This window comes from Triticum aestivum, chromosome 1B (genome assembly GCF_018294505.1).
Source record: "Triticum aestivum cultivar Chinese Spring chromosome 1B, IWGSC CS RefSeq v2.1, whole genome shotgun sequence".
Classification (NCBI taxonomy): domain Eukaryota; kingdom Viridiplantae; phylum Streptophyta; class Magnoliopsida; order Poales; family Poaceae; genus Triticum; species Triticum aestivum.
This window is the reverse complement of record NC_057795.1, coordinates 492,942,620-493,014,708: the sequence shown is the minus strand read 5'-3', so window position 1 is coordinate 493,014,708 and position 72,089 is coordinate 492,942,620. Positions and strand designations below refer to the sequence as shown.

The following is a 72,089-nucleotide window of genomic DNA, read 5'->3' as shown; positions in this document are numbered from 1 at the left end:
ATAGGTCTGGGCTTGCAGGTGCTCGATTTTCTCATGAAGCTTGAAGATGGTCTCCCCAATGTTCTTGGCATCCATCTTGTGGTTGTTGGTGAACACCACGATCATCATGTGGTTGGCATTGAGTCTGTGTTCCACCATCCCTTGGCACTTGGAAAACTTGTTACTCCATTGCTTCGAGTCTTGTCTCCATGCTTCCGGTACTCCTCGGTCCCTCAACATCGTGGATGTGCAGCACCCCCTTGAGGGAGTCCTGGATTAGGGGGTCCTCGGACAGCCGGACTATATGCTTATGCGGGACTGTTGGACTATGAAGATACAAGATTGAAGACTCTCCTTTGTGTGGAAGGCAAGCTTGCCGATTCGGATGTGTAGATCTCCTTCTCTGTAACCGACTCTGTGTAACCCTAGCCCCCTCCGGTGTCTATATAAACCGGAGGGTTTAGTCCTTAGGACAACCACAATCATAATCATAGGATAGCTTCTAGGGTTTAGCCTCTACGATCTCATGGTAGATCAACTCTTGTAATACTCATATCATCAAGATCAATCAAGCAGGAAGTAGGGTATTACCTCCATAGAGAGGGCCCAAACATGGATAAACACCGTGTCCCCCTCCTCCTGTTACCATTAGCCTTAGACGCACAGTTCGGGACCCCCTACCCGAGATCCACCGGTTTTGACACCGACATTGGTGCTTTCATCGAGAGTTCCACTGTGTCATCACGGTAAGGCTTGATGGCTCCTTCAATAATCCACAACGATGCAATCCAAGGTGAGGTTTTCCTTCTCGGACAGATATTCATATTCGGCGGCTTCGCACTGCGGGCCAATTCATTTGGCCATCTGGAGCAGATCAATAGCTATGCCCCTGGCCATCAGGGCAGGTTTGAAAGCCTGAACTACACCGCCGACATCCGTGGAGACTTGATCTTCGACGGATTCGAGCCCATTACAGGTGCGCCAAACAGTCATGAGGAGCATGACCTAGACTGCCATCAGACGATGTTTGGGAGATCACACCTGTGGTTGCCCGGGCTCTTAATCTGGAGAAGATCGTGACATCCGAGGACGGGTGGATGGACCCCGCCACGGAGGCCGCACACTCAGCGGCGTTAGAGCCAAACTCAGACTTCGCCTTCAATGAGGTCTGTGTCATCGGACCCTCGGACTCGTCGCCGGTCATAGGCTCCGAATCATATGCATCCGTGCCTATCAAATTTGATTGGGCATCGATCATGGAGTTTACGTGCGCTAATATCTTTCAGCACTCACCCTTGGGCGACATGCTAAATTCACTGAAATCCCTCTCCCTGTCAGGAGACCCTTGGCGGGAAGCGGACGACGAAGAAATTCGTTCCCCACCCACCACCCACTTAATAGCCATTGTCGATGACTTAACTGACATGCTTGACTTCGACTCCAAAGACATCGACGGTATGGACGACAATGCAGGAGAAGAATAGGAACCACCGCCCACAGGGCGCTGGACAGCCACTTCATCATATGATATATATATATATATATATATGGTAGATACCCCCAAAGAAAGCGATGGCAATGAGGCAACGGAGGATAATCCCCTTGAGAAGAAATCTAAGCACCGGCGTCATCAGCGCCACTCTAAGCCCCGCCATAGCAAAAATAGTGATACCGACACAAGAGATGATGATGCCGAAGACGAAAACAACCCTGCCCAGCCAAGCACTGAGCAAGCCGGACGGGAGGATGGGAAGCTAGCCCGGATGAATAGGCAACGGGTGGAGACTTGGAGGACGACAATATATGCCTCTCTCCGAAGACGAGGTGAGCCTCGGCGGTGAAGAATTTATCGTGCCTGAGGATCCCGTCGAGCAGGAGCGCTTCAAGCGCCGTCTTATAGCCACTACAAAAAGCCTGAAGAAAAAACAGCAACAGCTTCAAGCTGGTCAGGATCTACTAACCGATAGATGGACTAAGGTCCTGGCAGCCGAGGAATACGGACTCGAGCGCCCAACCAAAAGTTTCCCGAAGCGCAGGTTGCTACCTCAATTCGAGGAGGAGGCGCTAGAGCCTACACTACCAGCGCAGGACGAGGCTGACCATCCACCTCGTGGCCGAGATAAAGCGGTGTATCAGCCCGCACCCCATAGCCAAACAAATAAAAACACGAAGGCCCGGGGCTACACGCATGACCTGCGAGACGAACTGGAAAACAAAGCAGGACAATCGAGATTGATCTACAAATCAAGGGGGCGTGCCCCAACGCGTGACGATGACCGCCACACCGGATATACTAAATACAAATCCGGCCGGGCTGAATACAACACACCGGACTCATTCGAGCTGCGTCGTGATATAGCCCGGCATAGAGGCGCCGCACACCCCCTATGATTCACCGACAAAGTTATGGAACATGAATTCCCAGAAGGGTTTAAGCCCGTTAACATCGAGCCCTATGATGGGACTACAGACCCCCGCGGTATGGATAGAAGATTTCCTTCTCCACATTCACATGGCCCGCGGTGATGATTTACACACCATCAAGTATCTCCCACTAAAACTCAAGGGACCGGCTCGGCATTGGCTGAATAGCTTGCCGACAAACTCTATCGGAAGCTGGGAGAACCTGGAAGACGCATTCCTAGATAACTTCCAGCGCACCTATGTGCGGCCACCAGATGCTGATGATCTAAGTCATATAACCCAACAGCCCGGAGAGTCAGCCAGGAAATTCTGGACTCGGTTCCTAACTAAAAAGAACCAAATTGTGGATTGTTCGAATGTCGAAGCCCTAGCGGCCTTTAAACATAACATCCGTGATGAATGGCTTGCCCGACACCTCGACCAAGAGAAGCCGAAGTCCATGGCAGCTCTCACGACACTTATGACCCGCTTTTGTGCGGGCGAGGACAGCTGGCTGGCTCGTAGCAACAGCACATCGGGAAATCCTGGCACCTCAAATGCCAGAGACAGCAATGGCAAGCCCCAACGCAACAGGCACAAACATCGCAGTAATGGTGATAATGCCGAAGACACGGCCGTCAACGCCGGATTCAGTGGCTCTAAGTCCAGTCAGCGGAAAAAGCCATTCAAAAGAAATAATCCGGGCTTGTCCAGTTTGGACCGCATACTCGATCGCTCATGTCAAATTCACGGCACCCCAGATAAACCAGCCAATCACACCAACAGAGAATGTTGGGTGTTTAAGCAGGCCGGCAAGTTGAATGAAAACAAGGAAAAGGGGAGGCATAGCAATGACGACGAGGAGCCCCGGCTACCGAACACAGGAGGACAGAAGAAATTCCCTCCCCAAGTAAAAACGCTAACTATGATATACGCAACCCATATTCCCAAGAGGGAGCGGAAGCGTACTTTAAGGGACGTCTACACGATGGAGCCTGTCGCCCCAAAGTTAAAGCCATGGTCCTCTTGCCCGATCACCTTCGATTGCAGGGACCACCCGACCAGTATCCGTCATGGCGGTTCGGCCGCGTTGGTCCTCGACCCCATTATTGATAGATTCCATCTTACACGAGTCCTTATGGACGGTGGCAGTAGCCTGAACCTGCTCTATCAGGATACAGTGTGCAAAATGGGCATTGATCCCTCAAGGATCAAACCCACCAACACCACCTTTAAAGGTGTCATACCAGGTGTAGAGGCCTGTTGCACGGGCTCAATCACACTGGAAGTGGTCTTCGGATCTCCGGCCAACTTCCGAAGCGAGGAGTTAATCTTTAATATCGTCCCCTTCCGCAGTGGCTATCATGCACTGCTCGAAGGAACCGCATTCGCCAGATTCAATGTGGTGCCACATTATGCCTACCTCAAGCTCAAGATGCCAGGACCTCGCGGGGTTATAACAGTCAATGGAAACACAGAGCGCTCCCTCCATACGGAGGAACACACTGCGGCCCTCGCAGCAGAAGTACAGAGCAACCTTCTTAGGAAGGCCTCCAATTCGACAATAAAGCCCGCGGACACCGCCAAGCGTGTCTGAAGTACTCTGCAACAAGATCATTCAGCTAGACTAGAGCTCGCCTAGCAATCCGGCCTCCGTCCTGATCCTAGTCAAGTGGCGAAATTTGTGCCATGCGTACATAACTATGCACTTAAAATACCATGGGCACGGGCGGAGGCACGGCGACAAGGTGGTCCACAATGCAGATCAACCGCTCCAGGATTCGTATACCTTCACCCCTTTTCTCTCTTTTAGGTCCCTATTTTCTGGAGGCTCTTCGGATAGTCCGATCATCAGACCCAGCACGGGACGGAGACACCAACGAGACAAGGAACTTTGACGTACAAGGGAATCCCCAGGTGGTCTCCTATCACGATCGTTATACCTGTTTTACATACCCATACGTAGCTCACTCTTGGTTAGGACATGTCAAATAGTCCTATTTTGCTTATCGCACTACTTGTATACGTACGCCTTGATGTACCATTCAAACAACAATAGAAAATAATGTACAGCATCAGCTTATTATTACATTTCTTTATCTTTTCCTTGACTGTTTATTTATTACAACTTGCACACGTATACGTTGGTACGACTCAGTCCGCCAGGGGCTTCAGTATACCCCATAACACGGCAGGAAAGTCCGAACACTTTCAACAGTGCGGCACCCCAAACTTATAGCACTATATGCATCAGCTCCGAATCATGTCTTGGGTCAATAGTTGGGTTTGCCCGGCTCCCATGTTTTGCCGCCTTACGTTCCGCTATATCGGCTAAGGTGACACAGGGAGAACTATTGCGATTATGCCCCGGTTCTTCCGGACAAGCACCTCAGTAGAGAAAGCCGAAAACTAACTGTCATGATACGGCGAGAGATGGTCACTGTTCGAGAGGTTTCAGATCCTTAAAGATTTTTTCCGCTTCGGGCGAGGAATCGGTCTTTGTCCGATTTAGGCATGTATAGCGCCCCAAGTTCGTCCTTCCGAATGCCAGGGGCTTCGCCGAAATTTAAAGTTATAGAGCTCCTATGGCCAAGTGAGAGTGATAAAGTCGTATAGTCCGATTGCCTGGTTCGTTGTGCCGAACACCTCCTTAAAGGACCCAAAACTGGTGTAAAGAGTGTTTGGATTTATCCTGAACACCCCTGTACTAGCTATGTGGGGGTAGAAGCCGACGACTGGCCAACTCTCAAAATTTCATAAACGGCCGCACAAGAGAGATAATTTTAAATACACATGCAACATATACTACATGGTGAACTTGTTTTATATTACAGGATAGGATAAAATGAATGTATTCGTTCAAAGATTACATCCTTCGCACATCGCTCCGCCATAATGCGGGCTCCCTCCAGGACTCCATCATAATACATCTCGGGACGATGGTGCTCCTTGCCCTCTCGCAGTCCCTCGGTCATGAGCGCCTTGGCATTCATCTTGGCCCAATGCATCTTGGCATGGGCAAATGCCATCCGCGCACCCTCAATGCAAACCGACCGCTTTATGATGTCAAGTCGCGGGTAGGCACTTACAAGCCGCTTAACAAGTCCGAAGTAACTATTAGGAAGGGGCTTGGCCGGCCACAGCCGGACTATAAGGTCCTTCATGGCCAGTTCAGCCGCCTTGTGCAGTTCCACTAACTGCTTCAGCTGGTCGCTCAAGGGGCGCGGATGCTCTGGCCCAAGGTACTGGGACCAGAACAACTTCTCCGTCGAGCTCCCTTCTTCGGCTCGGTAGAACTCCGCAACGTCCGCTATGCTACGCGGCAAGTCTGCAAATGCTCCTGGAGAACTCCAAATTCGGGTTAGTAAAAAGAATGTTTCCTTCACATGCTTGCTTTGCATAACAAATGCCTTACCCGCCGCAATCTTTTGGGCTTCCTGGACTTCCTGGAGGGCTTTCTGGGCTTCGGCCCGGGTGTCTTGTGCACTCTGGAGGGCCTTGGAAATCTCGGACTCTTTAGTTTTCGAGTCACGCTCCAAGGATTCACACTTCTTGACGACATCCTGGAGCTCTTGCTGCACCTCGCCAACCCGGGCCTCAAGCTTCTCGCATGCAGCGTGTTCCTTGGCCGCTTTGTCTTCGGCCTCGGCTAACGCCTTCTTCAGGGTCGCCACCTCAGTCGTGGCCCCTACAACAGTTCATAACGCTTTCGTCAGCATGAACCAATTACCACTAATAAGTATACAGGCAGAGCACTATGTACCTTGGCTCTCCGCCAGCTGCCTCATCACAAGGCCGAGTTCTTCCTCGGTCCGCTCCAGGCTCTGCTTTAGTCCGGAGACCTCCGCAGTACGAGCGGCAGCAGCTAGCAGCGATGCCTGCTTATTCACATATACATTTTCTGTTAGACTCCTGCGGATATTATTTGACCCTCTGTTTGGCTTTTCTTTCCGAACACCAAACAGAGAATCAGGGACTACTATCTATACTGTGATATTTTTCTACACTTTTGTTACTTACCTCAAAGCCTGTTAGGAGGTTGGCGCAGGTTTCAGTCAATCCGCTTTTGGCAGACCGGACCTTCTCAATCACTGCACTCATAATAGTACAGTGTTCATCTTCAATGGAAGCGCCGTGAAGCACTTCCAGCAAGTTATCCGATGCCTCTGGATGGACAGAGGTCATCGGTACAGGCGGCTCGCCCTCCTTAGCGAGAGGGTGTCTGCCTGAGTTCGGAACCACCTGGGGTTCCGGAGCCGTGTTTGGCTGGGGGCCAAATTCACTACGGTCCCCGTTATTAGAGTCCATGGGGGTCTTCCCCCCCCCCCCATGTGTCCGGCTGCTGGGATCTCGCCTTGGGGCATCTCCAGAACCATCTCCCCCTGGTCCGCCATCCTCTGGGAGAACACTTCAGTGTCATCCGCAGGCCTGGGGGAGGAGGCCGTCGGGAGTGACTCGCTGTTCATCGCCGATGGGTCCAGGGAATCAACAATATAAGGTCTGAACTTATCACATGCGAACACAAATGCTATTTTTTTCTTCAGTAGTAGCATAATTTCTCTGGGCATTGTCTAGAGTTTTGCTAGCATATTGGATAACATTTAATTTTTTATCAACTCTTTGTCCTGGAACAACACCTACAGCATAATCACTAGCATCACACATAATTTCAAAGGGTAAATTCCAATCAGGTGGCTGAACAATGGGTTCAGAAATCAAGGCTTTCTTAAGTATTTCAAATGCTTATACACAATCATCATCAAAGATAAAAGGAGCATCTTTTTGTAAGAGATTAGTCAGAGGCCTAGAAATTTTAGAGAAGTCTTCAATAAACCTCCTATAAAAACCAGCATGACCAAGGAAACTTCTTATACCTTTGATGTCCTTAGGACATGGCATCTTTTCAATAGCATCTACTTTAGCTTTATCAACTTCGATACCTCTTTTAGAAATTTTATGCTCCAAGACAATACCTTCATTAACCATAAAGTGGCACTTCTCCCAATTCAAGACAAGGTTAGTTTCTTCACATCTCTGCAAAACTCGACCAAAGTTGCTTAAGCAATCTTCAAAAGAAGTTCCGTAATCGGACAAATCATCCATGAAAACCTCAACAATCTTTTCACATAAGTCAGAGAATATAGTAGTCATACATCTTTGAAAGGTAGCAGGTGCATTGCATAAACTAGAAGGCATATGTCTATAAGCAAAAGTACCGAAAGGGCAAGTAAAAGTGGTCTTTTCCTGATCCTCTTTCGACACAGGTATTTGAGAGAAACCAGAATAACCATCTAGAAAGCAAAAATGTGTATGTTTGGATAATATTTCTAGCATTTGATCAATAAAAGGTAGAGGGTAATGATCTTTTTTAGTAGCTTTATTTAATTTTCGGAAATCAATTACCATTCTATACCCTGTAACAATTCTTTGTGGGATCAATTCATCCTTATCATTAGAAACAACAGTAATACCTCCCTTTTTAGGGACACAATGGACAGGACTTACCCACAGACTATCAGCAACAGGATAAATTATACCTGCCTCGAGAAGCTTTAGTATTTCATTTCTTACCACTTCTTTCATTCTAGGATTTAACTGTTGTTGGTGATCAACAACTGGTTTAGCATCTTTCTCCAATTTTATTTTGTGCTAGCATAGACTGGGACTAATGCCCTTAAGATCATCAAGAGTATATCCAATAGCAGTACGGTGCGTCTTCAAAGTTTTCAATAATTTCTCTTCTTCATGCTCTGAAAGGTTAGCACTAATAATAACAGGATGTATCTTCTTTTTTATCAAGATAAGCATATTTAAGAGTATCAGGTAACTGTTTAAGCTCAAACACAGGATCACCCTTGGGTGGAGGAGGATCTCCTAGAATTTTAACAGGAAAGTTGTGTTTCAAAATAGGTCCATGTTTAAAGTATACTTCATCTATTTCCCTTCTTTCACTCATAAACATATCATTTTCATGGTCTAGCAAGTATTGTTCTAAAGGATCATTAGGAGGCACGACAATAGAAGCAAGATCAATAATTTCATCTTTACTAGGCAATTCTTTATCATGGGGTTGTCTACGAAATTTAGCAAAATTAAAATCATGAGACATATCCCCTAAACCAAGAGTAACAATATCCTTTTCGCAGTCTATCTTAGCATTAACATTATTCAAGAAGGGTCTGCCAAATATAATGGGACAAAAGTCATCTTGTGGGGAACCAAGAACAATAAAATCAGTAGGGTATTTAATTTTCCCACACAAGACTTCAACATCTCTAACAATCCCAATTGGTGAAATAGTATCTTTATTAGCAAGATTAATAGTAACATCAATATCTTCTATCTCAGTAGATGCAATATCATGCATAATTTCTTTGTATAAGGAATGAGGTATTGTACTCACACTAGCACCCATATCACATAAGCCATGACAACAATGATCTCCTATTTTAACAGAAACAACAGGCATGCCAACAACAGGTCTATGTTTATTTTTAGTATCAGGTCTAGCAATTCTAGCAGCTTCATCACATAAGTAAATAACATGCCCATCAATATTATCGACCAAGATCTTTAACCATAGCAATACTAGGTTCAACTTTAATTTGCTCAGGGGGTGTAGGTGAGCTTTAGCATGATCCTTTATTCTAACAAGAAAGGGTGGTTTCTCAATATAAGCGGCAGGAATAATAGGTTCAACATTATAAGTAATAGTCTTTTCTTAAACTTTAATGGGTTCTACTACTTTCACTTTAATGGGAGGATGATATTTAAACCACTTCTCCTTAGGGAGATTAACATGGGTAGCAAATGCTTCACAGAAAGAAGCTACTATCTCAAAGTCAAGTCCATATTTAGTGCTAAATTCACGAAAAGCATCGGTATCCATAAAAGATTCAACACAATCAAACTTAGGTGTTATACCTGACTCCTTACCTTCGTCGTCTTCCCAATATTCAGAGTTGCGTTTAATTCTTTTCAATAAATCCCATCTGAATTCAATAGTATTCATCATAAAAGAACCAGTACAAGAAGTATCAAGCATGGAGCGATCATTAAGAGAAAGCCGAGCATAAATTTTTTGAATAATAATTTCTCTTGGGAGCTCATGATTGGGGCATGAATATAACATTGACTTAAGCCTCCCCCAAGCTTGAGCGATACTTTCTCCTTCACGAGGCCAAATATTATATATAATTACGATCACGATGAACCGGATGCATAGGATAAAAACTTCTGATGAAATTCCAATTTCAATCGGTTGTAGTTCCATGATCCAATATCATCACATAGCCTAAACAATTTCAATTCCTTTCCCTTCAAAGATAAAGGGAAGACCTTCTTCTTGCTGACATCCTCGGGCATACCTGCAAGCTTAAATAATCCACAAACTTCATCCACATAGATTAGGTGCATATCGGGATGTAATGTTCCATCTCCTGTATAGGGATTAGCTAGCAGTTTCTCTATCATACCCGAAGGAATTTCAAAGTAAATATTTTCAGTAGGTTCAGTAGCAACTCTTTGCCCTTCTGGTCGGGTTGAAGATACCCCAAACAAGCCCCTCAAACGATTATTTTCCATAGTAACAAGTGACAGTAAATTTTAGCACACTATATAAATGTTTCCTTACCAAATTCCACCTACCAAAGGCGCTTCACTCCCTGGCAACGGCGCCAGAAAAGAGTCTTGATGACCCACAAGTGTAGGGGATCTATCGTAGTCCTTTCGATAAGTAAGAGTGTCAAACCCAACAAGGAGCAGAAGGAAATGACAAGCGGTTTTCAGTAAGGTATTCTTTGCAAGCACTAAAATTATCGGTAACAGATAGTTTTGTGATAAGGTAATTCGTAATGGGTAACAAGTAACAAAAGTAACTGAGGTGCAGCAAGGTGGCCCAATCCTTTTTGTAGCAAATTACAAGCCTGGACAAACTCTTATATAAAGCAAAGCGCTCCCAAGGACACATGGGAATTTCTGTCAAGCTAGTTTTCATCATGCTCAAATGATTCACGCTTGTCACTTTGATAATTTGATATGTGGGTGGACCGGTGCTTGGGTACCGCCCTTCCTTGGACAAGCATCCCACTTATGATTAACCCCTCTCTCAAGCATCTGCAACTACAAAATAAGAATTAAGGTAAACCTAACCATAGCATGAAACATGTGGATCCAAATCAGCCCCTTACGAAGCAACACATAAACTAGGGTTTAAACTTCTGGCACTCTAGCAACCCATCATCTACTTGTTACTTCCCAATGCCTTCCCCTAGGCCCAAATAATGGTGAAGTGTCATGTAGTCGACGTCCACATAACACCACTAGAGGAAAGACAACATACATCTCATCAAAATATTGAACGAATACCAAATTCACATGATTACTTATAACAAGAATTCTCCCATGTCCTCAGGAACAAACGTAACTACTCAAAAATCATATTCATGTTCATAATCAGAGGGGTATTGAATAGCATTAAGGATCTGAACATATGATCTTCCACTGAATAAACCAACTAGCATCAACTACAAGGAGTAATCAACACTACTAGCAACCCTCAGGTACCAATCTGAGGTTTTGAGACAAAGACCGGATACAAGAGATGAACTAGGGTTTGAGAGGAGATGGTGCTGGTGAAGATGTTGATGGAGATTGACCACCTCTCAATGAGAGGATCTATGGTGATGATGATGGCGGCAATTTCCCCCTCCCGCAGGGATGTTTCCCCGACAAAACAGCTCCGCCGGAGCCCTAGATTGGTTCCGCCCAGCTTCCGCCTCGAGACGGAGGCGCTTCGTCCTGAAAGCTTCCTTATGATTTTTTCCAAGGCAAAAGTCACCATATAGCAGAAGATGGGCATCGGGGGCCTGCCAGGTGGACCACGAGGCAGGGGGGCGCGCCCAAGGGGTAGGCGCGCCCTCCACCCTCGTGGCTGCTGGGTGGCCCCCCTCTGGTGCTTTCTTCGCCCAATATTTTTATATTCCAAAATTGACTTTCGTGGAGTTTCAGGACTTTTGGTGTTGTGCAGAATAGGTCACTAATATTTGCTCCTTTTCCAGCCTAGAATTCCAGCTGCCGGCATTCTCCCTCTTCGTGTAAACCTTATAAAATAAGAGAGAAAAGGCATAAGTATTGTGACATAATGTGTAATAACAGCCCATAATGCAATAAATATTGATATAAAAGCATGATGCAAAATGGACGTATCAGTGCCAAGGGCACAAAGGTCTGCAACTGTGCCAGCCAGTGACACAAGGCTAGTACACCAGCACCGACAGCTACATCCTCTGTTGTTCCTCCAGTTGCTACTCCACCAAATCCATAGACCTCTTCGGATGCATTCGTTGCAGGACTCCTCTCCACGCCACCTCTGCACTCCGGAGCTCCCGGAGATCGTGCTTAGAGAGCCGCATATCACTATGCATTTTCAAGCTTTTTGGTAACTTGTTGCCAAGGGGGAGAAAGTGTATAGATCATAGGCGTCAAGAGAGTGTGTGTGTTTTGCTTCTTCTGCCTCTCTTGCTACTTTATTTTATTGCTTGTTTGGGTGATACACTATTTGTGCTTGTGTGTGAGATACTTCTATGATCATGTGTTTGATCATATCATACTTTAATGTTTGTGCTTGAATGATGATATTCTATCTCTCATGTATAATTATTCATATCTTGTCTTGGTAATGAGTGCATATTTCATATTCTATCATTTTGAGCGCTCCACCAAGATGTATGTGACATGAAAGAGTAACTCATGATCCTAATCGATTGTGCATTTGCATTCAAAAGCAAATTTTAAATAATGCACAAATTTAGGGGGAGCTCTTGCTTATCACATACTTCTCAAAGCAACGATGTACTTCATTTATATTATCATTTGTCGAAGCTTTGGTCTATATGTTGTTATCAATTACCAAAAAGGGGGAGATTGATAGCGCAACTAATCCCCGGGTGGTTTTGGTAATTCATAACAACATATAGCTCAATAAACTAATATCCTTTCAAGATTAATGTTTCAGAAAGTTCAATGATTGGTATGGCATGGACTATAGATGTGGACCCGTCACAATGCTAAGGACACATATTGGCAAAAGCTCAAGACTCTACATTTTCATTTTAGTTATCCAAGATCACATTGAGTCCATAGGAAAAGCCGATACTATTAAAAGGGGATGAGGTGTTGCTTAATGGCTTGCTTACTCAAAATGCTTAGTGATATGCTCCAAAAGCCCTCAACCACTTTCTCATTTCCACATATGTCCTAAACCTAAAGTCAAACTCGGACCCACCGATTTGATCTATCCGGCGCCACCGAATTCACTTAACATAACCATAGCCAGAAACCATAATCAGTTCGATCTCACCGATAGGGATCTCGGTCTCACCGAGATGGGATTGCAAACTCTTAGTTTTCCTTCGTAACGTTTCTGTCTAACCGAGATGAGCGATCGGTCCCACCTAGTTGGAAATGCAAACTCTCTGTTTCCTTTTCGCAAAGTTTCGGTCTCACCGAAGTGAGCGATCGATCCCATCGAGTTTTCCTGACCAAGTCTCTATTTGCTTATTACTGAAATCAATCTCACCGAGTTCATGTGATCGGTCTCACCGATATGAGGTTTTTCCCTAACCCTAGTGCATCGGTCTCACCGAGTTGGTATTGTCGGTCCCACCAAAAACCGTAACGTCCACATTTTGAACCAGATCGGTCTCATCGAGTTTCACTATTCGGTTCCACCGAGTTTGGTAAATTGTGTGTAATGGTTAGATTTTGTGTGGAGGCTATATATATCCCTCCACCCCCTTCTCCATTCGAGAGAGAGCCATCAGAACGTGCCTGCACTTCCACTACTCATTTTCTGAGAGAGAACCACTTACTCATGTGTTGAGACCAAGACATTCCAATCGAACCACAAGAATCTTGATCTCTAGCCTTCCCCAAGTTGCTTTCCACTCATATCATCTTTCCACCATATCCAAATCTATGAGAGAGAGTTGAGTGTTAGGGAGACTATCATTTGAAGCACAAGAGCAAGGAGTTCATCATCAACACACCATCCATTACCTTTTGGAGAATGGTGTCTCCTAGATTGGTTAGGTGTCACTTGGGAGCCTCCGTCAAGATTGTGGAGTTGAACCAAGGAGTTTGTAAGGGCAAGGAGGCCATCTACTTCGTGAAGATCTACCCAAGTGAGGCAAGTCCTTCGTGGGCGATGTCCATGGTGGGATAGACAAGGTTGCTTCTTCGTGGACCCTTCATGGGTGGAGCCCTCCGTGGACTCGCGCAACCGTTACCCTTCGTGGGTTGAAGTCTCCATCAACGTGGATAGCACCACCTATCGGAACCACGTCAAAAATCTTCGTGTCTACATTGCGTTTGCTCCCTCCAAACTCATCTCCTTTACCTTCATATGCAATGATTTACATTCTGTTGCTATATTCTTAGAATTGCGTGTGTAGGTTGATTGCTTGACTTGAGTTAAGTTGCTAAAACCTGGCAAGACTTAAAATTGGGAAAAGGTAGATTTTTATTTGGTCAAGTAGTCTAATCACCCCCCCCCTCCTCGAGACATACTTTCGATCCTACAAACATATTAATCCCTATATATTTGGATGGAAGGAGTTCATCCATTGGCAACCAAAATTTCAGCAACAAATGAGACAATGACCAAAATTTATAAATTTGACCATATTTATATTAAAAATATCAGCATCTACGATACAAAAGTTATACAATATGAACATTAAATTCATGACACATCTAATGTATTTATTTTGTATTACAAATGTTGATACTTTTCCTTGCAAAGTTGGACAAACTTGGTGAAGTTTGCTTCTAGCAAATTTTATATTCAGAGTAAAACAGAACATAAGGGTGTCTGAGTTAATAGACAAATATAGAGCTGGTCGTGAGTTCGGATCTATTACGGGGGAAATGTGGTTTGGCAAATAACTTTCTCCAAATTTAATAGGCAGTCGATTCTTTGGCTGGGCTAGTGTGGGCAGCGAAGCAAAATGACATGTATGATGCGTCTGGTTACCTGCATAAAGCCCAACTAGGCTCAAGCGGGAAGAAAAAACTTGCTTGGATGCATACAGGGAGGCCTAACTCGCATCGGCACAAAATTTAAAACACCCCAGAGCGTGGCTCACTTGGAACGTTTGAATCGATAGTTTCCAGCGAGCCAGGTTGATTCGGGCGCAAAAGTAGGACACAACGTTCGCTGCGGTGCGGAGGGAATCGGGGCAGAGAAGAAGAAGAAGAAGAAGAAGAAGAAGAAGAAGAAGAAGAAGAAGAAGAAGAAGAAGAAGAAGAAGAAGAAGAAGATGGAATTCCACCTACTAAGCATCGATGAACTTTCCCCTATTCAACCATATGGCTCTTGATTTGTACTGCCATTTGTTAATAGCTAGGATGAATTGTCATTTGTTTTTTCTTGATAGGACCAAGACGATGTTGAAACCGTGTGTGGTAAGGTCACCGCAGATGAGAAGTGGTGATCACACCTTATGTTGTTTGCGACCAAACAATGTGTGGCTCGTCTAACAAGTGCAACTTAGACAACTAAACACCGCGCTAAAAATTGCTTCCTTGATGCAGTTAGCCTACGTGCAGGCAAACAAACAACATACAAATCTTTATTTTTTATGTGCATTATCTTAAGCAGGCTCAACTGGGACAAAGTATGCAAAGTGACTAAAATAAAGATGGCAACCAAACATGTCAGTAAAGACAATGCCCATTTATTGATTTATATATAAACTAAGAGCATAATTGGTTTGATGCCAAAAGTTGACATGCCAAATTTTGGCTAGAGATTGATTGCTTGCCAATTCTCGTTGCCAATCTCACAAAAAGTTGTCAAATGTTGGCAACTTTTGATTTTGCCAAATATTGACAATGTCAAATGTTGGTAGCAAATCAATTATGCTCTAAAATAAGCAATTACGATAGGTTTATTTGGAGCTACAATTAGTAGTAGTACCAGTAATAGTACTGTTGTCCTTCCCCTGAGTAAAAGCTGACCTGAAATCATTATTAGGACAAAGTAGGACCTTGCCTTTGAGGTACAGCCTCTACAGCCCACCACCATTGCTTGCAGAGAGGTACGGTTACGACCAGGTCAAAACACTTGCCTTTAATCCCAAAGGTGGATTAGATCCCGATTAGTACTAGTAGTTAGCACACTTTCTGTGAAAGGTGATTTGTAGTATATTATTGTTAGGATCAAACTGGACAGCGGAATGAGAATCTTGCAGGGCGTATATTAATTCGAGCTTCAGACGAGAAGAGCCCTGCCCTGCCTCTCTGGCGCGACGGTAGGTGTGCACTGGGCACGGCTGAGCTGACTGATCCTTCACAGGCCTCTTGAAGTCCCGATCGCCTCTGCTTTCGCTGCCTCGGCGTGATGAGTTTTATTCGCTCCTTTGGCGAAAAGAATCCATGCTTTTCGATATCTTTTCCCGCGGCTCACATGGCCGTAGAAGAAGCTGTACGTCGTCCATAGTAAACCGTACACAAAGTCGAACAAACGAGCCAGCGTTATCATCGTGGCAGTACACTGTACAGCTCGTGGCCGGTCTCAACCGAAGTGGCACGAAGTAGCCCAGAGCTGATGGTACCGGCCAAAAACGAGTAAAGAAACCACGAAATGGTCACTGCTCAGCTATCTTCTCTTCTTCAAACCTTTTCTTTGTGTACCAGCCGTTTGTTTTTTCAAACCTTTTTCTTTATGCGTACTAGCCGTACGTGCGTCGTAAAGGCTGCGGAGTGCGGACCCTGTGCGGCACGCACGCACGCGTGCGTACGTGCAGCGGTGCGTCGCATTGCCCGTGTTGAGATGTGCACGGGTCCGCCGGGGTGGCAGGCCCCGGCACCACACGTCACGTCGCTTTGCTGCGGCGGTGTTTTCAGGAAACGGCAAGTTCCTCCTCTGCATCCAGCGCTGACACCATGCCAGGGACGTGCCGTGCCGCGCTCTGCGATGGGCCGAGAATCTTCAGCGTCCATCCCGGCCACCCTCGCTACGAGCCAAACCATGATATATACAGGTGACTGCCTTCTCCCTCTCTGTGTATATCTCCATTTCCTCGCAGATACGCCAGCCTAATGTGGAAAATTTTGCGGTTATGGCCAGTGGTTATTACAACTAAAGATGGTAAGCTGTGCGGTGAAGAAATCCGTGCTTCTATTTTTGTCGGAGAGAAAAATAGGAAGAAATCCGAGCGTGCTTCTTTCCAGACTTGCAAAAGCAAAAGTCCTCCTGTGCCCGGGCATGCACGGGTACGTGCAATCTATTCTAGAGCCGCGAAGTTCCAAGGTGATGATGGTTTTGAATTGATCAATCAGTCTGAATAAAAAGCGACGCTTGTTCCTGTCCTCGATAACAAACGAAGGGGAAGGGACGCCGTCGGTGCTCACGTGAAAATTGTAGAGTGGCGCGAGTGACTCCAGAATCCAGATTCCAGATGGTCTTAGAGCATCTCCAACAGCTGCGCTAAGCGCCGCGCGCAAAAATCCTGTTTGCCGCGCACGCTTCGGCTGGTTTAGCGCGGCCGCCAGCGCTGGCTCCAGTAGCCGCGCTATAATGCAGCTCGCAAAAATACAGCGCGTGCGCCGCACAAACCACATATACATTTTAAAGAAGAAGAGCAAAAATGATCAAACAAACAAAATAAATCAACAATAAATAGTTCAATTTCGTTATCATTACAACTCAAACAAATAGTTTATCGTTCAGTACAACAAATAATGCAATAAACACAACAAGTAATGCAGAAATTATGATGCTCTTTGTCGTCCATACCATGCCCACCACTCTTCAATCAGATCATTCTGAAGTTCATTGTGTGTTGTGGGACGCCGAATGGCATGATAGGAGGCAATAAAACGGGCTACCCTTTCAGCCCTCCGTCGCACTCGCACGGGATGTCCCAAGAGTTCATACTGTGAGTAGTCTAAATCCTGGCCACGCTCATTCTCGATGATCATGTTGTGCATGATCACACAAGCGTGCATGATGTACCAAAGTATTTTTTGATCCCAAAATCTAGCCGGTCCTCTCACAATAGTAAATTGGGCTTGCAAAATCCCAAACGCTCTCTCCACATCTTTTCTAGCCACCGCCTGAGCATTGTGGAAATCAAGATATTTCTTACCTTCCGGCTTTTTCAACGGCTTCACGAAGGTTTGTCACTTTGGATAGATGCCATCCGCTAGATAATAGCCATAATTGTACGTACGGCCATTTGCTACAAACTGCACAGGTGGCAACTCACCGTTTGCAATCTTATTCATCAGTGGTGACCGGTTGACAACATTTATGTCATTCAAAGATCCAGGCATTCCAAAGAATGCATGCCAAATCCAAGTCTCCTGATCGGCCACCGCTTCAAGGATTATAGTGGAACCCTTTTTTGGCCATGAAATTGCCCATGCCATGCCTTTGGACAATTCTTCCAACTCCAATGCATGCAATCTATTGAGCCAAGCATGCCAGGAAAGCCGCGTGCTTTGTTCATCGCCAATAGCCTTGCGGCGGTCTCAGCAGTGGGAGATCTCAAATACTCCTCGCCAAACACTTGCACAATTCCCACTGCAAAGCGCTTGACACACATGATGGCTTGGCTCTCACCCATAGCCAAGTGATCATCAACTAGATCAGCCGGGATACCGTATGCCAACATACGCAAAGCGGCTGTCACCTTCAAAAAGGTGCTATGCCCGAGCTCTACGGAGGCATTCCTCCTTTGCTGGAAAAACCGGTCATGGCTCGCTAGTTTCTCTGCAATGCGCCTGAACAAGTCGGTGCTCATCCTAAACCGACGATGAAAATACGACTCCGGGTATGTGGGATTCTCCATGAAATAGTTCTTCATCAATCTGTTATGGGCATCAATCCTATCTCTTCAAATTTTCTCTCGACCCATAACCGAACCACCGTGCTTCGGTTTTTTATTGATATGCATAGCTAGGATCATTGCAAGATCCTCCTCCTCTTCCATATCAAATTCTTCTTCGGAAGAATCAAACGACGAAGTCATCTACAATGTTCAATACTATACTATAAAAACTACAATTCAAAACATGCCCCAAATTCATGAAGTTTGAGCAATACATACCTTGTAGGCGTTTTGTCGAACACCTTGCGGGCGCGGCGCGGCAGCGAGCGCTCGGGCGCTGTTCCTCGGACGACGGAGGCGCGCGAGCGCCGGCGGGACTAGAAGGGGATGGGGCGGAAGCGCGGCGGCGCGGGGATAGGCCGGGGAAGCGCCTGAGCGATCGCCGGGGGCGCGGGCGGCGGCGGCGGCGCGGCCGGGTGGGGGTGGAAGTGGGAGAGAGTGTGCCGCGCGCTGCAGCGGGCGCCCGTAATACACCGCGCAGGACAGTGTTTCCGACAACGCGTCCAACTCGTTATAGCGCGCGCGGTTTTTGCGCGCCCGCTGGAGCAACCCGCCGCGTTGCGCGCGCGCTAAAACCGACTAATTTGCAGCGCGGCTCTAGTATAGCGCGGCTGTTGGAGATGCTCTTGAAAGGTACGGAGCCTACCCATACGGACCAGCATTAGTGTCCTAACTACCAAATGTAACCGCAGCTGAACAAGTGTCGCCCGACAAAACAACCGAATTACCAGACCACCGTACCCAAAGTACACCAGCAACGACAAGCGTCTACTCACAAGACTACGTGAAATCCTTCTTTGGACTTGCTAATGCTAATGCTGGCAGAGTGGCCTACCAACGGCTAGGGCTTTGTAACCCTCGAAAAGTTACCAATGTTTTGGCTGGTAATTTGTGTATTCACCCGTGTGTGCGACCTGTGTCCTTTTCTGAGTCCACCCCGTCCTTATTACTCCCGCCAGCCAGCGCCTGTCCCCGCTTTAAAGCAGGAAACAAACGTTGCACACCACCGCGCACCAACGCCCAGAGCACCGCACCGAGCCGACCGCCGCGCGCTGCAAGGCGGGGAGGGAGGGCAGGGGATCGATGGGGAGCAGCGGGGGCAGCAGCGACTACTTCCTGCGCCAGCTGAGCTCCAGCGACGGCGGCAGCGCACCGGCGCCGGCGCCGCGCCAGCCGGAGGAATGGGAGTGCGGCGCCGGCACCGGCAGGCGCGGGTCGAGGAGGTGGTCGAGGAAGAAGGCGCGGGCGAGAGGCCACCGGCGCGGCGGCGGCGGCGGGTTCTGCGGCGCCCCGGAAGAGGCCGCGGCGGCGGGGAGGAAGCGGGTGATGGTGGTGGTGGACCAGAGCTCCGGGGCCAAGCACGCCATGATGTGGGCGCTCACCCACGTCGCCAACCGGGGGGACTTCCTCACGCTGCTCCACGTCCTGCCGCGCGGCAGCGGCGCCCGCGGCGAGGAGGCCTCCGCGCTCGCCAACTCCCTCGGCTCCCTCTGCAAGGCCTGCAAGCCCGAGGTGCGTGCCCGTTCTCTGTCGTCCTGCAACCAGACCTGTTCTTCATCTAACAAGAAGAAGAACTGGTCACTTGGTAGTAGTACCTCGCAGTACATTAGCTAGGATGTTTTGCATCTCATTACACTTGAAAATGGCATCTCATTACTCTTAGGGACATCAGGTGGCACCGACAGGTGTGATTTGTTGTAGACTAGTTTGTTTTACAGTATGCATTATGACCTGAAGCTTCATTAAAAAACGACCTTAAGCACTGGATATAGTGGTACAAAGAATGCTGCCTGCTTAACTAGAATTTGTTTCGGAGCGAACGAAGGGGGAAAGATGCTAGTTGTGGTAACTCTGTATTTTTGGGCCTCTTCAAGCATAAAAGGACACTGCACTGCACTAAGATTTCTCTACAGAGAAACCTGTGCTAGCCTAGTTGGTACTGTGACTTTTCTCAGATCAAGTGTTTTTGGGTGTCTTGGCCCACTTGGAGGCAAGAGTTACGCTAGGTAGAGATGTAGATCAGATCAGGACATTCATGAAAAGGAAAGGCAAGGGAATCATCATAGCCAACCTTTTTATTCATGGATCATGGCAGGCCTAAAGCTAGAAGGGCCACCTCAACTTCATCAAATCGAGGTTGGAAAGGGGCAAAAATTGTGTGGTTCCCGCCTAGATGCCCGGGAATCATATGCCCAAAAATCTCTCAAAATTTGTAGCCTAGTCTTGTACTGTAGAAGAAACCTTTAATAAAAAATGAAAAAGAAATAGAATTTTTCTTGTTACTGTTTTAAAAATAAGTAAAAGACTAGAAATGCTTCGGAGTGTACTTGTGATTGTTGGCAGTGGATGCATATTCACTGTTCGTCGTCGTTTAGCCCGTGAAATGGGAGGGCTCGTCGTCCCTTCACATTCACAGTGCCCCATGCCGGCTACTACTACAGTGTTATAATATTTGGTTTGGGTGAATGTGGTTAGGTGGAGGTGGAGGCCCTTGTGATCCAAGGGCCCATGCTGGCCACCGTCCTCAGCCAGGTGAAGAAGCTGGAGGCGTCCGTGCTCGTGCTCAGCCAAAGCAAGCCGTCCCCTTTCTGCTGGTAAGCATCCATCCATGCACCTCTCGTACCACCGCTACAGCACAAGATGCATAGACCCCGCAAAAAAAAAAAAGCACAAGATGCATATGCATGCACACCTGTATCCCTTTGTCACGGAATCGTCCCGTAGAAAGTTAAAAAGGGAAGAATCTATACACCGCTGGCTTGGCCCATCACGCTGTAAAGCCCATTGTCCTTTGTAAACCAAGATCTGGAGAGCTTTGAGCCTTTCACGATACAAAGATCTTCATAAGAGCTTTGAGGCTTTCACCATACAAGCGGAGAAAGTTGATAGCTGCCCGTGTGTGATAAGTTTTGGAAGGGATTTTTAGGCTCAGCTTAACTGAACTTTTTGTCAGGGAATAAGCTGTATTTTTGGAAGAAAACTTAGAAAAAGGTCTTCAGAGTTCAGAGAGTAGAGCAGGAACGGGGGCTCTGCCTTTTTACTGTATTATTGCACAAGAGCTAGTAGAGCCATGTGCCAGCCATAAATCAGGGATGCCTTTCCCTGTCCTTTGTGCTTAAACTCTAGATGAATCGAGTACGAGCGAGAAACCATGATGGGAGGAGTACTGTGGGGCTACTGTGCACTGACCATTGCAGCATTGCTGACTTGCTGCTGGTGTTGTACGACTCACTCATGTAGTCATGTGGCGGCTTAAACCCCCACGAAAAAGAAATGACAGCCTCTGAAAAGTTACCTTATCACCATGCTAATTCAACTGCCATGTTGAGCGGCAAGTGTTACCCTAATCACCTTGTTAAAGAGGTCTTGAGTTGCTGACAAGTTTTGTGGTTACGAAATGATGCAGCTTCATGCGGAGCCGCGGCGAGGTGCTGGTGGAGGAGTGCATCAGCAGGGCGGAGTGCCTGACGCTGGCGGTGCGGCGGCAGAGCAAGGGCGTCGGCGGCTACCTCGTCAGCACCCGGTGGCAGAAGAACTTCTGGCTCCTGGCTTGACGTTCGTTCACTCACAACAAGAGCCTCCCTGGATGATTTTACTGCCGATCGAGAGGCTAAAATAAGTGATCACTGCAACAATGACCCTCTGGTACTCCTTGTATGTTTGTTTCTGTGCGTGTGTTTTCTCTGTGTGTGTGTGCATGCTTGTGTGCGTGTGTTGTCATTCCTTGGTTAATCAATTAGCAATAACCCTCACTATGCTGATGTAAAGCCAAAAGCTGACCCCCTTCATGTAACATATCTGTGCTCTGCGTGTATGTTTGTTTGTTGAGTTTGAGCAGGACACAGTGCATGAGCTCTACCATTTGTGATAATATTACGCCACGTGTTTGTTTGTATTTGAAGTACCATGTGATGTGCTCGACGACCAACTGTCTCCTCGGTCGGCCGCTCGCTCGTTCGTCCTTAATTAACATGATCGTTCTTAGTTAAGCTCCAGGATGAACACACCTGCAAGACACAGAAAGCTTGAGAAAACAAAGAGAGACAAACACTGAAGTATGCATCAGTTCAGATTCCTACGCACGCGTGATGGTTACCGACTACCAGTACGGTGTCCCCCGTTCAAGGACCCCGAGGAAGTCCGATCGATCGTGCCACGAACGGGAATCAGACACAAGGCGACAGCTCCATTGGCCATGGCCCCCTTGAAACTTCTTCGCCCGAACGCAACGCAGAGATGGGAAGCCGGTGCGGTTTGTCAGAATCACAGCGGCGCTCCGCAGAGTTTTTGCCTGCCCGCCCGGTGCTATCATGATGACGTGTAACACTGTGCTTGCCTGCTTGCGATGGCTATCCTATCCTATCCTATCCTCCTACTACCACACGAGTCATAACTCGTTGGCTCGGGCGGGGGCAGGCTTTTGCTCCCACGGGCGCATGCAGGCCCATCATGAACCGTGGTATCATGATTCGTCTTCAAGGGCTAGGCTCAAGCTCAACAACCTCCCCACTGTGGAGCCATTCAATCCTGCCTGATTTCCGGCAGTCTGGTTGGTACTTGGTACTGTCCTCCTATTCTGTTTCGAGCACGAATATGGTGGATGAGTGAGAGAGAGAGAGAGAGCGCGCGCGACCTGTTCGTTCCTCACGTGCGTGTTTCATCATGTTCCGCAAAGGTCTAGTTCGATTCGAACTCGCTCGCTGCTGATTCGGTGAGCGGAACAGCCGGGGAGTACCTGTTGATTCAGCAGGTGGAACCACGGGTGCAAACAGATAAATGTTCGTTTTCGGTCCGTTTTCGACCCATCCCCACCCAAGTTTAGGCTGCGTTTATGGCCAAACGGACAGCGCGCGGACGGCGGGACGCGCGCCCTGTCCTACCATGGTCTGCCCGTCAGTGACACAACCGTCCATTTTTCCTCCATTTCGTCCAAGCCTTCCCGCACGCCCCCTTCTTTCCCTCCTCCATGGACGGTGACCCGACAAACCCTGGCGATGCGGCGCGGCCGTGCGGCCCGCGGCGAAGAAGAAAGGTCCCGAAGGGTCCCAGGAAGCCTCGATCCGAGTGCACGCCGACGGAGATCGCCTTCCTCGACAAAGAAGCATCGAATAGTAAGGGGCCGACGGGCAAAGGCGTAGGAGATGAAGGCGGCTGAGGCCCTACGCGGTTGCGGCCGAGGCCCAGCGTCAAGCGCGGCATCTTGCCGACGTCAACGAGAAGGAATCCATCATCGCCAAGGCGCATGCCGTTCTCATGCATGGGTTGGCACGACCACCGGCAGCCATCCTCTCGCTGCAATGGTCGCGGCGAGCATGGGGTCGTAGGTCGGTCCTCCTCCTCAGTATAGGTCGAGCTCGTCCAGCACACCCGGCCCGCTGCCTTACAACCAAGGCAGGCACCGTTCTCCATGTCGCCGAAGGGCAGCGTGGCCGACGTCAGTTCATTTTGAGGCCGACTGGTGTGTCGGACGCTAGCTTTGTTGCGGGTGTAAAAAAACCTGTTCATTTTGAGGTTTTGCTCCTGTGGAGGCCGCTGGCTTTGTTGCCGGCATGAAACATGTCTTTTTAAAGGCTGACTCCTGTGCCGGCCGCTGGCTTTGTTGATACCAGCATGAGACTGTAGGCCGCCGGCTGTATTGCCGGCCGGCGTGAACTAGTGCGAACTGCGACGGTGTCCAACATCCTTTTGTTTTCACGTTTGCATGCACGGAGACAAGATGCGGCCAAAAATGCGGCCGTGCGTTGGGCACCTGATCGACGCAAACACAAATTCTGACAGGCGCGGCCCCATTCCCATTCTCAAACAGACTAAATCAACGGACGTCCATTTAGAGCTGTGCATCGGAGTTGGCCTGACAACACCGTGGGTGCTCGGCATCGGCTTGGCCCACGGCGGCTGGGCGCTGACTGAAGAGCCCAAAGATTGGCGTCCAGCCCATCAAGGCGGACCGAGGCCGTGGGTGCACAAGACTGGTTACAACAGATTTGGCAACCTACGTATAATTGGCCCATCCACTCAGAAAAAACATGTGCAATTGGCTAAAATCGCTAATTAAAGGCATCCCTTGCAAAGGTCACTTTCACCTTCTCAAGCTTTGATAAGTGATGCACTGCCTCTGCATCACTTGTCTATTGTCTAGATTTTTATAAAACATTTTATCTTTTGAACCATGCGTCCAAATACCTAATGGGTTTCATTGCAGGATTTCTTGCGTCGAGATCTTTGAAATTAGATTTCTTGTTAACAGATTTCGATGAACTTTTTTCACAAAAAAGCCGGAGCCAGAACCACTTTTTTTTCTTTAGTTATTTCCTCTGTGCCTCCACGAGATGCAAATCTATGTTTACCATGTAAGATTTTTTTTTGCCTAATTTCGTGAAATTTTTCCCTTTCTGAGAAGCATATCACGTAAATAAATATGTGCCTCCATGAGAAGCAAATATGTGCTTGTGGAAGCAAACAAATGGCGCAAAAAAATGACTATTTCCCTTTTCCGAGAAGCGCATCGCGTAAACAAATCTATGCGTGCTTCTCATGGAAACAAAAAAAAACGCACAAAAATATCATGATTTCCCCCTTTTTGAGAAGCACATCGTGTAAACAAATCTGTGTCTCAACGAAATTCATTGTCTTTTCCCTTTCCTGCTTTTCGCGGAAGCAAATCCATGCCTACACGAGAAGCAAATAGGTGCTTCTTATGGAAAAAATAGCGCAAAACAATAAAGATTTTTTTTATTTTTGAGAAGCGCAACTAAAGTTGTGCTTCTCGCAGAAACAAAATTGTGTCCCCATGAGAACTCGTGGAAGAAAAAAGAAATTGCGCAATTGTTTTCAAGATTTTGTTCTTTTTTTTAGTGCTTCGTGCGGAAGCAAATATGTGCTTCTCGTGAAAGTAAATATTAAATCGTGCAAAAAAAATCACGATTTCTTTCCTCTCCGAGAAGCACTCGCAGAAGAATATCTGTGTCTCCCGAGGAGCAAATTTGTACTTCTCGTGAAAGCAAAAAAATAAATCACATGAAAAATAAATTCACATTTTTTCCCTTCCCAAGAAGCACAATGCTTCTCACATAAGCAAATCTATGCTTCTTGTGGAAGCACAACTTTTTTACGCAAAAAGTAAAATTCAGGAATTTTTTCTTCAAAACATAGGAAAGGCGGTCTTAAACCGAAAATCAGAAAACCCGAAAAAACCTATCTAAAATGAAAACATATGTACAAAAAAAAGAACGAAAACCAGAGGGAGCCCCGGCACACGACACGTGGAGGCAATCGGGCATACCTTTTGAGTTTTGATGCGCTTTTAACCCACTGAAATGACCGTTGCGAGGCCCCAGCAAGGGGTACCCTTTAGTTACTTGCTCCCATAGCCCTAAGAAAACTTGCTCTCATAATTGACCTTTTTTTCAAAAAGGAAAAAAGAATGTACAAGTGGACCCCAACTCTTAGAATGGTGGCATATAGATACAAATGCCACATGACAAAAAGTAGTTTGAGACATATAAATTGATTTTTTTCTCTCCTCAATGCAGGCTATCACTAGTGGGCCGCATCAATGAATAGAAAATAAAGACTTCCATCACACATGCTTCTCTACTCTTTACTTCAACTTTTTCAGCTTTATGCACCGGACCATAATTTTTTCCCCAAGCACCCGCCTCCTACAGAGGATCTCGATGCTCCATCCGAACCTATTTTTTTTACATCCCATCCTATATGGCATGCGGGTCACCACCCTGAGAGCCCTTATGAATCATGTGTGTTCTGGACATGCTCACGAGGTGCTCCTATACAACGTCTTATGTGAGAGCTCCTAGTCATCGGTCCCCGTGTCAGGTAACTAAGACAATGCCCGCGTGCCCCCTTGGGTGGGTAATCCAGGAACGCGAGCTGAGTAACTCACTCGTCAAAGCGCAAGCGCCTATCGCTTTTTGTGGTTAGCCTTATCGACCATTGACTTTTGAGGAAAAAACATGTGCTTGTTTTTTTAATTCAGAAAAAGTCATGGATTTGGAAAAAAACTTGAAGACTCAAAAAAATCAGCGAATTTGTAAAAAGTTCACCGATTTCAAAACTGTCTACAGCTTTGAAAATTTTCGCGAATTGATTTTTTTTACAGATTCAAGAAATGCTCATGGATTTTAACATAAAAGTTTATGAACTAAAAAAATGTTCATAAATTTTAGAAAATCACACATTTAAATAGGTTCACAAATTCAAAAATATGTTTACAAACTTGAAAAAAAGTGCATGGATTTGAAATAATGTTCATGAATATTAAAAAGTTCATGGATTTGAACAAAAAATCATGAATTTGACAAAAGTTTATGCACTTGAAAAAAAATACACGAATTTTAAAAAAGTTCACGAATTTAGAAAAAAAAAAGCCCATGGATTTGGAAATTTCACAAACGTCAAGAAACTAAACAGATTTCAAGAAGTTCACGAATTTTGAAAAGTTCAACAGTTTGAATTTTCTTAAAAGAATGAAATTAAAAGAGAAGAAAAGGTAAAAACAAAAAGGAAATCCAAAATAGATATAATAAATAAAAATCCAAACACACCGGTAGAAAAACCCATAGAAAAAAACGTAGAAAGAAACCAAACTTATAGATGATGGGGTGTATAAGCGATGAGCCGGCCCACTTATAGAAAACCTATGTACGCTGAGGGTGTACGCCACCTTTTAGCCAGCCCTTTGTATCCCTTTGAATTTTGCTTCGAATTAATTAAAGTGTGGGGATTCCTTAAAAAATAAATTAGCCGGACCTAAAAAATTCTACCCTTTTTTCTCAAAAAAAATAAAAAAATCTGCCCTTTAGCCTATAAATGGCGCACCAGGCGTACACCTCATAAGAGCTGGCGGGCCACTTGTATGAACCTTCTCTATTATCAGGAGAATTGGCCCGGGAAGGCACTTGCGTCGCTCCCAGGGGGCGCAGATCTGCACCCTTTCCAGATCTTTGCTCGTCCGAGTTTCCGAGCACCTCCGCACCACCTCTTTGTCGTCTCTTGCTTCTCACCCGGCCGTCCAAGCCTGCTCACCTTGGTGTCCTGTGCGCCCTTCCACCTAAACCGTAGCTCCCACTTCCGGCGGCGTCCGGTGCCTCTTCAGTGGCAGGCATAGCTCCCATTCCTGCGGTGGTGGTTCTGGCCTGCAACCTAGCTTCCTCATCTCCAACTCTGGCTCCGACGACTTGGGATTGCTCAAACTTTGGCCAAGGCGAAATCCTTGCTCGACCCATCGATGCTAGCAGCATCGACACCCGCGGGTTCCGTCCCCTTCTTGGAGGCGCTGCCATGGCCATTAACTATGTCCCTTTTCGAGCATCACGGAAAACATTAGGTCCGGGCTTTTTTTTTCCAGATCGGGCGGTGGCGGCATCTCGCTGTCATTCTCCTTCGTGAAGGCTTTGTCTTGTCTGCTCGCGGCGTCCTCGGGTGTGGATTTGAAGAAGTTGGTCTGTCATGGTGTGCTTAGGTTCAAGCTGCTTCCCTAGGAGGCGAGTTTTGCCGTGTTGTTTTCTTTATTTTGAGCCGAGCATCCCTTGTCTCTCTGCTTCTGGCATCATGTTCACGTCTTCTACGTTCGTGGCATGCGTTTTGTACTAGCTCTGGTACTTACTCTTAACTTTTTCTATCAATGGAATGATACGCAAAGCTTTGCGTATTCACGAAAGTAAAAAAAAGATATTCCGGCTAGCTTGTGCGACCCACCGAATGGCTTGCGAACTTGCGGTTCCACATGGATCACACAGAAGCAAGATAACCATGACAAACACGAGCATCTTGCGTGCACATTTCGAGCTACATTACGCAGCTTGTCACGTACCGTTCTCTGCGCTGCCGCTGCCTCGTTGTCGTTGGAGGACCCCCAAGCCCCAAGTCTTGCTTGAACGGAAAGGGCATGACACGGCACAACTCCACCATCATTGATCAATGATGGTCACCCGAAAAAGGTTTTCCTTTTGTTGTGGCAAGGCGGACACATGTCCGAACTGAAAGTTGAATTAATGTGCGTGGCGACCTACTGTCCTGGTAAGTCAGTTGCCCATTTGCTGGCAAAAACTTGCACGGTAAACTTTGGTCTATACATGCACTGGTCGATGCGTGCTATGCACGCTGTCCTATTGGATGCAAGTCACAAATAATGGACTGTGAACTGTAACATACGGCACCGGTTTTTCTGGAAAGCACTGATCAATAGGGTGAAGGTCGGTACCTGCAAGAATTCTGGGCCATGTGAAACGCTAAAACCATGGAAAGTGATCACACCTTTTTCAGTTCACCAAACCCTTCCGCATGCATCTACTGCACTACTACTGGACTGCTCCTCATCAAAATGTGGCAAGCAACCCATGAATCCATGACGTTTTGCCCCAAGAAACAAGCAAAGAGAGCCCAAGCAAGGCAACAGCAGGAGATAGCTTGTCTTCCTTGCCGTCCCATGCACTATATAGTACACTCTCTCAGGTCCTAACGTTTTGCCTAGCTAAGCGAGCTGAGACTGCGAGGCCAAAGATATGTTCACAGTTGGCGCGGTGGTCGCCGTTGCGCTCATTGTGCTGACAGCGGCGTGCACGTCGGCGGCGGCAGGAGACGGGCGGCGGGTGGAGGAGGGAGGAGGCGATGCGGCGCGAGGAGAGGTCACCTACGACGGCAGGGCTCTGGTCGTGAAGGGCACGAGGAGGATGCTCTTCTCCGGGGAGATGCACTACACCAGAAGCACGCCCGAGGTAACCACTTCCTTCTGCATTCTGATGCCGTTTCTGCTCTGCGTTTCTGTTTACCTTCTTGACTGAGTTTTAGCAATCCACTTAGCATAGGATCAATCACCGGTTCTGGTTTGAGGCTTTTGTTTGAAACTTTCTTCTTAATCAATGAGATGGCAAATCTTTTGCCTTGTTTCAAAAATCACGGGTTCTGGGTTGCCGATCGATCCACCACGCCACCTTGTGCTAAACTGCTAATGCGACGCCTACTAATGCCATGCTCGGGCATGATGGCCTATGGCTATGGGGCGGTGTAACCAGTGAAAACACTTGTCCAAACGACGGTGTATGCTCCGTTGCGTCTTCCGGCAACTGCCAAGGAAGAGTGGCTACAGGCGGCTGCCATTCATTGGTGATCACCGCAAAGTGGGAAACAGATGGACACTCGTTGGTCGTAAATTCGTGCAGCGGTGACCTGCTCTGCCCTGCCCTCCTTGGTCACCGCCTTATTCATTTCCAACACGAATGGCTTGCCAGTACTATTTTGGTCCGCTACTGATAACAAACAACGCTCATCGTTTACGGAGTTTTGATTGGTGCGTGCACGGTTAATATACCGGTGCATGCATCCAGTAGTTGCGTCGCCGTCGTGTACGTAACTGATGCCGCGTGCGGTTTCCGTAATTCCATGGACGAATGAACTGAACGCCTCATACGATTACACGCTGATGCGCGGCATGCACAGCCACGCTGTTACTAGATCATTTTTATGCGTAGAGGAACATGTCGACCATCAACCTCTCTGCTCAAAACAGCTTTACTACGAACGCATCCCACCTAAATGCGTCAGGTATCTACAAGTAGTTCTACACCACTTGGTTTCTTCCTCTCCAATCTTGTGTAGAAGCTGTCGTTCAAAAATAATCTTGTAGAAGCTGTCGTTCTGATTGGATTCTTTATTAATATAACTTAGATTGGATTCTTGAAAATCATGTAAGATTTTGTCTTGAATAGCATTTTATCAGTATACGATTTTATTTCATTTAACAAATATAATGTGATAGAAATTAATTGTCAAAATCACATTTCGAAGATCATTCTCATGTCCAAAACAACAAATTCGAGAGGACCGAATAAAGCAATTTATATTACCTCAATTAATCCTGATCGTGTGGGATTTTCGCCGTGAGCGCAGATACTATACAGACCATGCATCCATTTCTCTGAAGTAGAATTATGAACGTGCATTAACTCAGTACGAGAGAAATCTATTGAAGAGATTTTACTCGTGCATGGGTATTTCTAAAGCAATTAAGGCTTCATTACCGATTTACTATACTCCAAACAAACCAGCAAAAAGACAAGCCAAACTTTACTACCGGGCGTGCATAGCAGCACATCGCCAGCACACGTTTCCTTTTTCAACTACCTGCGCAAATACCTGCCAAGCATGCACATGTCGCCTCCATAAATATAAATGGTCACTAATTGAGGAGAACCCGCAAGGAAAATTCGCCAACTATCAGCTAGCGATCAACAACGTCGTGAGTCATGGCCATCGATATCGCGATGGTGGTCGCCATGCTGATGGTGAGCGTGTGTACTACCGCGGCGGCGGGAGGCTGGCGCGGAGGGGGGGGGGGGGGGGGGGGGGGGGAAGGAGGTCAGGTATGACGGCAGGGCTTTGGTGCTGAATGGCACAAGGAGGGTTTTGTTCTCCGGTGAGATGCACTACACTAGAAGCACCCCTGAGGTAATTGTCCAGCAGGACTTTGGCCTTTGGGTACATTTTGCAAAAGCTTTCATTCTCCTGATTTGATCATGGTGTTTTTCAATGGTATAACGGGAGTCCAATTGTCTAGTTTTCTTTTACAGTACTTCGGTTGTCTTATTATTTTTGTTTGACCGATATGGAGGTCATGAAGTTTGCATAGTGAAGTTCTTTTCAGTTTTTCTAGGGAAAATTTCTTCAGTTTTGTTCAGAGAGGATCAGCTTTCGTTTGGGATCTGTCTCCTATAGAATTTGAACCCCAGGTGGGTTTTAAAATAATAATTTGAACTCCTGTTTTTTATTTTATTTTTTTGAGAATTGAATTTGAACTCCTGGTGGATTTACCTCCGTTGCACGCAGATCAGTAGCCTAAGTACGACGGTCCTAAAGCCCAACTCGGTTCAGAGTTAGGACTTCATTTCATGGGCTCTTGTTCTCATAGGCTTGCCTTTCTCGGCCACATACGGCTTACATGGCCCAACATAAACACCACGAGGACCTTTGCCCACTGTCAGCCCTCAAAAGAAAAAAACTTCACCCACTGTCCTGCCTCGCGCACGTCATCAGGAGTTCAGGACCATGACACTTTTCTGAAAGAAGCTACTCCCGGTTGAAAATGGACCAATATTTTGGCAGCTAGAGAATTAAGATTCCCACAATTACCAAGTACTTCCATCCAACTATGACATACTGCAATATTTGTTTTACCTGTGTGATTACTACTCCGGCTGTCATTTCATCTACCTCTGACATCCTCAGCAAAACATTACTCGCTTTACAAGTAATAATTCCCCAATATCAAACTCGCACAGCTAAAAAGCCACTGGTAAAATTTTGAGGCATACCTCATAGTTCAGGGGTGCTAGGCAATAAATGGACCGCAGAATTGCGCTAGAGGGGAGGGAGGCAACTCTTCAAAGTATCCGTCGAGTAGGAAAAATGTCGATCCTCTTCCGGGCATGAGACAAAGGTCAAATCTTAGGCAACGTTTGAACTGAAATTCCATCCTGCTTCCTAGCTTGTTGCCATTCTCTAATGAGCTACTTCTTCTGATTCATCACCAAATCAGTTTGTGCGTATTTGAATTGACAGATGTGGCCAAAACTCATAGCGAACGCCAGGAAGGGTGGCCTCGATGTCATACAAACTTACGTCTTTTGGAATGTTCACGAGCCTGTCCAGGGCCAGGTAGGTGTCTTTTCAATTCTGTAAAAGGGGGAAATATTTAGTAAATGAGTTGTTCATTACTGATATATGTTTCACTTGTATCATCGCATCAGTATAACTTTGAGGGAAGATACGATCTCGTGAAGTTCATCAGAGAAATTCAAGCTCAAGGGCTCTATGTAAGCCTCAGGATTGGACCCTTTATTGAGGCAGAATGGAAATACGGGTATGGATACATGATTTATTTTATATCTACTCCCTCCGTTCCTAAATATTTGTCTTTCTAGAGATTTCAACAAGTGACTACATACGGATCAAAATGAGTGAATCTACACTCTAAAATATGTCTATATACATCCGTATGTGGTAGTCCATTTGAAATCTCTAAAAAGACAACTATTTAGGAACGGAGGGAGTATATATCTATACTACTTACAGAGATACGAGTTAAGCTGGAATACCTTCGATCTGAACTATCTATATCTATATCTGTCTTAAGGGCTGTTTATTCGATCTTACATATCTGAATCCAATGGCTGTTTGCACAAGTTCTCTCACTGCTAATCACTTCTATGTTAACTGCCCCTTTATTATCCCCCAATTTTCAGTATCGTTGCCTCATAGTTGCAAAAAAGATGCTTAATACCTTTTTCTGTCAAGAGAAAAATGTGCATTGCATGCGTGCAGTTGCTACCATAGATGAGCATCTTCCCTTTTGAAATGTTCTACGGAATACAACTCTACGACTGAACTGTTTCATACAAGTACACATACCTAGGTGGGTAAAAAGTAGTACCTGAACAAATGCTGGGTATCTTGTGCAGAGGGTTTCCATTTTGGCTACATGATGTTCCAAACATCACCTTCCGAACAGACAATGAACCCTTCAAGGTAAATAACCTTTGAGATGGCATTCTAAGAGTCTGTAACATGAAAAACTCTGGAACTGTGACTGGTGATTTCAGAGTTTTCGTTTTGCAGAATCCTACAGAAACATTACTAACACGATTCAGGCTGGTTATCTTTAACATGGTAAATTATATGTTTTTGTCCACGCAGCAACATATGCAACGATTTGTCACACAGATAGTAAACATGATGAAACAGGAAGGGCTGTATTACCCACAAGGAGGCCCGATCATCATTTCTCAGGTTAGGAAAATTAACTTGAATTAGTGGTTGTGTTAAGTTCTTCATGTAACTAAATAAGATGAAACACAGATTGAGAATGAGTACCAGATGGTTGAGCCTGCATTTGGCTCAGGTGGCCCACGTTATGTCCGTTGGGCAGCTGAAATGGCTGTAGGTCTCCAGACAGGTGTTCCATGGATGATGTGCAAGCAAAATGATGCCCCAGACCCAATTGTTAGTGTTCATTATTACATTGTTTCACCTGATTGCACCTCGTTAGCCAATAATTCATATCAGTTTGACAGTAAGTTCATGACTAGATTAATACCTGCAACGGGCTCATCTGTGGAGAAACATTTGTAGGACCAAACTCACCTAGCAAGCCTGCATTGTGGACAGAAAATTGGACAACTCGGTATGTTGCAATCTCACAGCTCACTTGGTTTTTGGATCTTCTCATTCTGATGGAAAGAAAAGTCTGATGGTCAATTCTTAATGTGTTCAGCTACCCTATATATGGTAATGATACAAAGTTGAGATCTACAGAAGATATTGCCTTTGCAGTTGCACTTTTCATAGCAAGAAAGAAAGGAAGCTTTGTGAGCTACTACATGGTACGGACTTCGTAAAAACACTTCGAGTTTCCCAGCATAATCACTTCTAAATTCTCTCTTGTTGGTTATGACACAGTACCATGGAGGAACAAACTTTGGTAGGTTTGCCTCTTCATATGTAACGACAAGTTACTATGATGGAGCTCCTCTAGATGAATACGGTAAATACTTCAAAGAGAGTCAAGGTATGCTAGGAGGATTTACATAAAACAGTAACTAACAAACTTAGTTTTACTGTATCCAGGTCTAATATGGCGACCTACATGGGGCCATCTCAGGGAACTGCATGCTGCAGTAAATCTATCTTCAGAACCATTACTGTTCGGAACATACTCCAATTTTTCATTAGGTCAAGAACAAGAGGTAAAATAACACAGCACAAAACAATATCAGTTTATTCAATATATATTCTAGCAACATAAGCATGATTTATTACGTACTCCAGGCACATATCTTCAAAACAGAATTGAAGTGTGCGGCGTTCTTGGTCAACTTTGATAAGCATCAGTCACCAACAGTAGTATTCCGTAATACATCTTTCCAACTCGCACCCAAATCCATCAGTATTCTATCAGAGTGCAGGACAGTGGTATTTGAAACAGCCAAGGTATGTGACCTATTGACATACATTCCTCCAGGACCCAGCCGTTTTCATCACAGGCAAATGCCATAACCTCTTGTTATGATATTTCACTATTAACTTCTATCATAGGTAAATGCTCAGTATGGGTCAAGAACAGCCAAAGTAGTAGAGTCTCTTAACGATATTCATACATGGAAGGCATTTAAAGAACCAATTCCTGAAGATATAAGCAAGGCTGTGTACACTGGAAACCAACTCTTTGAACATCTCTCAATGACTAAAGATGAAACAGATTATCTTTGGTACATTGTCAGGTAAGAAAATTTCCTCAAAGGTGTTTTTGTTCATCATTCGCATTTACTTATTTAATTATTTCGAATCACTATGCTAACTGTATTGCTTAAATGCAGCTATGAATATCGACCAAGTGATGATGGTCAGCTTGTGCTTCTTAATGTTGAGTCGCGAGCACATGTGTTGCATGCTTTTGTCAACACTGAATACATAGGTCAGTATCCTATTAGATAAATTATGATTTTATCAAGCTTCTTCATATATAATTTTGTGGAAAGCAACAACAAATGCACAATATTCATGATATACACTATTCAGATTATACTATCTTCTAAATCAATCTACAACTGATGAGTTATGTTATTGCTAATCGCACTTCACTCAAGTCTATCAGGGAGTGTGCATGGGAGTCATGATGGACCTGGCAACATAATTCTCAACATGAATATTTCTCTAAAGGAGGGGCAGAACACCATATCATTGCTAAGTGTAATGGTTGGATCACCGGTATAGTTCCTATGAGCTGCCCCGATAGTACTTTTTTTATAAAAGAAATTAATAGAGGGGAACCAAGATTTCCTAAAAATGGGTCCTTTTATCACAATATGGTCCCGAACTGCCAATGTACCAGGAATATGCTTATTCTTTTGGTTGCAACAACGTAAAAGGGGCAAATGTGTTAAGCGTAGTTATACTGGAGCTTGAGTACAACAAATTTCAAGTAGACATAGTTCTAGAAGTGCATCAACTAGCCATTTTATCATAATTGCACTCTTTTAATTGGAAGGACTCCGGCGCTCACATGGAAAGAAGAAGCTTTGGAATTCGTAAAGTGAGCATACAGCAAGGACAACAACCACTACATCTCCTCAACAACGAACTATGGGGGTACCAGGTAAATCCAAGTCAACTAATTGCTAATTTAGAATGTGAGATAGAGATGGATATAAAGCTCTCGAATTTGGTCTGACAAACTAATTGCAGGTTGGCTTATATGGAGAAGGGAAAAGAATCTACACGCAAGAAGAAGCAAGCAGTGTTGAATGGACAGAGATCAACAATTTGACATATCATCCACTTACTTGGTACAAGGTACATAAAACCAACTAGTTCATCATCTTGTGATAAATGTCCACTCTTTACAACAGTATACTATACATCGCACCATTTGTTGTGTGACCCAGACAACATTCGCCGCACCAGTGGGCAATGATGCGGTGGCACTGAACCTCACTAGTATGGGGAAGGGAGAAGTATGGGTCAACGGGGAGAGCATTGGACGGTATTGGGTCTCCTTTAAGGCCCCAAGTGGACAGCCCTCTCAATCCCTGTAAGCCTAGCTAGCTCCAACTCTCAGCCTCTTTTCTCAAACTCTCATCTCCCCTGTGACCAACCATACAAGCAAGTATCTCACTGGCACTGCATTTCTGAATTATGAAGGTATCACGTTCCACAGCACTTCCTGAAACCAACAGACAACCTCCTTGTTCTTGTTGAGGAAATCGGAGGCAATCCGCTAGAGATAACAGTGAACACGGTGTCCATCACAACAGTGTGTGGCAACGTGAATGAGCTCTCGTCGCCGGCTCTCCATACGCAAGGGAAGGATCCGGAAGTACGTCTACGGTGCCAAAGGGGCAAACACATCTCAGCAATTGAGTTTGCGAGTTATGGGAATCCTGCAGGCGACTGCACAACATTTTCAACTGGAAGTTGCCATGCCGCGCTGTCGGAATCCGTTGTAAAACAGGTAATATCTATAACCAATATGATGAACTAATATTACAATCTGCTCCCTTATTAACAACATCCAACTATTTATTCTGTTCTTTCAGGCTTGCATAGGTAAAAGGGGTTGCTCTATTCCGGTATCTCCTGCCAAGTTTGGGGGTGATCCGTGCCCTGGGATCCAAAAATCCCTTCTAGTTGTTGCGAGTTGCAGATGATACTATTACCATACACCCATTAGAAGAAGAGAGGTTAATGGCCAAATCAGCAGAAAGCAAGAATTGGACAGATTGAGGGTAGGTTATACAGATCCGTTGCTTTAATCCAAACAATCCGATAGATGTATATGTAATTCACCCCAAACCAACAGATACATCATTCTTCAGTGAATGGAAAATATACAGGATCCCTTGCATTTCGAGCGTCTCTCATGTTCGCTTTTGTACCGTCCCATCGCTACGACAATTTGGGTGAAACGATGATTGGAACAGAATGCAGAAACATAGACTGGTGCTAGGGCGTCGTAGTACGGAGAGGGTTTGAACTTACAGAAATCGTTCGGAAATGTGCTCGGATTCGCGATGTAGCCTGTTGCCCCGACCACGATGGCCGCAGCGGGTCGAAGATGGCCGCTGTAATCTCCGCCGCAGCTCATCCTCCGGTGACGACCCTCCCTTCAGAGATCTCCCAACTCCCAACCCTAAAGCTAACTCCGGCGAGTTCTCCGGTGAGGCCTCCTGTCCCATAAGGCCATAACGAAACAGAAGAAAGAGAAGAATGCAACTTCCCGTCATGGGCTTGGGCTTAATCGCTTAAGCATGGGCAAGCGAGTTGTTAGAAGCAGCCAAAAACCTGGCCCGATGGGCCAGCACTGCCCGGCGTGGCCTATACGTGCCAGGCACGGCACGGCCCACCCAGCCACGCCAAACTACACGGTCTATAGGCAGATCCTACAAAATCAGCGAAAATTTAATTTTTTTTTACCGAAAGGAGTATTCTTTCCAAAAATGCTAGATTGTGACAAGTGTCACAGTTACATGTGTGTCACTTGTCCCAACTTGAAAGTTTCTCTTTTCTTGTATATTCGTTTATTCAAAACTCTTAAACTGCGCGTTCAAATCTTGAACCGTTTTCAATGTTGGGTTTTCTCGCATTGAGATTTTAAAACTAGATACCGTGTTGATAGGTTTTCAGGGATTTTTTCAGAAAAAACCGAACCAGGTGCATTTTTTTCGCAGAAAAAAAACATGTTTTGCCCTTTCCGATAGGCATGGCCATGCCTCTCGCGGAAGCAAATCCGTGCCTCCACAAGAAGTAAATCTCTACCTCTCACAAAAAAACGCGTTTTCCCTTTTCCGAGAGGCACGATCTTGCTCTCACGGAAGCAAATCCATGCCTCCACGAGAAGTAAATCTGTGCATCTCGCAAAAAGAAAAAACGTTTTTTCCTCCTTTCCAACAGGCGGGACCATGACTCTCGCGGAAGTAAATCCATGCCTCCACGAGAAGTAAATCTATACCTCTCGTAGAAAAAAAATGTGTTTTCCCTTTTTTGAGGGGCACACTCGTGTATTTCACGGAAGCAAATTCGTACCTCCACGAGAAGTAAATCTATGCCTTTCATACAAGTCCCCCTTTTCGAGAGGCAGGACTGTAACTCTCGCGGAAGCAAATTCATGCCTCCACGTGAAGTAAATATGTGCCTCTCACAGAAGGAAGAAAATACTTTTTCCATTTTTGAGATGCACGCCATGCCTTTTGCGGAAGTAATTCGTGCCTCCAGGAGAAGTAAATCTGTGCCTCTCACGAAAGGAAAAAACATATTTTCTTTTCTTTTCATGCGACACTACCGTGCCTCTTGCAGAAGTAAATATGGCATCCATGGGAAGTAAATATGTGCCTCTCGTGAAAAAACGTATCTTTCGCGCAGAATAAAAATATTATTTTTTATCAATAACCTAAGAAATCTTTCACGCAAAATAAAAAAATTTGTTTTTTTTCAAAAACCTAAGAAAAACTGGGGGAAACCAAAAAGTAAAAAAGCCAAAAATATGTGTTCAAAAAAATCAGAGAGAGCGTCCAGAGCGCGACACGTGGCGGCAGTTAGAACGCGCCATGTGGCGTGCTCCTAGGCCATCCCAAATGACCCTTGCGGGGGCTCCCGAAGGGATACTCCTCAATTAATTGTTCTCCGGATCCTATTTGACGCGCGGGTCGCTGCCAAGCGACTGCGCGCCCAACCCCATACTTTAAACTGCCTAGGTTTGCGCTGGCCCAACTAGTCATTTTCAATTTTGGTAAGGTTTTAGAACATTCTCGAGCCGGTTATTTTTTTCCATCTCCTTTCCTTTTAATTTTTTATTTCACTTTTAATTTTTCAATTTTCTTTTCTTTTTTAATTTCCCCTTTTTGTGTTTTCTTTCCAAATTCACAAACATTTTCTGAACTTGAGGAACATTTTTTCATTAAATAGGTGAATATTTTTTGAAATTTAATTTTTGAACATTGAACTAAAAAATCTTCAGTAAATTCAAAAAATATTCATAAATTATAAAAAAATTATATTGAATTCAAAAAAATTTCTCAAATTCGAAATTTTCTCATAATTTTCAAAAAAATGTTCATTCAATTTAAAATTTGTTCATCATTTTTATAAAAAAAGAATTAAATTTAAAATTTGTCATTCAAATAAAAAAGCATCTAAATTCAAAAAAGTTCTTCCAAAATTAGAACTTTGTACGTTAAAATACAGAAAAAACAGGTTCTGCCAAAATTCAAATTTTGTTCATCAAAATACAAAAAATGTCCATCAAAATTCAGAAATTATTTATTTTTTCAAAAATTGAGAAGTTTTGCTGAATTCGTGAACGTTTTTTTGCATTAGTCAACTTTTTTGAATTCTAAACCTTTTTTCCAATCCTGACTTTCTTAAAGAAGCAAAAAATAAAAACACGAAACCGAAAAAACAAGGGAGGCCGTCCTGCACCTGGGAAGTCCTAAGGTCACACATGGGATTGAGGGGGGGGGGGGGGGGGGGGGGGGGGGGGGGGGAGGGGCATGTGTTGCCTTCTTTCCCAGCACACAGGTCGTTGTATTGGAGCTCCCCGGTCTGTGCCTGGCCGGGGTACCGCAAGCATTGAGCGTTTTTTCCTTTCGTTTTTTCTTTCTCATTTTTTCTTTATGGTTTTAATTTTACTTATATTTAAAAATATTCTAAATGTATCTAGTATAAAAATCATATTGCATACATAATTGAGGAAATATTAATCGTGCATTGGAAAAATGTTTCTAATGTATAAAAAAATGTAAAATGTGTTTGGAAAAGTGGACATAAAAACTATGATTCTTTTAATCATGTATGTAAGAAGATGTTAAACACGGATAAAAAATATATTTTTGATGTATACAAAAAATGTGTGATGTGTAAACAAAAAGAGTAAAAATCAAAACATATATATGAAAAAAAATAATCATGATTTTTTTTTAAAAAAATTGTACTAAAATGTTTCAAATGCATATGAAAAATTGTTGATTGCGTACAAAAAAGTTTGGGAGATTTTTAAAATGTTCACATGTTTCAAACAAATGTGTGTGATATTACAAAAATGGTAAATCATGTATTTGGAAAGTGCTAAACGTATATCAAATATGTATTTCATATGTGTATACAAATGTAGACATCAAAGATGTATTTGAAACAAATGTTAATCATTGTATTTAAATTACTAATAATGTATTAACAATTGTTAAATTTGTATATAAATGTAATGTTCTTGACGTATATGAAAAATGTAGACAAAAGAAACATTAAAAAAATAATTAATTGTATATTTAAAGTACGTTAAAGGCATGCAAGCGCTTTGGCAGAAATTAACCACATGCACTGGTTTCGGCGCAATTAACTGCAATTGTTTAAGTGACTGCATGCAAGCGATTGGCTGTAACTGTTTGCATGCACTATTGGTAGTAGCAAGTGTATATGGCGACATGCACTCAACGATAATTAAAGCAGCACACTGCAGGGGAATTGAGAGAACAAACTCACCGATTTAACTGCCACGGCCTTGTAAATCTGTACAGCTTACAATGGCTCGCCGGACCTTTAATCGGGTAGTTTAAAAATAAATATTTCATGTGTACATGGGAAATGTACATTGAAAATCAGGGAAATAATTATACAAACAACACATAGAAAAAAAGTCAATCTAAAAGGTTCTAAAACCAATGAAAACCATAAATAAAAACACATTTAAAATGAAAGAAAGAACCCCAATAAAAACTAAATAAATCCAGTGAAAGATAAAGATAAATAAACAAAACCAAAGAAAATCAATGAAAACCGAGGGAAAGAAGAAAAAACAATGAAAAGCAAGAAACAAAGAAACCAATAAACAAAAAAACAGATGTTACACGAAGAAAATAGAAAAAACTAAAGAAAACTAGAAAAAGAAAAGAAATGATTAAATGAAAATGGAAAAAGAAAAAAGGATAAAACGGAGGCATAGCAAACGCACACCAAGCAAATAATAGTGAGCAAATCCCTACGCTAATGGGTCGGCCCGCGATGCGCATGAAGCGAGAGCTCCTTCCATCTCGCTATAAGCGAGATATAGTTCACCCAAGCACAACCCTCATATTACACGGGCCAGCATGGAGGCACGTCGGTAGACTTTGCCCGCGTGGCCCACCGAGGCATGTTTCATTCAACTAACTCCAAAGGATGCTGATTTTTGAAGAAAACATAAAAAAATGTTGAAAAAAGAAGAAAAAATACAAAAAGTGAAAAAATGAGGTAAAGTGTCATCATGTGAGATAAATATTGGCTTTATTAGTTGCTACCTCATTAAAACCTTCCATTCGTGGGAAGTAAAAGAGTACAAATTCACGTTCCTGGTTACAAAAGGGAAAAAATAGTAAAAAAGAGAAAAAAATACAAATACTACAACTACACGGTTTGTCTCCCCACAGTCCCCTCGTCCTTCTTGACGTGTGGCAATTTGTGCCTACTCAAGTGGTTATTCCTTCGTGCCCTCACGTGTGGAATACAAGTTCCCACATCTTTTGCATCTAGCTTTAAGCACGTTGACACCAACCTAGCTGTAATCACGAGTATTGCGTCGAACACGTCCATTGAGTTGGAATTGGTTGAGATCATCCATGTTTGAGTGTGGGAAATGAGTGGGGTGGGCAACCCTTTTACTAACAACACACCTTGTGCTAATATGGAAAGCACTGGATATGTAACATTGTGGTCATGCCGCTACTGCAGTAAGTCGAAGTCGTCCTCATCATCTTCATTAAAGCAGACTTAATCGTTTTTGAGGTACACCGCTAACTCATCGCCACCTCAAAGTACATTCGTTGTTGATGCCTTGGAAGAGCTCGGGGCAGAGGATGAAAAACCAAATAACTTGGTCCACACTCCTTTATTTTTTTCCTGCTGTTGGTGCCGGTGGAGGTCGTTGTTCTCCCCCCAATGGAATACAAGACCCCTCATCTTTTGCACCTAGCTTTAAGCACAAATGTTTCTTCATTGAAGTAGTCCCAACACTTCGAGGTTTTGTGAAGAATCCTTGTAGTACCGATGGTAGTAGGTAGTGCTGATAGTAGTGGAATGGGTTCGAATGGTGATTGTGTATTCTCATCGGGACAAGGATAGGTTGATCGACAAACTCGGGTACGTGAATATCAAAATCACTTGCATTGCATTTGAACTGGTTCGAATTTTCCATGTTTGAGCATGGGAAATGAGAGGGGGTTTGAGAGTGAGAAATGAGAGGGGTGACCCGCCTTTTATAGCAAAACAAAACTGGCCTTGTGTGGACCAATTTAGCCCTCCAATAGTGAAATATTTAAAATTCGGACTAAACCAACCTAAATAGCCACTAACCCCCACCCCCACCCCAAACCTCCCCCTATATGCTGCCATATCACACGCTTCCCCCGCTCCTCCTCCAACTGCTCTCCAGTACTCATGACACGCGCACGAGAGAGACACCCTCCCCTCGCAGCCTCGCTAACGTGCCATACAGGTCGGGCGTGTCGTGTCATGTCGCCCCGTGATCTAGGAGTGATGTCTCGGGCTGGCACACATGCCTACCTAGACAACTGAGGCATGGCCCTAGTTGGGCCATGCATCGGGAGCGACCCATTAAGACATGTGTCATGTGGCCCGTCACAGGTTGGGTACATGGGCTATCAGGCCGGCATGCCAGGACCTGCCCATTTAGCCATGTTTGTAAGCAGTAGCGACTGAGCGTCTGCTCATTGGCTTCATTTTGAGAAGCTGCAAATTTTGTTGGCATGACCTTTCCACCATCTAAGACTTGACCAATCAAGTTGTATATTCCCATTAAGAAGCCGTATAGAACAATCAAGGAGAGTGTGGCTGTTGAAGAAGTTTTTCCGGTTGGTCCAACTGTTGCCATTTTAGCACTGAGAGATTGAGGACCTTAGATCTTGAGACCTTTGTGGTATCTGTTGTCGTCTTTCCAGTGGTATTCTTACGAAAAAAGTTATTCTTTCTGTTGTGATGGTGCCATGTAGCGAGAGAGTTTTGTGGCCTCATAGATTTGTTTTCCCAGATCAGGCAAGTTTTTGTTATTGCATCGTGTTGCCTTTGTTGGTTTGGTTTTTTATGGAGTTGGAATCTTTCAGCGACATTATGGTAAAGATCTTGTGGTTCGAGGACCTGCACTTCTAGGGATTATTCTTGGTCCTAGTCCGTTTTTTCTTCATAGCTTCCCATCTTTTTGGATGGGCGACTCGAGCGAATTTTAGAAACCATCATTGGTAATCAAGTTCATGCAGGTGAATGAGTTGCAGTTTCACCGCAACAGTTCAATTGCAGTCTCTTTGTTCATGTCTTAAAACTATTTCAGCTTACAAAGATGTGTACCATGGATAATATATCTCTAAGAGATTTCATTGTAAATTTTTACCGTAACAGTTACTTTTGTACTGTCTTGGATTATCTAAAAAAAGCCGCGTAGAACCATGGACAAAGATATGACGAATGTTGGAATGATTTCCAATAATCAGGGGTAATCCCATTAGTTCTTACTGTTAGCCATACAATCAAGAAAAACTATTCTTATTGACAACAAAATATAGAAAAAAAGTGACCAAAAAGTATTTTTGGAGTTTTACACTCATTTGAAATAGGCATGCATATAATAAAATTCCATCGATGAACCCCAAGATTCTCACCAAAAAATTTAGTCATGCTCGACACACTTATAGTTTCGTTCCATGGCATGAAAATAACAATGACTTGTTTTTCTCTTTTGACAGAAATACAGTTGTGCAAAGGGACATCTACACATTTTTGCCGATCCGGATAAACAAGAGTTGCGCGTCATTGGTGGAATCCTCGATTGTTTGGGCGATGCTAGTGGTCTTAGTATCAATCTTTGATAAAAACCGAAGTATTCCCAGTTCAATGCAAAAATGTTGATATTAACGAGGTTTTACATCACCTTCCCATGCAAGTAATTGGGGTTGCTCCTCCATTTCACAAAGTTGTGTAAAGATGAATATCCAACCACTTATTGATAAAATGGTCTCGAGACTCAAGGGTTAGAGGGGTAAATTGTTTACTAGGGCCAGCAAAGCTTCCCTCTTGCCAAGTGCTTATTATCCACCATTGGAGTATACCACTTGACGATCTTCCTTCTCCCTAAGTGTTCGAGGAAAAAGATTGATAAGTTGCAACATGCATTCATATGGAGTGGCGACGGTGGTGAGAATGCAACCGACGGCTGCCCCCTCATAAATTGGTCGTTTGCATATCCTCCAAGGGGGCTCGAAGGCCTCAACCTGCTTGATTCGGAATGCTTTGGAGAGCGCCTTGCCTTCTTTTGGCCGTTTTTACAATGGACTACTCCGGGGCGATATTGGATGGATCGTAGCTCCCATTTGAAAGGTCGGCATGGAGTTTTTTTGTAAGGCTACCAAAGTGGTGGTTGGCGATGGTATTTGGGCCAGCTTCTGGTACGACCGTTGGCTAGATGGTTGCTCCCCAAAGGATATTGCCCCATCCTTGTTTTTCCTTACGAGAGACACAAGAGTATTTCGTCCTCCATGCACTTCAGAATAATTGCTTAGCGAGATCTTTTCGAAACTTCAGTTCTACTACTCGGATTTATGACTTTGTTGCCATTTGGAGTGCTCTTCAATCATGCATTTGGACCCAGGCATGCTAGACTTCATCTGTTGGACGGCCTCGGGCGATGGGCATTATTCTCCTGGCTCAATGTATAGGCTACAATTTGAGGGGGTAACGTTGCTCTTCAATGCTAAGAAGGTTTGGGGGCTAGGGTGGGTCCGAAGTGTAAGTTTCTTTTTTGGCTTTTCTCCATAGGAAATCCCTCACAGTTGATCACCTCACCTTTCAAGGGTGACCACATGAGGAGATTTGCGCTCTTTGATCTTGCTAGCATTGACTTGTGCTTCTTGTGTTTGCTAACAGTAAGTTACATGCAGGTTTTAGTATCAGTCACCATAAATTGCTTGCTATCGAACCTTAACTTGCACACATGAATGGTGTGCAACTTTGGTGAATCACGGGCAGTTTCTAGTTTATGAGGTGGGATGTTGATCCAAAGGCTTAAAGCATGTTTGGGATTTAAGAAAAAATAACATAGCCTATGACTTGTCTTGTCACCAATTTTTTATCACTTGTCAATGAAAACAGATTTTGTAGATTTTCCAATCGAAATGTTTACCCTCTACCGAGACTCTGGATGCACAGATAAATTATTGTCTAAATTCATTGGAATATCGAAATCATGGATTGTGACTCTCCAATGCTCTTATTCAATGGTCATATATCCTGAGGTTATGTCAAGTTGTTTCACTTGTGTTAACATATAGTGACAAACTCAATCAAACCATAGAAACCAATTTTTTGACAGTTAATTTGGTTATAATTACCTAGAACTAAGTGCTGACAGCCTGATAGTGCTATGACATTGACTACAAGAGCGGGCCAAACTGCCATCACATTCCCCTCACCTTTTTAGTTGTCAGAATGATGTAATGTGGCATCTAATCCAGCAGGTGTATGCTGGGTACTATAGCAAACACCACTTAATCAACGTCCTAATCCTGCGTTGGCAACCTAATTAGTTTCGGTTACACAAGGAGACATACAACCAAGTTGAAAATAATTGTCCAAGATGTCTCCGGTCGGACGTGACGACGCTGGTGCAAGGACATTTAGCCCTTATTGAAGACGCTGTTGTGGAAGAATTCAGCTTAGTTGTAAGTGTTAATTTCATACCTTGTAATTATTTGATCATGGTTTCTTTTATTTCCTATTCTGCTTTATAATTGATAAGAATGGTCGTGTGCATTACAAGGAGACGTACACGTATCGATCGCACGTTTCTTTTGAAGAAGAAAAGAGGAGATATCCTACAAGAAACCAAGAAATCCCTGTCTCTTTTTTGTAGGTTTCCTGTTGGCACCCTGTGGAGCAGGTTGGTTTTCGTGTGTGATCGCGACTGAACTTGCATAAGCGTGGTTTAATCTCCTCAAGCAGATAAGCCCGTGACGTGTAAGCAGTAAGCTGGCTGTACCGTACCCCATGGATCTGCACCAAGGACTTAAAACTTTAAGTCCCCTTTCAAGGTCGTAATTTCTAGTGGTTGTCGGGGACAAACTGTGACCCGGTACCTACAACTACAAGCAGTGACCCCCTTCTTGGCCCTTCCCCCGCAATTGTCATCATCTTGTTGTTCTCTATGAGACTCCAATATCTCAATTTTTCAGCAATTTCTGGACACAAAGACAGGGCTTGGAGTCTAGCAACAACATCTGCCACTTCGTTTTCTTTTCTCAACGTTTTCCTTCTTGTTGTAGGGCGCGAGAGAAAGGGCTGAACTTGGTTTTCCTTCTTGTTATTCGGGCAAGGAGATCGAAAGGCTGGTATAGAGTTTTGGCCCTACATACGCCTCTGCGCCGAGACCGATGGACCAGAGGGCAGTGAAGTGAATGATGGCTTCATGAGAGGGTTCGTCTCCGGGTCCCCGATTTACTCCCCCGCCTTCGATCGACATGCACGCAGCCGCACGTGCTTGGATGGACCTCGTAAGGGCGTGCTGCAGGGCGACAGGAGCGAGAGTTACTACTGGCGTGTAATAATTCAGAGTGCTGCAGATGACAGATGTTACATACTACTCCCTCCGTTCCTAATATAAGTCTTTATAGAGATTGCACTAGGTAGACTACATACAGAGCAAAATGAATGAATCTAAACTTAAAATGCATCTATATACATTCGTATGTGGTTTATAGTGGAATCTGTACAAAGACTTACATTTAGAAACGGATGGAGTACTACATATAGATATTACCCCCGGATATTACAACCTCACGTCGCATGCACATATGATTTTCTTTTGACGGATACCACGTACATGAATGATACATGCATATGCGCAGCTTCTATCCGTAGTGGAGACCAGTAACCAATGCAACTGTGGCCGGGGCCTGCTGATCCAGATCTAGACCAAGCTGTCGACGGGCACAATAAATACAGTCGTTGTACATGTCAGTTAGGAGTAGTACGGATGCATGGAACTATGGCCTGTTTGGATCCCTGAGTTAGAACCCAAAAATATCCAAACAGAAGGGTTAGTTTGTGTTTTAAAAAACTAACACATCCAAGAAATGCTTATTTGGGTTAGTTCTCCTAGGGACCACTAAAAGTTAATTTTCTTTCTCCCGCTCTCCCCGCAGCAGATCCCTCTCCACTTCCTCGAAACTTCTCGTATTCTCACTCACTTCCTCTCGCACCGTCGTGAAGGCGCCTCGCCGTATCCGCGCTCCCGTCCGCCGCCGGTAAGCAGCCCCGCCCTATCCTTCCGTTCCAACCCCCTCGTCTCCCCGCGGCCCCTCCGTTCGCGGTAAGCAGTCACGGCTCCTTGCGCGGCCCGTTCCCGTCGGCCTCGGCCAGCTTGCGTAGGGACGGCGGATTCGGCCGGCACGCTGCGCGATAAGCCAGCGCGGCTCCTTGCCGGGCGCGTCCCCGTCTGCGGCCAGCGCAGCTCTCGGCCAGAGCTCGCCCAAAGTAGCCAAATGATTGAGGAAGAGCATTTATTGTCAATCTAACCCTGTCATCCAAACACCTTTTTGTTAGAGTTAGTTAAGGATTAGTTTAGTGTTAGAATCTAACTCTATAACCAAAACTATAACTGTATCTACATGGCACGTACGATTAAAAATCTAGTATAAGAAGGAAAACTCTTCTTTGACGTAGCAGATAAACCATGCATGACTACGATCGAGAACACGGCCTGCATCTGCATGCATGGCTCCTTGACGCGCGCACGATGGAGGTCAGGCTGGCGACCATGGCTCGCCTGAGCTGATTCATTTCACGTACGTACAAGATTGTCAGTGCATGGGGCAATTAAGTACGTAGTGGAGTACGTACGTAGTACGACCACACGGAAGCAGCTTGTTCGTTTTACGGTCGTAGCTTGACGACGCGGTAGCTTCACTCGCTAGCTAGCGTTAAGTTCGAAAGTGCACACCATGGCAAACGAACAGCGTCAGAGATGTTCTCAAAGTAGAGCACTTTAACTTGATGATTGATTGTTAGAGATATATTTGGACCATAATCCTACATCTACTTACGCTGCTACGAAGACTTACGTAACCTGTCTATCTATAATCTTCTCGCCCCCCCTATGGGGTGGGGCCCCTCCCACCTAATGATCCACTAATAATGCTCCACGTTGCTATTTACGTAAAGCACGTAACAAGTGTTTCGTAGGTCTAGCATTGCCCATATTTGGGTTACATATGTTTGGTAGTTTAGAATTTGTAATCCGTCTCCTATTTTATTTTTGAAAGAGGCGTCTTGCCCTCCGAGCCTTGTACTCAATACTAGCCCTCGAGGCCTTGTACTCAATATATACTCGCCCTCGAGGCTTAATAATATATTCATCATATTCCACTAATCCCTCTCTCCCTTCTAACATGATATCAGCCTAATCGATCCTAACCCTAGCTGCCGCCGCCGCTTCCGCACCCGCGCGCCGCCCTCGGGGCGGTCGGTCTCCATGACCGTCGCTGGGGGCCGCGCTGCCCGTACCTAAGGTTCGTCCGCCGGTCATGTTGACCGGCTGCCCTAGAGAGTCTTTTTCCCGAGCCCTTACTTCGGGGTTTTTCGCTCTCATTGGCATTTTTTTGGTTTTTCAATCTGTACTTGATCGGTTTGCGTCGCCCACCGCCGTCGTCGACCCTCGCGCCTCTACTCTGACATCGGCGTCAGACTACACCGGCTGCTTCATCATCAACTGCGCGGCAAGGCTGGATGTGCCGCCCAAGGGACGCCTGCGTCGCCGCCGGCCGCTCGCCCGCGCGGTCTCCATCGCCGGTCCGTCTTCGTCATCGTCGCTCGGGACATCACTGATAACGTTGCCATCGACTCCGATCTATGGGTCATCCCCGCCATGGCGCGTACAGCGTCGCCGTCGGTCTGATCAACCGATCACGCGCCTGTCTTCGCCAAGCACGTCCCCGAGCATGTGCCTACCGCCGATCGAGCCACAAGTTGCCGTCGCGTCATCCCTTCGGACCGCTGCGTCACCGCCCAAGGTCTTCCCGTCGGCTGCCCTGACCCGCACGCCGCTTTGGCCGATGCCCTTTCGGGCTGTCGCGTCGCGGCCCGCGGTCCACGCCGTCGCCCCGAGATCCTCCCACCGACTACCCCTATAGCCCGCCGCCGCCTCTGCGTCGCCCTGTAGGGCTATTGCGCCACGGCACGCGGTCCACGCCGCCTCCCCTCGGGCCATTGCCCTGGCTAGTGGTTCTCCACGCGGCTGCCCCGACCTGCGAGCCGTCGCTACACCGCCTCTTTGGGCTGTAGCGCTGCGGCATGTAGTCACCATCGCCGCCCGAGGCCGTCCCCACAGTTGCACCGACCTACGAGCCGCCGCTACACCACCTCTTCGGGCTGTAGCGCTGCGGAACGCGGTCCCCGCCGCCGCCCCGAGGTCTTCCTGCCGGCGCCCCGACCTGCCAGCCGTCGCCCCGACCTGCCAGCCGTCGCTGCGTCGCCTCTTCGGGCCGTAGCGGCACGGCCCGCGGTCCACTCCGCCGTCTGCGTGCGTCGACTTCCCGTGGTATGCGCCGTGCTGCCTCCCTTGGCGCGGGAACGCCACCGTCTGCGCCGGTCTTCGTCACGCTGTCGGGTTCCTCGCCTACTTCGAGCACCGCCGCCGCACTCCTAACCTAGCCGCTGCTGCCGTCAAGCTGACGCTGCTGCTCTTCTTTGGCTGCCGCCGCTGCTAGCCCTGTAGCCGCCGCCGCCCGTCCACCCCCTTCGTCTTCGTACAAGCACCAGCCTGTCGCCAGCATCGCCGTCATCTACCCCGACCACTTCGTCTACTCCGACAACCGCAGGCGACATCGGCACCACGTCGATTGGCACCACAACTGTCGTCGAGTCCTTCTTTGCTGGCCCCTCTGACTTCTCTGACATGGCGTACAGCTCGCATAGGTCCCTCGTCTACGCATGCCCGGTGCTGGCAACACCGATGCGTGCCTTCGTCCATGATGTGTCCCCGGGCTTGGCAAGACTGGTGCGGGGCTTCGTCAACTTTGACTTCGTCCGTCTATGCATGCCCGGTGCTGGCAACACCGATGCATGCCTTCGTCCACGCTGTGTTCCCGGGCTTGGAAAACCCAGTGCGACGCATCGTCAACACCATTCTCCTTCCTGGCCCACCACTTCTTCGACACTACTGCGCCCATGACTACCTCGACACCTCCTTGCTCCCGTGGCTCCACGACAACTCCCTAAACATCGGGTACCCCGACTCGACATCGACCACGGAGTTCTTCGCACGGCTACCTCGACCACGGCTACACCACCATATGCTCTTGGCTACATCGACATCGGCACAAAGGGTTATCATCCGCTTGAGCAACTCGTCAGCTTCCTCTACAGTCAACACGTCCGTGATGCGACACCGTCCATGACGCTCCCGCTAGGACCGCGGGAGGATGTCAGTCCGTTGGCTGCTATTCTCTCCAGCCTGACCGTCCGCATTGCTCATGTTGTTCACAACACTACCGCTACGACTGCGAGCGCGTGCGCGCGCGGGGGGGGGGGGGGGGGGGGTTAGAGATATATTTGGGTTACATATGTTTGGTAGTCTAGGATTTGTAATCCGTCTTCTACCTTATCTCTAGGAGAGGCGTCTTGCCCTTCAAGCCTTGTACTCAATATATACTCGCCCTCGAGGCTCAATAATACATCCATCATATTCCACCGATCCCTCTCTCCCTTCTAACATTGATGATGTGGTATATCTGTTATGATGTACGAATGTGCTATATGCACGGAACGATTATAAGAGTATAATAGTATAGCCAAAAGTAAAGGCTGGGGGTTTTGCCTCCTTTTCCAAAAAAAATTTATAGCCAAAAGCTGGCTATGGAGTTGACATGTTACTTGTAGCCAACCTGATAGTCCACCCATACAATAGTTAGGGCATCTTCAACGCCACTCCCTAAACCGGACATCGTATTCATCCGCAGACCGGAGGGGACCAGCCAATGGAAATTGACGCGGGAGCCAACTTTCAACCGTGTCCATATACATTTCAAACCGGATTTCAACAAACTGGACGATTTTCATCAAACATGACAGAATTCAGCAAAGTTCGGCATGCAAATATCTCTAGTACAACAATACTTCAAATTCAATGAGATAATCAGATGTTCAACAAGTTTTTCATGGATAGATCAAGTTCATCAATATTTACTCCTAGAAAGGATGGTGAAGTATCTACCTTCCTGGGCTGCTCATGGGCGGAGAGAGCCTCCTGGTCGTCCGTCCCATGGTAGCTTGCCTCGATGGACCACTGCATCTCGTCCTCCTCCGAAGCCACCTGCCACTACTAGGAAAAGGCTTATACATAGAAGTTTACCAGTAGTGTGTGTTCTGGACCCCACACTACTGATAATTACTAGTAGCGTCTGTTATAAAGCGCGTTACTGGTGCAACATAGCAGCAGCGTGGGTTTCTGGAGGGCACGCTACTGGTAAGTTTGCCATAACACACCACCCGACCAAAAAATATTAGCAGCGTTTGCAGACTAACCAGCGCTACTGTTAAGAAAATAGCTATAGCGCCTATGCACCTAGACGCGCTACTGCTATTTCTTCTATGGGTAAACTTGTACCAGTAGCGTGGTTTTTGTACAAGCGCTATAGCTAGTTTTACTTACCAGTAGATATTTTGGCTGGCACTCATAGCAGTAGCGTGCTTTGGCGCCCCGCGCTACTGCTATGGTCGCCAGCCACCTACCACCTTTCCCCTCCTTCCTCCCCTTTCTTCTTCCTCCCCCTTCCTTTCTCCCCCTTTCCTTGCACCTTGCTTGTTCCAATGCTCCCCCTCCACCACCCCTCCATTAGATCCCTCCCCTCTTCTCTTCTTTGCCCTTCCACCACCTCCTCTTCTTTGCCCCTCCACCACACCCCTCCATTCCCATCCCCCTCTTCTTTGCCTTCCACCCCCCTCCATTAATGCCCTCCTTCCCCCTCTTCTTTGCCCTCCACCACGCCCTTCCATTAATGCCTTCCCTCTTCTCCTCTCTCCCTCTCCTCCCACTCTCTCCCTAGCTCTCTCTCCCTAGCTAGCTAGCTAGTTAGAGCTATATATCTATAGAGCTACTAGGTAACTAAGAAGAAAGGTGCTCGATATCCCTCTCGACACATAGGTGAGAAAAAAAGAAGTGTTTGTGTGGATAGGACCAAAACTATATATATATATATATATATATATATATATATATATATATATATATATATATGGGCGATATGAGAATATACCGAATTGTGTGTGGCATAATTTGAGTTGCCTACATTGTGTATTTGATGAAATAATGTGGGTGACATGAGTTGCCTATGTTTTGCCGAAATGTCGATTCAATTCTGTTTCGGCGAATTTCGGGCAAACTCAATATATCCTATGTTTAGGGAAGGCCATGCCGGATTTTTGTATGAATTTGATCCATGCATGCATGCATATATACTGGTTATAATATTTGCTCTACGCAGGTGATCATGAAGGTCAATGGAAGGATGGTGGAAAGATACTAGCAATCCGTTGTGGACGACATGTATGAAAAAATACTGAAGGATGTTGTATGTCCATGTCGAAAATGCAAAGGAATAGTCAGGCTCGACCCATTTGAGGGTGGTACATTCAAGGCGCACATGCTCATGCATGGTTTCATGGATGGCCATACTCGGTGGATAAGTGAAGATGATGAGGACGTCAACGAGGCAGGAAATAACGACATGGGGCCACCAGATGAAGAGATGACCGATTATGTGCCCGAAGAGGAAGATGGCCTCGGAAATGTCCATGGCGAAGAGACAGTTGAAGGCGGAGAAGACGCGGATACGCCGCTGTCTTCATCGCTACTAAGTTCAGCCATGCAGGACCCGCATGTTCGAGACCTGCTTCGCAACAAGACGACTAGCGACAGAGCTGCTTCTAGAGAGGAGGCCAAACTGGCGCAATTGGAGGTAGACTCGATGACTCCTTTGTATGATGGTTGCAATCCCGAGGTGACCCTCTTGAGTTTCACAATAGAACTTCTAAAGACGAAGGCAAAAAACAAATGGACAAATGCAAGCCTGGATGAGCTACTGAAGTATCTAAAGAAGGTTCTTCCCGCGGGAAGCTTGTGTCCTACTAGTGTCGAGGAGGGAAAGAAAATCATGTGCCCTCTCGATCTGCCACACGTTAGATATCACACATGCATCAATGATTGCATCATATATCGGAACGAGCACACGAAAAAAACCATCTGTCCAAAGTGCAATGCTTCACGATATAAAAAGGTCAGAAAGAAAGCTCCACATAAAGTTGTATGGTACTTTCCGACCACTCCACGTCTACAGCGGTATTTTGTAGATCCTAAGGAAGCAAATCTTAAGCACTGGCATGCGGAGAGAGTGAAGCCAGATGACGGAGATGATCCGAAGTTGAGACACCTTGCAGATGCTAGCTAGTGGAGAGCATTAAATGCTGAATTTGATTTTTCCGCAAATGATCCAAGGAACATCATGCTTGGCTCTAATAGTGATGGCATGAATCCGTCTGGCAACCAGAACACCAATCATATCACATGGCCCATGTTTGTATGGATGTACAACCTCCCCTTGGTTGTGCATGAAGGAAAAATACATACACATGGCTATGCTTATTCAAGGGCTGAGACAACCGGGAAATGATATAAATCTGTATCTTGGGTTACTGAAAGAGGAGCTACAGACCTTATGGACAACGCCGGCCAAGACATGGGATGCAAGCAAAGGAGAGTATTTCTACATGAGAGCCGTGTTAATCACGTTGGTGTAGGACTATCTCGGTTACGACTATCTCTCCGGCCAGGTGTGCAACAGATATTGCGGATGCACGAGGTGCATGGATGATACAACTTATCAGTAGCTATCGAAAGATGGCGGGTCTTCAAAAATGTTGTACATGGGGCATCGAAGATGGCTCGAGAAGGATGACCCTTGGAGATCTATTCAATGGTAAGGCTGAGCATCGAGGTCCTACACGTAAGCGTAGCGGTGCAGAAATATATGAGTTATTGAAGAACCGGGAAGAGTGCCCCTCACCGGGAAAGACGAAGAAAAAGGCGTCGGAGCCCTTGCTGAAGGTATGGAAGACGAGATCTGTTTTCTGGGACTTGGAATACAGGACCCAACTTGACACGCCTCATAGCCTTGATCAAATGCATATCACAAAAATATCATTGAGAGTTTGCTTGGAACATTGATGAACATGCCCGGGAGGACCAAGGATGGGCCGAAGGCAAGAAAAGACTTGGAATTTTTGAATATCAGGAAAGATCTCCAAATGCCCGGTAAAAAGTCGTCAGAGGAGACCGAGACGGAGATGGAGACGGAGACGGGAGATAGGGGCAAAAAAGTAAACAAGAAGGAAGAACAATATTGTCCCCCTCTTGCTTCACCTTAGATCCGAAGGAGGTCAATCAATTGTTCAAGTGCCTTGCCGGAATCAAAGTTAGTTCCGGATACTGTGGGAAGATAAGCAAATATCTGGACACTAAGAAAAAAAGGTTCAGCAGGATGAAGTCTCACGACTGTCATGTGATGATGACGCAGTTACTCCCGGTTGCACTTAGAGGGATTATGGACACACATGTGCGTGAGACGCTTACTGACCTATGCCACTTTTTTGATGCTATCTCTCGAAAGTCGATAAGTGTGAAATAACTCCATAGGCTACAGGAAGAGATCGTTGTCATGCTGAATGAGCTAGAGATGTACTTCCCGCCCACGTTCTTTGATGTCATGGTGCATCTATGTGTCCACATCGTGGACGACATCAACGACCTAGGGCCGACATTCCTGCACATCATGATGTCGTTCGAGAGGATGAATGGGGTCATCAAAGGATTCGTTCATAACATGTCCCGTCCAGATGGAAGCATAGCCTAGGGATATCTGACCAAAGAGTGCATCTCTTTCTGTGAGAGTTATCTAGTAGGCACCGGAGACCCTGTTGTTGGTTTGCCCGTCAACAAGCACTGTGGAAGGCTCGAAGGCGAAGGTCACACCAATGGTCATAGGGATGTGAATGTGTTACGCTCAGGCCGACAAAACGACCTTGACAGGGAAAACTTAGTAGTGTTACAACACCTAGATGTGCTAGAAGATTTTGTGACACTTCACAAAGAGACCATCGCAAAGAAGTACCGTGACCGTGGGGTGCACAGGACGGACGCTGAAGTTATTAGAGAGCACAACTCCACTTTCTTGCATTGGTTCAAAGAGCGAGTTCTGGCTAATCCCCCAGAAGAGGGCTGTCCGAATGGAACGCTCATATACGCCTTAGCACATGGCCCCTCGACCAACCTCACGACTTATCAAGCATACGATATCAACGGATACACGTTCTACACGGAGGAGAAAGATATAAATAGTGATGACCAAAACTCAGGGGTGACAATGGAAGCCATGACCGGGAATGTAATTGAAAGATATTACGGAAGGGTCAAATAGATATGGGAGCTTAACTACTCTGGGTTTCATAGCGCGACGATGTTCCATGTCAGATGGGCTAAGAGTGTACACAGAGAAAACCGACATTTCACTACCATGTGTATACCCGACTCCGATAGCGGTACCGTCAATGCCATCGCCAAAAATAAGCCATGGGTACACGCTAAACACGTGACACAATGTTTCTTCATAACTGATCCAATCAATCCCAGCCGTGTTGTCGTGAGGAGAAGCAAAAGGAGCATCACCGGAATGGATGGAGTCGCCAACAAGGAAGACTATGACCAGTACGGTGATTCGATGAGGGAAGATGATGCTGATGACGATTAAACATACGTCAAAAGAAGAATGAAGACTACATTACCTACTGAAAGAACATGTGGTGCCCCCATGTTTGGTTTTGGTAATTGATGACAATCTCTATGGACTAATGGTTGCCTTGAGTTATATTTGAAGATTTTGTCCATAGGCTTTTATTGAAGTTCATGTGTTGGTTTCAAGGAGTTTATGAGTTGCCCAAGGTGCTATTAAGGAATTATCCAAAGATTGGTCTTGTGAGTATTGAGCTTATTGCTAGTATGTCTTGAAGAAGAAGAGAAGATTGTGTGAACATTCATGTGTATCTTCAAGACATCATCTTTATGAAGAGAGAAGATTTCTCACAAAGCGTAGAAGATGTACCGAGAGGGATCAAGTGATCCCATGGTATGGTAAGCATTGTCCATTGCACTTTGTGTACTAACCCATGGTCTATGTGAGAGTTCTATGTGGGGTTAGGTGCGTGTCCATGGGATTGCGTCAAGAGGAAGATATCATACAACCCATGGAAAGGATGACATCAAGTGGTGATCGTCATGAAGATTGCCGTGTGCAAGTTCAAGTGGAGCATGACGAAGAGATCAAGTGCTTGAATCTTGCCATCCATTATGGTGTCAATGGACTTGTGAAGATGTGCCGAAGAGTGGCTCACCCATAGTGGACTATGGGGGAGCAATCATCTAGTCTTCATCGAGCCAACGCAATCAAGAAAGGTGGTCCAACTTGAGGGAGCCAAGATCTTCATCATCTAGCTCAAGTGGACCATGTGCAAGGCAAAGGTTTGCCCTTGATAGGTTTTCTATTTTACCGGTCTCGTGGTGGTAGTTGGGAGACCGGGTTTAATGGTGTTGGGGAACGTAGTAATTTCAACAATTTTCCTACGTACACGCAAGATCATGGTGATGACATAGCAACGAGAGGGGAGAGTGTTGTCCACATACCCTCGTAGACCGTAAGCGGAAGCGTTATGACAACGCGGTTGATGTAGTCGTACGTCTTCACGATCCGACCGATCCAAGCACCGAATGAACGGCACCTCCGAGTTCAGCACATGTTCAGCTCGATGACGATCCCCGGGCTCCGATCCAGCAAAGCTTCGGGGATGAGTTCCGTCAGCACGACGGCGTGGTGACGATGATGATGTTCTACTGGCGCAGGGCTTCGCCTAAACTCCGTGACAATATGACCGAGGTGGAATATGGTGGAGGGGGGCACCGCACACGGCTAAGGAACGATCCGTAGATCAACTTGTGTGTTATGGGGTGCCCCCTGCCCTCATATATAAAGGAGGGAGGGGGAGGTGCGGCCGGCCCCCTTGGGGTGCGCCTGGAGGAGTCCTACTCCCACCGGGAGTAGGACTCCCCCCTCTTGCCTTGGTGGAGAAGGAAAGGGGGGAGGGGAAAGAGGAAAGGGGGGCGCCGCCCCCCCTTCCTTGTCCTATTTGGACTAGGGGGGGAGGGGGCGCGCGGCCTGCCCTGGCCGGCCCTCCTCTTCTCCCTCATGGCCCACTAAGGCCCATTAACCCCCGGGAGGGTTCCGGTAACCCCCCGGTGTTCCGGTAAAATCCCGATTTCACCCGGAACCTTTCCGATGTCCAAACATAGGCTTCCAATATATCAATCTTTATGTCTCGACCATTTCGAGACTCCTCGTCATGTCCGTGATCACATCCGGGACTCTGAACAAACTTCGGTACATCAAAACTTATAAACTCATAATAAAACTGTCATCATAACGTTAAGCGTGCGGACCCTACGGGTTCGAGAACTATGTAGACATGACTTAGAACTATTCTCGGTCAATAACCAATAGCGGAACCTGGATGCCCATATTGGTTCCTACATATCCTACGAAGATCTTTATCGGTCAAACCGCATAACAACATACGTTGTTCCTTTTGTCATCGGTATGTTACTTTCCCGAGATTTGATCGTCGGTATCCAATACCTAGTTCAATCTCGTTACCGGCAAGTCTCTTTACTCGTTACGTAATGCATCATCCCGTAACCAACTCATTTGGTCACATTGCTTGCAAGGCTTATAATGATGTGCATTACCGAGAGGGCCCAGAGATACTCTCCGACAATCAGAGTGACAAAACCTAATCTCGAAATACGCCAACTCAACATGTACCTTCGGAGACACCTGTAGTACTCCTTTATAATCACCCAGTTACGTTGTGACGTTTGGTAGTACCCAAAGTGTTCCTCCGGTAAACGGGAGTTGCATAATTATCATAGTTACAGGAACATGTATAAGTCATGAAGAAAGCAATAGCAATATACTACACGATCAAGTGCTAGGCTAACGGAATGGGTCATGTCAATCACATCATTCTCCTAATGATGTGATCCCATTAATCAAATGACAACACATGTCTATGGTTAGGAAACATAACCATCTTTGATTAATGAGCTAGTCAAGTAGAGGCATACTAGTGACTATATGTTTGTCTATGTATTCACACATGTATCATGTTTCCGGTTAATACAATTCTAGCATGAATAATAAACATTTATCATGATATGAGGAAATAAATAATAACTTTATTATTGCCTCTAGGGCATATTTCCTTCAGTCTCCCACTTGCACTAGAGTCAATAATCTAGATTATATAGTAATGATTCTAACACCCATGGAGTCTTGGTGCTGATCATGTTTTGCTCGTGAGAGTGGCTTAGTCAACGGGTCTGCAACATTCAGATCCGTATGTATCTTGCAAATCTCTATGTCTCCCACTTGGACTTGGTCCCGAATGGAATTGAAGCGTCTCTTGATGTGCTTGGTCCTCTTGTGAAATCTGGATTCCTTTGCCAAGGCAATTACACCAGTATTGTCACAGAAGATTTTCATTGGTCCCAATGCACTAGGTATGACACCTAGATCGGAAATGAACTCCTTCATCCAGACTCCTTCATTTGCTGCTTCCGAAGCAGCTATGTACTCCGCTTCACATGTAGATCCCGCCACGGCGCTTTGTTTAGAACCGCACCAACTTACAGCTCCACCGTTTAATAAAAACACGTATCCGGTTTGCGATTTAGAATCGTCCGGATCAGTGTCAAAGCTTGCATCGACGTAACCATTTACGACTAGCTCTTTGTCACCTCCATATACGAGAAACATATCCTTAGTCCTTTTCAGGTATTTTAGGATGTTCTTGACCGTTGTCCAGTGATCCACTCCTGGATTACTTTGGTACCTTCCTGCCAAGCTTATTGCTAAGCATACGTCAGGTCTAGTAGTACCGCTCTATGCGGGCTATGGGGATAACGTTTGGTTTTTCCCCACCTATAAAAGGGGGTCTTCTTCCCCAATGAACCTTATCCCTTGAGCTCGTGTTCTTCCCCCATTGTTGACCTTCTTCGAGCTTGCTAACTCTCAATCCCTCCATGGATTCTTGCTAGTTTTTGAGGGAAAAGAAAGAGGAGATCTAGATCCACATTTCCACCAATCACTTTCTCCTCTATGTGAGGGGAACCCCTTGGATCTAGATCTTGGAGTTCTTGGTGTTCTTCTTCTTGTTCTTCCTCTCATCTTCCTCCCTAGCATTAGTTGCTTCGGTGGGATTTGAGAGAGAAGGACTTGGGCACTCCGTGTGCCCTTGCCATTGCATTTGGTGCATCGGTTTGAGTTTTCCACGTGATACGTGGAAGTTACAAGTTGAGAAGCTTATTGCTCTTGGGTTCTTGGTACCCTTGAGCTTGTTACTCTTGGGTGTTTGGACACCCTAGAGCTGGTTCCTCTTGGGTGCCTTGGCGCCCTAGACGGTTGGTGTTGTTCGGAGCTCAATCATTGTGGTGTAAAGCTTCGGGCAAGCGTTGGGGTCTCCAATTAGGTTGTGGAGATCGCCCCGAGCAATTTGACGGGTACCGGTGACCGCCCCCAAGGGTTGCCAAAGTGTACGGGTTCGGTGACCACCCCCAACGGTCGCCATTTGTATGGGTTCGGTGACCGCCCTCAAGGGTCCCTTAGTGGAATCACAGCATCTTACATTGTGCGAGGGCGTGAGGAGATTACGGTGGCCCTAGTGGCTTCTTGGGGAGCATTGTGCCTCCACACCGCTCCAAACAGATATTAGCATCCGCAAGGGTGTGAACTTCGGGATACATCATTGTCTCCGCGTGGCTCGGTTATCTCTTTTCCGAGCCCTTTACTTATGCACTTTACTTTGTGATAGCCATATTGTTCTTTGTCATATATCTTGCTATCACATAGTTGCTTATCTTGCTTAGCATAAGTTGTTGGTGCACATAGGTGAGCCTAGTTGTTTTAGATTTTGTGCTTGACAAATTAACCACTAGGTTTACTCCGCATTTGTTCAAGCCTTAACCGTAATTATTTTAAAGCGCCTATTCACCCCCCCTCTAGGCGACATCCTTGATCTTTCACCTACGAAAGATCGTAATCCCTGGAGAAGGAAAAGTCATGACCAAGGGCTCAATTATTCGACAACGAACAAATGAGGGAAGAAGATCAGTCTGAAGCATCGTCGTCGCCCAAACTGACAAACTAATCCATAATTTTTGTGTGTGTCTAGCTATTTTGTATACCGTCGTTAGCAGTCAAATGATGTAATATATATTATACTAATTATTATCCGGAGGGTAACAATGGTATTGCTCCAACGACAGACCAAATTAAACCCTAGTTAGCTAGAGCTATATATACCCCTGCTATTGTACAAATGCAAATGAAAGATAAGAAAAAGAAAAGTGCAAATGAAAGAAAAAGAAAAAGAAAGGAAGTTTTGCAAAATGAAATTAATGAAAGAAAAAGAAAAAGGAACTAATAAGTTGTGGAAAATGATATGAAAGAAAAATAAAAAGAAAAAGGAAGGAAGTTTGTGGAATATGAAAAATAAAAATAAAATAAAAATAAAAGCAAAAGAAAAATAAAAATAAAAATAAAAATAAAAATAAAATAAAAATAAAAGAAAAATAAACATAAACATAAAAAGAAACATAAAAATAAAAGAAAAAGGAAAATAAAAATAAAAGAAAAATAAAAATAAAAATAAAAGAAAAAGTTAGCAGTAGCGCGGTTTGAGCTGGGCAGCGCTATAGCTAAGTTAGCTATAGCGCGTTTTTCTGCCCGGCGCTATAGCTAACTTAGCTATAGCGTGTTTTGCCATGCCGCGCTATAGCTAAGTTGCCTATACAGAGCCACTACACCCATCTCTTTCCTCTCTCTCACTCGCTCGATCCGATCCCCTTTCTCACCTCACTCCACCGCCGACGCCGCACCCGCCCACACGTCGCCGTCGATGTTGCACCAGACCCAGCACCCGCCCACGCCGCTGTCGACCCCCGGCCCGACCCTACCCTAGGTCCACCCCTTGCCCAACCCTCCCCCGAGAATGACGCCCTACCCCCTCTGCCTCCGACGACCCCGACCCTGGTCGTCCCCAACACTTAGGTGCGCCATCCCTCCCTCTTCTCCCTATCTCTCTCCTTCTCTCTCTCTCTCTCTCTCTGACTGGTCTCTCTACAGATCGAAGTTACATAGGCATAGATCGACGAGGAGGATAAGGACGCCCACAACCGTACCCCCTCTGCCCCAGCGACCGTGACGCCGGCCCCCTCAGCTCCGCACCGGCGACCCCGACCGCACGCGTGGTGAGCCACCCCTTCCCTCCCCTCCTCTTGCTCTTTGACATGAGAAGAGTAGATAGAAAATGAAAATGAGCTTTGACATGAGCAGAGAGTTGATAGAGAATGAAAATAAAAATAAAAATGAGCTTTTGACATGAGCAGTAGTATTTTGAAAATGAGCTTTGACATGAGCAGAGTAGTATTTTGTAGGCAACAGTAGTTAAATGAAAATGAGCTTTGAAAGAGAATTAAAATGAGCTTTGACATAATATTCAAATGAAAATGAGCTTATGTTGCTTTGTTTTTAAATGAAAATGAAAATGAAAATTACAGGTTTTGAAAATTAGCTTACGTTGCTGTCCATTTTGAAAATGAGGATTTTTAATGGCAGTGTTTGAAAATAAAAATGAAAATTAGCTTATGTTGCTTTGTTTTTAAATGAAAATGGTCTTTGTTACTGCCACTATATGTCTGTGTTTGTTTCTAAACAGTATGTGAAATTTTCTTGTGAGGGCTGCATCTCCGTGATTGTCAGTGAAATGCTACTTCAGCACATAGTGCTTATTGTCATTTGCAAGGAAACGATTGCTAAGTGACCTATGTTTTGCCGGAAATTTTGATTCATTTCCATTCCGGCAAATTTTAGGCGCTCTATATGTGCACTTTCTAGCAAAGGTCATGCCAAAATTTTCCGTGAATTTCGACATGACTTGTGCTGGAAAGTTGGACATATCGAGTGCTCGAGATTTGTCATGACAGGAATGAAATGACATTTCCGGCAAAACAAAGGTCACTTGTTTGTCATTATTCACTTAATTATATAAAGCTCGATAATTAAACGACTACGACATTGAACCCTAGGAAACATGACCGACACCGATGATGCCGGAGGTTCTCAGTCCCAATTAGGTCAAGAACACGCCTACCTCGACTTTCTGGCGGATCAGGAGAGACAACAAGCTGGGTGTCAGGACCCCCTTGTCATGATGGAGGACGACGGTGGTGGCGCCAGCGCCGACACTGATGCCACCAACGACACCGGGACTGAGACTGGCACTGATGATGTTGCTAACTACAGCACGGAAGGTGGGACCTCCCAAGCCAGTGAGGGAAAGAAGGAAAAGAGGACACGATACCCAAATGAGTTCGGCACCAGAAGACTGGTGGTCACGGCGGTGCACCCTGGCGAGTTCGAGCCAATAGAGCCGCGAGAAGTGGCAGCGTGTTATGGCAATCTACTAGCATGCATCCTACGGGATACCGCTAACATCAACACCACAAAAATACGGAAGAATGAACATTTGAAGAAGCTTCTCCTAACTAGGTTGCACATAAGATTCCTGTTCCCCGGTCAAAATGACGATGTCGACCCATGGGATGATGATGGCATGAAAAAAATCAACAACAAAGCCCTAGGGAAGTTCAGCAACACATTGAGCGCTTGGAAAACTAGGGTGAAAAAGGCAATTGAAGTAGACCATGAAACCTACACCGAGATTGTTGCAGACAATCCGAAAATTACGATAGAGGACTTTGAAAAGTTCAAGGAGACTTGCAATGAAGAAGCTGCCAAGGCCAGGTCGGAGAGAGGCAAGCAGCTGTAGGCAAAGAACGTGGGGAACCATCGCCTTGGAAGTTGTGGTTACACGGGAAAGAGGCCCATGTGGGATAAGGAGGACGCAAAACGTGAACATCAGGGGATCCCAGACCCATTGGCTGAGTTCACCGACCATCAGGAGCACGACTTCATCAGGGCCCGATTCTCATGGGACCCCAAAAAAAGATTTTTTCACCGACGGGCCGACTAGGAAATTCATGAGATTACTGGTAATTATCCTTTTACCACCTTACATATTAGCTTCTGATCAATGAAGCCTACTACATTCTAGTCGCATTCGTAAATGATTCACGGTCTATTTTGCAGAGGGAGCAACACAAGCTTGCGGCCGAAAGCGACTCGTCGACTCAGTCGACTCAGTCATCGGCGAAGTACAAGTGGGACACTCCTTTCAACCGGTCCATTAACATAATGATGGGACACCCGCTGGGCCAACGACCACAATATGGACGTGTGCACGCCGCCGGGGATGGCGCCACGTGGAAGTACTATTATAACGAGGACCCCGAGGCTAAAAGACAGAGAAAGAAGTTCAGTCAAGTGACTATCAACGAGAAGGTGGCGCGGGCGATGGAGAAAATTAAAGCTGAGACTAAAGCTGAGGCAATCCGGGAAGCGGTAGCTGCCTGTAGACATGATATGGTGGCTGCCTTTACAAGCTTGATTCCAACTGTAGTCACCTGGGTGCAACAAAATCCAAACGCGCCACCAACTGATTTTCCCATGCCCAGCTTCACCGAGAGCAACTATGAACACCGATACCGCACCCATACCCGTACCTAGTATGGCAACCACACCCGCACCTACTCTAGCACCTACTCCTGCACCCAGCTCTCAAGCAGCCCCAGCTCCATCTCTGGCTTGAATTTCGGGCCATGGACATTGGCTGAGCTAGATGCCCTCACGGTAAATATGCATCGCACCCTCATCAACTCAACTAGTTAATTAATCTTCAGTTGCCATTCCTTTTAGATCTCTGACGCAACACGTATATGTCTTTGTAGGCCTACTCCACTCCATGCACGCTCCTTTACCACATGAAGGGCGGGTTGGTGGATGTGGGGAAGGGTACTATAGTGAAGCCCATGGATTGATTGTTCCACCGCCGAAAGATGCCTAATAACGCATTAAGGGTCTCCGTGGCAAGTTTTAAAGCGGGCTATGAGGGTTTCCCTCCTCCGATACAAACCGATGGAGATGATGACAAGACCCCCATGCAGCTTGGCCAATGCAAAAATTGGCTGATCCTGTGGCCAAAAAATCTTCTTCGTGTCGAGGTGACTGGGAGCACACCAACGGGACCTCAGGAAGATATGACCACAACCCCACCTACACAAGTACAACCATCATCTGTGCTGCTCACTGAGATCGAGAGACACAAGGAAGGAGGGCCAACCATTCTGGCAGATGATGCCATCTGCCCCATGGAAGAGGATATGGATCATGACATGGAGGAGGTCGATGATGACCCTAACTAGTATTTCAATACCGTCTATGACAAAGAAGTAACAATGAGTCAACCATATGAATATGAGATGCATGTACTAGAGCCAAAACGTCCTCGGGAGTGCAAGAAGTCTTTGTTCATGCAATCCTCACAGGACACGCCTCCAGATGCCGGTTCCACCCAATCTCAACTAACTAGCCAGAGTCGTCCAATGTTGAGCCCGAAAACACTAGGGGTGGTGCTCAGGCAGGGTCTGACAGACCCACCAACACCTGAGCCCACTAAGAAGAAGCAGAGGAAGAGACCGACGGCGAAAAAATACAATAAAGCTGGCAATGTTGGTTCTAGCAGCCAGCCGACTTCGACCAAGGTTGACAGTGTACCGATGAAACATGCGCCATTAATCCATGTCGTGGGAGAGCCAATGGTACTGGCGAATGCACTAGCTGCCATAACAGGGGATCTCAAGAGACTCCATGACCATGTGCTTTCGACAGAGAGAAGCCTCCTAGCCTCGGATGATCCAGGATACCCACTTTATACGGTTCATGTGCCGAGCCGTTGCAAGATGTAAGTCCACACATGCCCCGCAGACCTCTTCTTCCTGCGATTTGATTACATCTTCCAGATGTTTCAAATGAGGACACTCGAGTTTACGTTCGTCCGCCTGTATGCGCCACACATGCACTACATCATCAGGAGAGAGAAAGTCACCAGTCTTGCGGTCGCGGACCCATAGTACATGCATGAGGGATTCTTGTCAATCAATGACGTGAACCGTCAATATGTGAGTCAGTGCATCGAAGAATTCTTGGTCAGCAATAAGGACAAAGAAACGATTCTCCTACCTCCTTATCATCCCGGGTAAGTCATTCGTGGATAGCACTATAACACATACATGCTTTCGTGCATTTCAATAATTACTTTGCATGCGTGGAGGCTAACTTGATCGTGTATTTTGCAGCAGGGGGTGTCGTGCCGTTCTCATTATTCTTTACCCGCGTTACTCCCGCGCTCTATTTTTGGACCCGTCGAAGAACATACCGAAGAAAGATTACACACACATAAAGTATGTTGTGGACAGAGCTATGCTGGGCTTCAGCATGCGGGGTGGCTACATCCAATGCAAAAAAAAACAAATAAGGTCGGGCTCTGTTTCAGCCACAAGAGTAACTTCTGTTACATCCAGCAACCGGCAAGAAGTGAGAATGATGGATTCTACATCATCCATCTAATGATGGAGTACAGAAGGGATGTGCAATCACTTTGCATGAAATCTTCATCCGATGCCCATATCAAGAGATGGGCCAAAGCCTTTGGAGCCGTGCCGGATAATAGACTTCGAAATGATTTCTACCGGATCCAGCAGGAAATTGCGTCCATCATCATGAAAGATTTCCTCGAAGAGAATGGGATGTTCTACGGCGGCTCAATATCACAAGCTGACGTCTGAACCCGCATTGCCCTAAAGCGTCAGGACATGACGTCTTTCACTAAGCTTGGGTCCATCCTCCCGGATATGGATAGATGGGAAGAGTGCACTCCTTAAAAACAACATGTCTGTTTAGTTACTTGTTACTTTCTGTATGAATAAACTTTGAATGTCTTAGTACGATGAAACTATTAGATGCATGTACGGTGCCGCGCTCTAGTTAATTACTTTCGGTACGATGAAATGTGTTAACTATGTTTACTATATATGTTGCTTCTATTTCATAACTGTTTCGTTGAATTCGCTTCATGATATATATGTGCATCTCTGACAGGTATATAGATCAACAATGGCGAGGAAGTGGTATGCCGTGTATGTAGGGCATGTTCCGGGTGTGTACGATGAGTGGCCAGAGTGTCATGCCCAAGTCTCTGGCTTCTCGGGCAAAATCCAGAAAGGGTTTGGTAGCAGAGCGGAAGTCAAAGCTAGTTACTTGAGATTCATAGCACAACAGGGGATGCAGAACCAGCGCCGCAAAACTACTACATACTACCGCTTTTGATCATCGTGATCGCTCTTATCTTCTATGCAGTCACATCAGAGTCTACATAGATGATGAAACATGAGTATGTGGCCATGTAGTTGCATGTATTGGGAACTTGTAATGACTTGTAACGCTATTTCGAGACATGTGTTCGACCATGATTGATGATGGTGAGATACTTGAGACATGTCCAGACCTGTAATAACTTTGGCTCATCGATGACTCACTTGCTTTTCACTGAATAGGCATGTTATTGTATAAATGGTGGATCTGTTTAAATGTGTACAGAGCCAAAATGCAAAAAAACTACAAAATTTAGCAGTGGCGTGGTGGTAAAGTTTAGCAGTAGCACTCAAATAATAGTAGCGTTGGCTAGCTACATGCGCTGCAGATAATTATCAGTAGCGCTGGAGGGAACAAGGCTACTGCTAGCTTCAGTTACCAGTAGTGCTGGGAATAACAAGCGTTACTGCTAAAAAATAGCTGTAGCACCGTAGCAGTAGTGCGTCTGCCAACACTACTAATAGCAAAAAAAACAACGCTACTAGTAAGGGTTTTCCTAGTAGTGTGCAACTCCTCTGTCTGGCACTCCTCGATGTGCACTTCCTCCATCTTCACTCCTCGATGTCCACTTCCTCCATCTCCAGCTCGCGCTCCTCGATCTCATGGGCAAGGAGCTCCGTGGCCTCTATCGCCTCCTCATCAACGGACTTCGCACCTTCTGGAGGCCAAAAATATGCACAATCAGGAGGCGCCTAACCACTGCAGGAACGCAAAGAGGAAGCCGTCGCCGCCGCCGAGTAAGCTCAAAGCCAGCGATTCTGAGTTATCTCAAAGCCGACGACACCAAGTAAGCATGAAGCTGACAACTCCACGTAAGCTCAAAGAATCCCTTGCAAAACGAGGCAACAGGAAGCACAATGTGCACCATGTCTAACGAATAGCACAAAACATCAAATTTATAGGAAAACTCAACCGACCTAGAAGAATGACCGGAATACCCTTATGCGTGCCCTTTCCGCTGCACCTCCGTTGGCCAACCCTGTCTACCCGCCTGGCCATGACTACCCGAGGGGCATCTCTAGTCGTCTGGCCTTCTCGATCGAGACGACGAGCCCTCTCTACAGCTGACGGTGGCCCTGGGAGGTCAGAGAAGGAGACAACATTGACTACACGAACAAGCCTTGCCCCAACAGCATGGGCTAGTGGTGAGGCGCCGACACATGGGCCACCGCCCAATGATGGTGGCCCTGGGCACAGTCGAGCGGTCCACCCATCATGGACATCCTAGTCGGATCACCCAGATGCGAGCCGTCCGGGCAGATCGGATGGCTCAAATCAATCCTGAGTAGCCCTCACGGCAAGCTACCACGGGACAGACAACCACGAGGCTCCTTCCACCCACAAGGCACTTAGGAGGGTGGGTCCACCACATGACGGTCTCGGTCCCCCGTCATGGGCGCGTGCCGACTGTAGCGATCGTGCGCCCTCGGTCCACCCGTCATCGGCCTGCCGGATGACTTTAGCGATTGTCCACGTCGGTCCAACTGTCATGGACGCGCTCCGAATATAAAGGTCACGCGTGCTCAGTCCACCCGTCATCGACCTTCCAACCGAGTCACCCTGGTGCGAGCCGTCCGGGCAGATCGGGCGGCTCCTATCGGCCCCAAGTAGCCCTTGCGATTCGCCGGTGGAGCTTCAACGCGGGATCTCACGCCTCCATTACTTCGAGCACCACAACGACTAATTAGGCCTAGGGATACGGAGCCCAAAGCCAATGAGGTGCCATCTAGAAAAGTTGCCAACATCTCATCGGACATCAGCAAGGGGTGGCGCGCTGCCAGCTATGTTCAAGCCACCATCAATGATGGAGCCGACTAAGCTTATTAGGAAGCAACCGCTCTATCAACACTAGAAAAATGGTAACTGACATTGAGTAGGTTAGTGAACAGAGTTCCTCGTTAGTGCTTTGAAGGGTTTTCCAATGGTTTGCAATGTAACTGCTTGAACAAATTAATGAACTAAGTTCCCCTTCAAAGCCATAAAGGATTTCATAATGGTGTGTGATGTAATTGCTTGAACAAATGTTTTGGTTTGATAAGGACAATTGTGACAGCGAATTCGGCAGCCATGGAGAATTCGGCTACCATGGCAGCATAAATGCCCTCTGTAGTGCCATCACCAAGCGACGCCCAAACCCTACCATGGCAGGAAAAAATGCTGCCATTGAATGGGAAGTGGAGTCGAGCACTCCACCTTCCAATCACCCAGATCACTTTGATGACGATGACAATCCATGTATTGGAGGGTTGTCTAGCATGAATTGGCCAAGCCGGGTAGGCAGCCCAGAACACATTTAGTCAGCCAGATCCCATGGATTGTTGCCCATCCAATCCTGTGCCAGCTGACCAAGCAGAGAGACAGATGTCTACTATGCAACTTTTCGTCTTGTAGACTCTATTGGGCCTCCGAGCATAGAGTTTTGTAGGACACTAACAAATTTCCCTCAAGTGGATGACCTAAGATTTATCAATCCATGGGAGGTGTAGGATGAATGTGGTCTCTCTCAAACAACTCTGCAATCAAATAGAAGACATTTCTTGTGTCCCCAACACACCCAATACAATTGTCAATTGTATAGGTGCACTAGTTTGGCGAAAAGATGGCGATACAAGTGTCATGAGGATGGTAGAAATACGTATTTATAATCGGAATAAATAAAAACAGTAAGGTAACAAGTAGCAAACAACTAGCAAAACGGTATATGAATGCTTAGAAACAAGGCCTATGGTTCACACTTTCGCTAGTGCAATCTCTCGATAGTACTAACATAATTGAATCATATGACAATCCCTCAATGTGTGAAAAAGAATCACTCCAATGTTCTTATCAATAGATGAGAACATAAGATGGCATTTTTCTAGCTAGCAAAGCATCTCAAAGTTATCTTCTGATCAATCAATGAGCTATCCCTATAAGTGTCATAGACAACCCTAGATCGTACTACAATAACACCATATGATACACATCAATCAACTCTAATGTCACCTAGATACTCCAATGTCATCACAAGTATCCATGAGTTAATTATTCGATATGCATCAAACAATTTCAGATTCATAATATTCAATCCAACACAAAGAACTTCAAAGATTACCCCAAAGTTTCTATCGGATAAAGTAGGGTGAAAACATGTATCAACCATTGTGCTTAGATTACCCGAATGTCACCTGGGGAATCCACAAGTTGATTACCAAAACATACATCAAGTGACTCAGTAGAATACCCCATTGCCACCACAGGTATCCACATGCAAGACATACATCAAGTGATCTCAAATCCAAATATTCAATCCGATAATAATGAAACCTCAAAGGGAAAGACTCAATTCATCACAACAAAGATAGAGAGGGAAGAACACCATATGATTCATCTATATTAACAAAGTCCATGGTACATCAAGATCATGCCCTATCAAGATCACGAGAGAGAGTGAGTGCGTGAGTGAGTGAGTGAGTGAGAGAGAGAGAGAGATCAAACAAATAGCTACTGGTACTCAGTCCCGGGGGTGAACTACTCCCTCCTCATCATGGAAGCAGCGGGGACGATGAAGATGGCCTTCGGTGATGACTTCCACCTCCGGCAGGGTGCCGAAACGGAGCTCCGGATGAGATCACTTCGAAACAAAGGCTTGCGGTGATGGAAAAACTCATCTAGCTTTCGTTCTGGAGGTTTCTCAATTTATAGGGTTTTCCAATGTTGGAATCACATCAGGGGGTCTTGGGGGTCCCACAATCTCAGATGGTGCGCCCTAGGAGGGCACTAGGCTTGTGGCCCCCTAGACACCTTCTTCTCCTTTTCTGAAGCTTCGTGGGTCTCTTCTTGTATGTAAAAAATCATCATAAGTTTTCATGGCATTTGGACTTTGTTTGGGATGGATTTTCTGGAAGACAAAAACATGCAGAAAACAACAACTGGCACTGCGCAGTAGGTTAATAGGTTAGTTCATGAAAATCATATAAAGTGCACCAAAAGCATATAAAATCATTGTAAACTTGGCATGAATACTTCGTAAATTATAGGTACATTAGAGGCGTATCAATTACCCATCCCATCGAGCACATTGTAAGAAAAAGCCAGAGCAGACTCCACCCGTCCAATCCCACATTAGCCTACCAACAACCAATTTCTAGCACGGTACAATGAGGCATGCGTCCTAGTCGGTCCCACTGTTGTGTACTCGACCAAAGGCTTTGGTCCGTTTTGGCTCCCCTTATCTGTGCCGGCCGCCCACAACCACCTGCTAGTCCCTAGACCGTAAAACTGTTGCTAGAGTCACTTGACATGCCCTGCATGATTGCGATCAATCTAATGTAATGTCAACAATTACTTTTTTCATATCTGATTAACTAGTCTAATCATTGGCTAGTTTAGATGAAAGATTAATAGTGGGAGTGGTGTGCATTAGATGCTGTTAACCTTTGCAAGTGAAGTATTTTGGTGAGAGTAAGATCAAAAAACTTGTAATTATAGTCTCGCCACTAAAGATAAAATGATAGTTGACTCATTGCCTCGGTGAGGAAACGAAGTGACAGAAATATTATTGTCAACTGTATATCAGCTTGCTTAACGCAATGCCCTTTTGTTTACATCTTAATACTTAGATATGCATGCTTTATTGGCAGTCTTTTCATGGAGTATTAGACGAGTCAGATATTTAGCATCTATATATTTATGGTTGTGTTGCCTATACAATAGTTTTTTTGACTGGAAACTGTGAGGCAACAGCCCCACAGTATTTTATTAAAACTCAACCACCAAAATACAAAAGGTTCTGGACGGTAAAACTATTGATAAAACTACTTACCTACTTACCTATGTACATATTTACAGATAAGATACAAATATACAAGGGGGCAGCTAGGGCAAAGAATTAATCCAATGCAACACCAATGGTTTTAAGCCAGGCTTGAATCTGTGGGTCAGAAGGGTAACATCATGGATGAAGTTTCTCCTCCATGAAGCAAAGGTAGGCCTTTCATTTCCGAAGATTCTTCCATTCCTGAGCAGCCATACATTCCAAGCAGCTAGATAAACAACCTCTTTGAAAAAAGGTTGTCCAAAACTATTCCTTGCAGCAATCAAACACTCGGTGGGAGACAAACCAGCTAGCCACTGAATTTGCAAGTAGTTCCAGACCCTTGTACTGAATTGACAGGTGAAGAAGAGGTGGTCTCTATCCTCATGAGCATGAGCATAGCATAAGGGGCATGTGTTGTCCTCCTGAGGCGATCGCCAGTGCCTCCTGACCAGCAAATCCCTATGTTGAGCCTATCATTGAGCATTAACCATGCAAACACCTTTATCTTCATGGTAGACCTACTTTCCCAAATCCATTTAGCCGGCGTATCAGTAGGGAGCTGCACATGCATCACTGTATAATAACTCTTAGCAGAGAATTTCCTTTGCCAGGAGTCCATGACCAAGAATCATTGATCGTTTCATCATCATTTAGGTCAAGAAGACCAGCCTGGACAGTGATCATCTCATCCATGGCTTCTGTTGACAAGGGCAAATGTCATATGACTTGTCATATTTATTGTGATCATTCATGGGCACACCTATGCTTATATTTTTGTGTGGACACTATTTGGAGAGATGCTACCAACCTTGGTCTAATTTTTTTCATGAATACAACCATGTAAGTGCATCTAGTGCCACCCCTAGTTGGTTTTGGAGTATTGACGACAAACGTGGTTGAGGGACTAATGTGTTTGTGAGAATTGCAGGA

The 72,089-nt window shown here is 45.7% G+C and overlaps 2 protein-coding genes and 1 long non-coding RNA gene across 4 annotated transcripts; 2 read left to right on the top strand and 1 right to left on the bottom strand.

Moving 5' to 3' along the window:
- The first annotated feature begins 19,273 nt into the window (after positions 1 to 19,273).
- On the top strand, positions 19,274 to 22,173 carry LOC123134314 (uncharacterized). Its single transcript, XM_044553588.1, has 3 exons — positions 19,274 to 19,790; positions 20,754 to 20,872; positions 21,685 to 22,173. Exons 1-3 carry the CDS (start codon positions 19,362 to 19,364, stop codon positions 21,830 to 21,832), a joined length of 696 nt encoding a protein of 231 aa, XP_044409523.1. The 5' UTR covers positions 19,274 to 19,361; the 3' UTR covers positions 21,833 to 22,173.
- A 6,491-nt stretch (positions 22,174 to 28,664) lies between these two features.
- On the top strand, positions 28,665 to 36,696 carry LOC123134294 (beta-galactosidase 7). Its single transcript, XM_044553567.1, has 19 exons — positions 28,665 to 29,014; positions 31,854 to 31,949; positions 32,042 to 32,154; positions 32,753 to 32,819; positions 32,988 to 33,080; positions 33,150 to 33,293; positions 33,380 to 33,474; positions 33,565 to 33,673; positions 33,750 to 33,834; positions 33,918 to 34,036; positions 34,119 to 34,280; positions 34,386 to 34,570; positions 34,667 to 34,764; positions 34,945 to 35,057; positions 35,338 to 35,445; positions 35,535 to 35,642; positions 35,735 to 35,880; positions 35,991 to 36,300; positions 36,386 to 36,696. Exons 1-19 carry the CDS (start codon positions 28,802 to 28,804, stop codon positions 36,494 to 36,496), a joined length of 2,475 nt encoding a protein of 824 aa, XP_044409502.1. The 5' UTR covers positions 28,665 to 28,801; the 3' UTR covers positions 36,497 to 36,696.
- LOC123134306 (uncharacterized) lies at positions 31,553 to 37,063 on the bottom strand. Of its 2 annotated transcripts, none has more exons than XR_006465612.1 (5): positions 36,828 to 37,063; positions 33,435 to 33,520; positions 33,165 to 33,321; positions 32,725 to 32,913; positions 31,553 to 31,967 (listed from the first exon to the last, which is right to left on the bottom strand). It is a non-coding gene; the product is annotated as an uncharacterized lncRNA (long non-coding RNA). The 2 variants fall into 2 exon arrangements; XR_006465613.1 differs by having other exon boundaries at positions 32,725 to 32,812.
- Positions 37,064 to 72,089: the final 35,026 nt, after the last annotated feature.

Excerpts from the sequence above, each read along its gene's own strand:
- LOC123134314 (XM_044553588.1), top strand. The coding sequence starts at position 19,362 with ATGGGGAGCAGCGGGGGCAGCAGCGACTACTTCCTGCGCCAGCTGAGC. Across the intron at positions 19,791-20,753 it reads GCAAGGCCTGCAAGCCCGAG|GTGGAGGTGGAGGCCCTTGT; the intron begins GTGCGTGCCCGT and ends GAATGTGGTTAG. Across the intron at positions 20,873-21,684 it reads AAGCCGTCCCCTTTCTGCTG|CTTCATGCGGAGCCGCGGCG; the intron begins GTAAGCATCCAT and ends GAAATGATGCAG.
- LOC123134294 (XM_044553567.1), top strand. The coding sequence starts at position 28,802 with ATGTTCACAGTTGGCGCGGTGGTCGCCGTTGCGCTCATTGTGCTGACA. Across the intron at positions 33,294-33,379 it reads ATGATGCCCCAGACCCAATT|ATTAATACCTGCAACGGGCT; the intron begins GTTAGTGTTCAT and ends GTTCATGACTAG. Across the intron at positions 34,281-34,385 it reads TGGTATTTGAAACAGCCAAG|GTAAATGCTCAGTATGGGTC; the intron begins GTATGTGACCTA and ends CTTCTATCATAG.